Genomic DNA, 72,089 nt, shown 5'->3' on the forward strand with positions numbered 1-72,089 from the left:
TTTAAATATGTTTGATCTTTGTAGATTTAAATCAATATGTACACTTATGTTGTCTTAATTTATATTTTGTGAATAAGCAATTGAAGAGAGTCTAAGATAAATCAATTCTGATCCAAGACACCTCTGATGAAGAAGGAAATACCTCAGATTTCCTCACTGGGAGAGCTCAAAAAGTTGTTGACATTAATAAACCTAGAGAGAATTTTAGGCTTCAATCAGAATTATGTTCCATTTCAGACAAAAGTAATACTGTAGAATCTTTATATAAAATTAAATTTGAGAACTTCAAATGTATGTACTTAGCACATCAAAAATAAAAAAGTATATAAAATTTATCTCAGATAGAAAAAAAGAGTTCTGAAAATTCTAACTAAGGATACATCCTTGGTAATAAAAGAGGTGGATAAAGGAGGTAGTTTAGCGATTTAAAATAGAAGAGATTATATGACAGAAACTTATAGCCAATTAAATTACTTCATTTTTTATTGAGTTTTGAACACTGATCCGACCCGTAGTTTCTTGCTAGACTCAAAACTCTCCTAGATATTGACCTGGCTGATGGAGTCATCCCCAGGGAGTTATGGGAATTATTTTTACCCCTTTTCCGCCATTCTAATCTACTGTTAACTCTTCAAAGTGCACAAATTACTTCACCCCAGGTTGTCTCATTATTTCTGACATTAACTTTCTCACCTCTAACCTCTATTCTATGTTGACTCTTACCTTAAACCTCATTAAGGTCTCATTTCCAAGATACCATTTATTTTCTCAACCTAAGTCAGTCTATCACATGGAAGGAATCATATGCCTTTCTCACTTTGGACATAAAGTAATTATATACTAATATCCTACACATGCTTGGAATCTATTCCATATCTGCTTCTTCATGAGTTGATCATCTCATGAGGCAAGACAAAATCTTTCTTCTTGAGTGTAACTTTAATCTTAAATTGATAGGAATGGCAATTAGGACCAGGTATGTGCCCAGTTATGCCAACCATTACACAGGGGAGTTTGAGGACCTCCAAGTGTGGGGAGGCGTTTGGCCTTTCCCTGGTCTTCTATGGTCATTACATTGATAATGTTTTTATTGGTTAGGATGGGGATCTTTCCACAGCACAATTGTTTCATTTCTGAATAGTACTGTAGCACCTTTAATTTCTTTTACATTTACATATGATAGGAATCATATTGACTTCCTGGATGTAACTCTCAAAACAAAGGGCTCTACCATCCACACTACCAACTATATCAAACCAGTCAGTACAAATTGACAACTTCATTTTAGGAATGCACATCATCATAGACTGTGTAATTTAAACATTCTGAAGGCCAATTAATACATCTACATAAAAACTGATCCTGGAAAGATATGTTTCAAATTCAAGTTCATAGCATGTTGAAACGGACAGATCCACTCTCTTTTAGAGTAAGGAAAAACAATTCTCATCTAATCCTGTAAGCATTTATATTGCTGCACTTCATAAGTGGAACTTTGAACATGATAAATACACTTACCTTTAACTAACATATCAGGATTTCTCTGAAAGCTATATTGACTCCATGAATGATTGTCATTTAAACATTAGTATATTCAAGATAATGCAGTTTAAGAATTGTTTATAACAATATTTTAATATTTTCTGGAATGTTTTAATATTCATCATGTTTAGTGCTGATTAGTTTGAAAAAATATGAAACAACATTATTTACATTATGTTACCTCTGTGTTACAATTTAATTGCCTCACTCTATTTTGGAGAAGTGCTGGTCATTTATTTTCTAATATCTATCTATCTATCTATCTATCTATCTATCTATCTATCTATCTATCTATCATCATAATGTTGACATTTCCATTAGGCTTAGGGTTAGTTTTAGGGAGAGAATTACATAAAAAATAAATAGTCAATATGTAAACAATGTTGACATACTGTCAACATAGTTAATTTCACCACTAAGAACATGTCAACATTCTCATGACTAGCCCCATTTGGCACACCATAAACTTTACAAACTAGCCATGCCATGTGTCCCTCCAGAGACTTTTTACAAAATATGCATCTTATTTGCATAAATAACGCGATAAAAGTACAATGGGTACCCTAATTCCTGATGCTGGCATTTCATGTACTGTGGCTTCTGTGTGGGAATCATTCACTAATATGGGTAAAAAAGCAAAAGCAAGGCCACCAACAGAATTCCCTCTTCCAAGTCTCTCCAGTAGCCTTATCTCCCCATGTCTCTATAGCAGCCTCCCTGTGTCTCTCAAGCAGCTTCATTACCCATACCTCTTCAACAATCACATCCCCCTGTGTCACTCCAGCAGTCTTAACTCCCAATGTGTCTCTCCAGCAACCTCAGCTCCCATCCTGTCCCTCCAGCAACCTTAGCCTCCCTCATTCCTCTACAACAGCCTCAGCACACACTTACCTTCTCTGGATCTCCTGCTTGCTTCTCTTCATGGCAGCAGCTTCTCTGTTCTTCAGTAATGTGGACCCGTCTAATTACTCTATTGGCACAGGCACAGTCAGAACCACCAGACTGGCCTAGGTGGCAGATAGACTGCATTACTGGGCCTGAGTGGTATCTCGGGGCCTGGTTCAAGTATCTCCCTGTCACCAAGAACAGGCAAATAAGAGAGGTCTGATCCAAGAGACCCATGCCATCTCTCATGACATGCATTGTTATGCTTAATCTGCAACTTTATACCAATTCCTTTGTGACAAAACCACTTATCCTATGTACCTAGGACATGATAGGCAAATATGTGTGGCTACAATAAGATACAAAATACAAAATTCAGGAAAAAGTTGGAAATCAAATTACAGGAATTGCTATCCATAGCGGAGTGTCTATGCTGTGCCAGGTGTCTCACGCCATATGGCATAAAAACGCTAGGTTAGGACATATGTGTAAGTGGTATATCATTCTAATGGTGTACTAGTGGATTGTGAACTGTTAGCAGGTGGGGGGTATATGATGTCTGGAAAACAAGATCCCTAACCCAAAAGCATACCTTGTTTCAACAAACTTCTAAATGAGCTCTAATAAACTCCTCAATCTCCATAGCACATCATATTTTACTGCAGATCATGTTTTCCTAGTCAAATCTTTTGGTCTTTTAAATGTCAGATATTTTTTTCTTTTGCTATTTTGTTCAAAACAAGGTGCAGAAAATACTCTACCTCCTACTTATTGTGTGCAATAGCATTTGTTTCATAGACCAAGCTAGTAATTGTAGTTAACAGGTGCAAGTAAAGTAAGCAATGTCTGTAATAGACTAGTGCATGGCACTGATTGGATAAACCCAAATGAGAGGCAGATAGTCTTTAGAATATTATTTGATTTTTGTCTGAGTCAATAGATTGTGATGGGAGATTTAAGTGTAAAACAAATCAGCAGTAGAACTGAAAGCTACAATGCAATCCAAATGTCTTTTTATAGCAATATAATTTGGTTTTCCAGTTGTCCAAAATGACATGTGAAAAGCAAATTGGAACAGGTTTTTTTCCCCCAGACGAAGTCAGCGTTCCAATTACTGACAAATAGCTTGCACTAGAAAGATCTCTGCATATTAATTTCAGGAAGGCGAGTGCTTATTGAATTACCTAGAACTGCCGGTCGCTCTTCACTCTGCATGTAAATCATTTTATGTGCAAATAGAAGGCACAGAGTGATTTTTCTTCTATTGCTAGAGGGGATAGTGAAAAACATTCAAATGCTGGTGTTACTTTTTTAACTTGTCATTTTATATTCTATATTAAGTATTTTTGCTGTCATGAAAATATTACTCATGAACTGCACTGTACATTTAATATATTTCATGCTTAATACATGCTAAAAAAAATAATGTGGACTTTAGAAATAAACCTTTAGATTTAATTGTTAACTGATAGATTTTATTTTCCTCTTCTATACAGGAATCTGAGCTTCCTTGGACAAAATTAAATGAAATTAACTATTGAGCTACAATATAGGTGCCTTCTGCTACCTCTACATGTTGGAAAAACTGTGGACATCTCTCTTCATCTCAAATACCATGCCATGTCAATGAGGATCGTTGGTCTTTCTACCATGCTACCTCATTGAAGAGGCTGATAAATATAACTTGATTAACATGTTTTGGCTGCTGCCAAATTACTTATAGTAAAATTCTGGTAGTGTCCAGTTTCCCAATGTACTTCTTGTCTCATTTTCACACAGAAACACTCAATGCTTCCTCCACTACTATAAGCATCCAGTATTTACTCCTCTTTCCACTTGTTTCACCATATCAGACTTAAACACTTCCTATCTATATTTCTTGAACTGTCAACAGTGACCGCCATTATCTCCTTCCTCATCCTTACTATCCTGACCATCCCCACCCAGGAAACATCTCCCATTTGCAGGAAAAAGCTATACATTTTCAAAGGACAATCTAGAAAATCATGAGAGGTCTGGGAAATTAGTGCTATTCAGCATATGTCTTCTCATATTGGCCGGGATGTACTAACCTTGCGGTGTACATCCTGCCAGTCACCGCAAAAATAGTATTCGCATATGTACTAACTAACATTTGCGAAGCTGCCGTCGCCGGGTGACGGGGTCTCCGCGTGTCTCCTACCCCTCCTAGCCCCGGGAGCTCCCTGCTGGTGACCTCTGCAGGAAGTCCCGGGCTCCTCCTCCTCCCTGCACTCAGAAGAAGAATAGGAGGAGAAGGAGACAGGGGACCCAGGAGGAGCACAGGCCGGCATGCTGGAGACTGAGGTGAAGGGGGGTCGGCAGTGAGAGGTGCGGGGCGGTGAGGAGGCGGCTAAGTGGCAGGGAGTAGGATGCATTGAGAGCCCATAGGCTTCTATATGGTAACACCTGAAAAACCTGGCGTTACCTTACGCATCAAAAATTGGGCGGCTGGGGCTTAGTACATATGAAAATGCTGTAAAAACCCAGAAAATGGGGGTTTTACTGCGTTTTTCCTTTAGTAGATCCCAGCCATTGTCTTGTCATAGTACAGTATGTTTGTGCCCATAGCCACTTGCGAATGGCAGAAGTATAAGTTAATCAATATAACAATATTTCATGTCAATTGTGAAAAAAACTAATATGTAAGTGTGATGATTATGTTAATGAAAGATGTTAATATCGGAATTAACTTATGTGAGACATTATGTAGCTTTCTAGAAATTGTACCTAATCCAGTAAGTGATTTTGTTGGTGTAACAACCATCATGATATGTAATAATTAATAGTCCCTGTAATGGGTTCATATAATTATTTTGCCCCCTTAATAGAAGAAACAATGAATATTGCCTTCATAGTAATTTAAATTAACTATTGTGCCCCCATGATGATTTAATATAATTATTTTGTCCCCACAATAGAATAAATAAGATATAGTAGCTCTATAGTGGTTAAATATAAATATTGTGCCCTTGTAATAATGTAATATAATTATTGTGCCTTTATAATGAAATAGTTTTGTTCCTGTAATGATGTGCACTTTTTGCTCCTTCATATTTAAATAGTTATGAATGCCTTTGTAATTATTTAAAGCAATTGTTATGCCCGTGTTATTATTTCATGCAATTATTCTGCCCATGTAATTAAATAAATAATAAATAATGATTTCAAGTATAAAAAAAATAATTAATTGACTCCATATTTCTCTGGTTAATGTAGAGACCCTAATACATACATACCTCTAATCTTATTTTCTTTTTCCAATGTATTCCATATGGGATTTACAAGAATAAAGGAGAAAATTACATAGACTGCTTCTACATGATTCCAGGAAAATGTACCCCAAATAATTACTGACCCCCAAGAACCCTTGACTATTGAAAACATGTATTGTCTGAGACCATGTTTAATGATAGTCATCTGATCCCATCACCCTTTTCCACTGCTCAATGGTCCATTGCTGGAGTCTGTACAAAAGTGCATTACCACGTTTGATGAGGAGCTTTTGCACTACAATAAAATCCTACACTGACCTTTACTGATGAAGCTACATTTTCACACTATAGAATACATTTTACAATCAATTGATCTGCAGTTGTTTACTGTTTTGACTTAAAATTATTTGAAGTACTGCCTATGGTTGCCCTTACATATGACTTTCATGTTGTCATCACTTAAAATGTTTGTCACAATACTGGTGTGTCAAGCTAAAGTCCAAAAAGCTAATTTCACACACAGACAGTATAGTAATGCAATGTAAGAGTTTTCAAATATAATCTAGTTGTATACTCAAAAACAAACAAAACTGGCACGCAAATGGATAGTCAAATGTCAATACATGTTGGGATGGCACAAAAATGATTAGTAAGATGTACACAGGGAAGGCACACAAAGTAAACGTAGTCAAAATAATAGAAAACAGGTGAGACAAAGTATGTGAAGAATTAAGACATTTGTAGTAATCCTATTTACTTACTGTATTCAGATGCTCAGTTTTGTTAGTATATCAATACATTTTATTTTACATGAGTTTGATGAGGTGATGGGAGGCTGTGTGACAGGAATGAGGAGACTGGGTGATGGGAATGAGGAGGCTGTGTGATTGGAAGCTGTGTGACAGGAATGAGGAGACTGAGTGATGGGAATGAAGGGGCTGTGTGATGGGAGGCTGTGTGACAGGAATGAGGAGATCGGGTGATGGGAATGAGAAGGCTGTGTGATGGGAGGCTGTGTGACAGGAATGAGGAGACTGAGTGATGGGCATGAGGAGGCTGTGTGATGGGAGGCTGTGTGACAGGAATGAGGAGACTGTGTGATGGGAGGCTGTGTGACAGGAATGAGGAGACTGTGTGATGGGAGGCTGTGTGACAGGAATGAGGAGACTGTGTGATGGGAGGCTGTGTGACAGGAATGAGGAGACTGTGTGTTGGGAGGCTGTGTGACAGGAATGAGGAGACTGTGTGATGGGAGGCTGTGTGACAGGAATGAGGAGACTGAGTGATGGGAGGCTGTGTGACAGAGGCTGGGTGACAGGAAGTAGGCTGGGTGATGGGAAAGATGAAGCTTCATGATGGAAAGTAGGATGCTGCGTTATGGCATATAGGAAGCAGTGTGACAGGATGTAGCAGGCAGTGCGATGGGAATGAGGAGGCTGTATGATGGGAGGCTGTGTGACGGCTATGAAGAGTTTGTGTGTATGGAATTAGTAGACTGTGTGATGGGAATAGAGATGTCACGATCCGGTGCAAGAGTTCCTCTGTGGAGGACAGTGAGCCAGGGGGTTAGGGTGACTAGGGAACAACTAGGTAAGTGACGGCTAGGTCTCCCTATTGCGACCAAACCCAGGTTTGGCTAGGCCTGCCCACTTGGCGGTCTTCACCAGTGACTCCTCCAGTCGAGATTTGAGTTTTGCTGTACCAAGTGGGCAGGTCGTGGACCTCTGGACAGGTACCTGGGAGTGGCAGAAAGACTGGAACTATATTAAATTAATTTGTATATAAACTAATACTTGAACACTGGAGATGAACTGAAAACTTGAATATTGGAGATGACCTAAATACTTAAACACTGGAGATGCACAGAATACTTGAAGACTGGAGATGCACTGAACACTTGAACACTGTTGATGAATGGAATACTTGAACTGTGGTGATGAAAAGAATACTTAAACACTGGTGACGAACTAAATACTTGTACCCTGGTGATTAACTAAATACTTGAACACTGGTGATGAACTTGAGAATGTAGAGATCCTAATTGCAGGCTTGCTTGAAAACACAGGGAAATGTACTGGGAACTGCAACAGATTCAGGTGCTGATTTGCACAGAGAGACACAGAAAGAAGTGGACACAAGCATATACTGGGGATTTCTTTTGATCCAGCTGAGAGCTAACTAGAAATTAGCAGGAAACCTGACACCTCAGTAACACAGGGAAGCTACAGGAGAGCTAGCAGCACACTACAAGACACACAGGAAAAACAACATAAAACACTGGACTTCTGAGAGAGAACTAAAGTCTCAGACTGAGAATTGGCATGGTAGCTAATACAAGAAATACTGGAGAACTGTGAGTAGGCTGAAGCAACACTCCGAAGGAATTAGCACAGAGCAACACTTGGTGAGTATCACAAGTCACTGGAACAGCGAAGTTGAACAGCAGTTTCCTGTTCCTGGAGTCAGACTTAAATACCCCTGGATAGCTGATCATTGGATCAGATGATCAGCTGAGTGACCACAGGACTACCTTTGGAGAGACTAGTCAGGTAATATGGACCAACATGGCTGCGCCCATGCCCAGCACCCTGGAAACCAGGATGCACACATGGAAGCCCTGGCAGACCCTAGGGAGAATACTCAGTCACCACTCACCTCCACTCCCAGCGACTGAACACCTAAGCACAAGGACGCAGGAGCAGAGGTGAGTAGCGGCCGATCCCAGTGCATAATGTTCACTCTAACAAACAGCAGCAGAAAATGTGGACAGAATGATAATTATGTACAGAGCCATAACTAAACTTTTTGGTGTCCTGTGCCAGAGAGAGCATGGAGCCCCCTCCCCCATTTTTTAAATAGGGACATAAGATAGTTGTGACTGGATGCCTTTCGTCTAGACCAACCCTGGTCACGGGTTAGCACTTTCGGACTCCCACTCACCGGCAGTGACCACCTGTCACTGACTCCGCCCACTGCGCCATGGGCATTTTCTGAAGCTGCCACCACCAAGCTCCTTTCAGCAGTGCTTGGAACCGCTCTTTACGTACAATCAGGCTCCTACCACCAGCACCTGAAACCGCTCTTGCTGTGTATGCGTCGATTAGCTGAGGACACACCTCCTGTTTGGTGTCGGCTGTTCCCACCTGATCCCTTGCAGTGGACCAGGTCTGCACAGTAACTGGCAGAGGGCTTGAGTTTCGGAGATGCCTGACTCAACCCAGAACAGTAGGTGAACGGAATAGCATTTGGCGCAATTCTGTTGGTCGCAGGGTACAGATGTAATCAAAGTAAAGGCAAATAGGTGTTTATTGCTCAAAGTCTTAAAGAAGACTTGTCCCTTCGGATTGAAGGGGAATAATCAGCATACAAGATGTTACAGAAATTCTTCTCCACAAAGGATTTTCAAAGATGTACAATTTTACCAGGCATGAAGCTTTCTTTTATGCCATTCCAATACACATTACCACAGGGGGTAAGTCCGCCCTGGGTTCCTCTTAGCCAATCAAGCTATCTCACAAAACATAAATAAATACGTCTTACATTTCACAGAAATGAAATCAATTTCCTCGATACCACCCAAAAACAGTTGGCTTTCCTAAGCACAAACTGAGTTAGCATATACTGTTTCTGAAAAGGTAAATATAATGCAAATTTCTATTGCATTCGTCCTTTCACATGTCTATGACTAAAAACAGTTTTGGCTTTCTGAGTCTTAACACCTTCTTCCTAGGAAGCTCAATCCAATCGCTTCCTACACACAAACAAATTGTCTGCCCAAATTTGCCCAGCATTGTAGCCAGAGACACAGCGGAGCCTTCCTAGCCTGCATTTCAATGAAAGTGTTGTAAACTAAGCACATACTTGCCTACTTTTGAAAATGACTTTGAGGGAGATTGTAGATGGCTGCAGAATGCGACGCGCCGTTGTGGGGGCGTGGTCTGCTCCACCCAAAGGGCGTGTCTAACTCCACCTATGGGCATATATATTCCTATAAGCTGACGCCTTAGCTCCCCCACTGACATTAATACATCTCTACCCTGCCATACTGACATTAATAGATTCCCCCCCAGACGCACACATTCATTTATATGAATATTCACACACACACACACACACACACACACACACACACACACACACACACACACACACACACACACACACACACACACACACACACACACACACACACATCCTATGAATAGATTCATACACAGGGGCCCATTTATCAAAGTGCATTTGAGGTAAATTCCCCGAAAACACCTGTTTTCGGGGGTTTACCTCAAATACTTAGTATCCCCCGAATGTATGACGGAGATACCTGCTGCGATCCCTCCATTGCCGCCGGCAGCCGCCTCCCCCATAGGTTTCTATGAGGGATGCGATGCTGCCAAATGTATCAATATCAGGAATGCGAAGCATTCCCGATATTGGCCCCAGCAGCTAACGCTATCTAAAGATAGCGTTAGCCGCTGTTTCCTATGGGCACTTACCGCATATCAGCCGGCGGAGGGATCTGCCAGATCCCTCCGCTGGCAATCGGCGCCGCTCATGTGCAGTCCGCGGGACTGCGCATGTGCAGAAGCCCCGACTGCCCTCCGGAGACATCGCAGGGACGGGCTCTTTTCGGAGCCCGTCTCCCTGCATGTCCCGGATAATACATCCGGCAGATAGGATCGCATTTTGCAATGCGATCAGGGGCGGTACTGCATGCCCTGATCGCATTGCAAAATGCGATCATTAATAAATGGGCCCCACAGTCACACACAGACAGTCTCAGCACATCCCATGAATAGATTCACACACACACACAGTCTCTCACACACAGACACCAAGTCAGTCACACACATCATATGAAGATTTCACCTCCCCACACACACACACACACATCACATTACTACACACACACACACACATACATCACATTAGTACACACACACATACATCACATTACTACACATACATCACATTACTACACATCACATTACTACACATTCATCACATTACTACACATACATCACATTACTACACACACATACATCACATTACTACACATACATCACATTACTACACACACATACATCACATTACTACACACACACACACATCACATTACTACACATCACATTACTACACACACATACATCACATTACTACACATACATCACATTACTACACACACATACATCACATTACTACACACACACACACATCACATTACTACACATACATCACATTACTACACACACACACACATCACATTACTACACATACATCACATTACTACACACACATACATCACATTACTACACACACACACACACACACACATCACATTACTACACATCACATTACTACACATACATCACATTACTACACATACATCACATTACCACACATACTGTACATCACATTACTACACATACATCACATACAAACACACAGTAACAGATCTCCCTCCCTCCCCCACGGCACTGACATGAGTTATACATGTGGCAGGAGCTGCAGTGAGCTCTAACACTCACAGTCTCAGGCAGCTCCTCTGTCTCTGTCTTCAGTGTCCTCCGGCGTCGGCTCCTCCCCCCTCCGTCCTCTGTCATCACAGGCTGGCCAGGGAATGCTGGGAGCATCAGTCTCTCCCAGCAGCAGTCTGTGAGCAGGGGAAGGCGTGCCCAGGAGACCTCACAGCAGCCACACTCCTGCCTCCCTGCACCCGGTGAGCTCGCCCCTGCGTCTTAAGCTTGGGCCCCGCCCCCTTTACCTCCGGACTCGCGCATGCGCAGTCCGGATTTTTAGACAGGGCAGAGGGAATGCGGGGGATTCAACTTACTTTATGGGGTTGCGGGAGCTCCCACCTTTATTCGGGAGACTCCCGCGAAAATCGGGAGGGTAGGCAACTCTGACTAAGCATATGACACTATTCACACCTTCGCACAGCAAGCTACCATCCAGGTCTCACCTGGAGTTCACTGACCACAACAGGTCTTTCTATTCCTCAGACCTCCTGCCAGGAAATGACAATCAGCATCTAATTTCCTGCAGTCACAAGCTGGTCATGTGTTATACAGGCATATTCAAGAAGTACATTTTGTTTACAAAATATACATTTAAAATCATACATTTTAAATACATTCACATTTCATGCCCGTGCACAGCATCAGGCTTTGCAACCTGCAGCACTGTAGCCCAGGACCTGCTATCCTGGCTCCGTGCTGCACATACCATTTTAAATACATTTTTATTTTTAAACACAGCGCCTAGCACAGAGTACACATTTACAATGGGTGCCTGGCACCTTTTGTCTTTTTAAAAATGGCGCCACAGAACGGGGGTTATCCCCTTCAGTGCTGTGGCAGCCATTAACCCCGTGTGGCTGGCCTCCGGCCATACTAGTGCACCTGAAAAAGGGCCATGGATTCATGGGGAAGGGCCAGGGAAGAGATAGGGGAGGTCAGGAGATGCTGGGGACAAAAGAAGAAGAAGCTACAAGTGAGAATGATAATAAACAGGAAAATTGGCAGGCCCAAACCCGGCAGTGCCCTGTGCCATGGCACAGGTCGCACTACCCTAGACACAGCCCTGATTATGTATAAGGTAGGTGCAGACAGCCGGGCTTTGTGAGACCATGGACAATATGGGAGGGGGAGATGCGGTGATGTGGTTACTGTATATTGGTTCCTATATTTTATGTTAGTCACTAGAATAATCTCTGTATGTCCAACAGGGCTGATAGTTGGTGTATTTCATTATAGTTCTTAGAAATAATGCTTTTTCATATATTTCATTACACAGTTAAGCTGCATCCCCATTAGATAAACCACGCATGCAGTTTTATTGCCACATTCATTTAACCGTGCGCTGATAGAAAAGCCAGATCCATTTGATTGCATTTGTCCCCCAGGTTAAAAGTTGTCAGCCAGCCCCTGGTAATGGCACACAGTGGGTATTAAGTACTGTAATCTAATTCTGATCTACTTCATCTCCTAAACCATCATGGTACTACTGAATGTGTAACTTTTTTAAGTTGTTTGTTAATTATTGAAATTTTACAAAATTATATGATTCTCATTTATTAAGTCTGTTTTGCCATCATTGGCTCTACAGCTTTTTCTAGAATAGTATGAATTAGTCTCAAACCAATTCACTTTAATGCAGCAGCTGCTTACAAGTATAACTCCAGGATTCATGCAATTTGAGTTAAATTATCAGGACAAGATGCTAATATGTGCTCTGTTTAAAGGCTATATATTCAATTTAGTATTATTTGCATAATGTATGCAGTATTGACCTTCTTGTAATATGAAAATGATTAAAGTGACTAAATGTAATAAAATGCTTTTTGCCAAGGATATCTTGTTTAATTCATTAACAGTAGTCTCAACCGATGTTTCCACATGTGAGCCAGTAAAAGTACTACACAAAATAGAATTTTACCATCATAGAACCATAGAGACTTTTCATGTTTCAGTTTCCCAGTTAAAAGGGCAAGTTTTATAGATTTGTAGAAACTAAGTTACGGCACGCTCACAACAAATACATATATTGATCTACATTATACATATCGATTAGAAGCAACACCTGCATCGTATTTTCTGTGCATCTTCCGACTGTAAATGGCTTATTTATGACAAAACATTAATGCCCACATTGCTTTGTAACCCTTATTCTGTTTTACCTATACCCAGTAATATTATAAGTATCGCAATTGATATAATTTATCATTAACCCATGGTATGTCTGGCTAATCAGGCACTATGGACCTCATTCAGAGCTGCACCCAATGGCGATGTTCACATAGATGAGCAATTTGCAACTACGTATGCACAAAAATTTCTGAAAACCCCTACAGCGCATGAGATGCAATCGGTCAGATGGAATCAGAAATGTAGCAAGACAGTGATGGTCGGTGACTAGTAGTGCACACAAAAATGGTCCATCCAGTGGGCGTATATGGGAGTGTTGCGGTTGTGCCAGTACAAGTGGCTCCATGCTCAGACGCTTGTCCACCCACATAGGATGCCACACTCGATGGATAACTGTACCTGTCATCAGGCCCACCAAGAGCCGCGGCGGGCCCGGGTAACTGGGGGCGTGGCCTCATCGCGCGAGGTGTGGACACGCCCTCTTCATTACAAAGAAAAAAAGATTTTCAGCGCCGTGGTGCGGCGCTCCGCACTGGCGAGGGGGGCGCTCTGAGCCCCCTCAGCCCGGTGCAAAGCCAGGGGGGGCATGATCAGTGTGATCGCTCCCCCCCACAGGCATAGGAGATTGCTGTGGCTGCTGCTCAGGGGGGGGCGGCATCGGACCCGGGCCTCCGCTGGGCCCCTCAGAAAGCCCGGGCCCAGGTAATTTGTACCCGCTCCCCCCCCCCTCTCTCCCCCCCCCTCTCGGCACCCCTGCCTGTCATAGGGCTGGTGTAGTTTGGTGTGACTGATGGTGGCGTATAAGGTCGCACCAATCGGTATTACATCATGCACAGGTGTGAAAAGTGGGAGTCTCAGGACCTTATTCAGAGGCGGCCATACGGTCTATGACCGCACGGCCGCCTCGATGTTTTGCCAGTGCGCATGCGCACGAGGAAGCCGGCTCCCTCATGCGCATGCGTGAGACCCGCTACGACCGACAGCGCTGGTCGTAGCGGGTCTCTTTCCAAAGGGGGTGAGCTGTCGATGTTGATTGACAGCTCACCCCGTTTGGAAGGCAGGCAGGGGGGGTGGCAGCCCAAATGGAGGTGTTCCTATGGGAACGTCTGCCGTTTGGGGGAGGCCCCACTGACATCACTAGTGATGTCAGTGGAGAGCTTCCGGCTCTGACAGAGCCAGAAGCTCTCCGGGGCTTACGACAAGTGAGACCCTACCCGAGCGGTCGTTAGAGCTGTGGGTGTTAACTAGGGGTGTGCACCGGCCACTTTTCGTGTTTTGTGTTTTGGTTTTGGATCTGGATCTTTCTTCGTGTTTTGGATCTGGATTGGTTTTGCCAAAACCACCCTTCCGTGTTTTGGGTTCTGGGTTTTGTGTTTTGGATCTGTATTTTTTTTAAAAAAAGCATAAAAACAGCTAAAATCACAGAATTTGTAGGTTTTTCTGCTCCTATGCTATTATTAACCTCAATAACCTTAATTTCCACTCATTTCCAGTCTATTCTGAACACCTCACACCTCACAATAGTGTTTTTATGTCCAAAACGTTGCACCGAGGTAGCTGGATGACTATGCTAAGCGACACGAGTGGGCGGCACAAACACGTGACCCATCTAGGCGTGAAACTGCAGTGGCAGACAGGATGGCAGTTTGAAAAACTAGGCCCCAAACTGTACATAATGCAAAGAAAAAAAAGAGGTGCAAGATGGAATTGTCCTTGGGCCCTCCCACCCACCCTTATGTTGTATAAACAGGACATGCACACTTTAACAAACCAATCATTTCAGCGCCAGGGTCTGCCACACAACTGTGGCTGAAATGATTGGTTCGTTTGGGCCCCCACAAAACAAGCTGGCAATTAATGTGTCCCTGCACAAACTGGCTCTATGGAGGCAAGATGTCATCCTCATCCTCCTCATCCACCGATTCCTCACCCTCTTCAGTGTGTACATCCTCATCCTCACAAAGTATTAACTCGTCCCCACTTGAATCCACCACCACAGGTCCCTCTGTACCTTCTGGAGGCTGGTCTCCCTGGAAGAGCTGATAATTCATTTTGATGAACATCATCTTCTCCACATTCTGTGGAAGCAACCTCCTACGCCTTTCGCTGACAAGGTTCCCGGCTGCACTAAACACTCTTTCGGAGTACACACTGGAGGGGGGGCAACTCAGGTAAAATAGAGCCAGTTTGTACAGGGGCCTCCAAATTGCCTCTTTTTCCTGCCAGTACAGGTATGGACTGTCTGCCATGCCTACTTGGATGCTGTCACCGATGTAATCCTCCACCATTCTGTCAATGGTGACAGTATCATATGCAGTGACAGTAGACATGTCAGAAATTGTTGCCAGGTCCTTCAGTCCGGACCAGATGTCCAAACTTGGTCCTGCCTGCCCTGCATCACCGCCAGCGGGTTGCTTAGGATACCTAAGTTTTTTCCTGGCAGCCCCAGTTGCAGGAGAAAATGAAGAAGGAGCCGTTGACGTGTCACGTTCCGCTTCAGCTGACAGTGTGTTCACCAGCAGGTCTTTGCACCTCTGCAGGCTTGTGTCGGCCGGAAAGAGAGACACCACATAGGCTTTAAACCTAGGATCGAGCACGGTGGCCAAAACGTAGTGGTCTGATTTCAACAGATTGACCACCCTGGAATCCTGGCAAAGCGAATGAAGGGCTTCATCCACAAGTCCCACATGCCGAGCGGAATCGCTCCGTCTTAGCTCCTCCTTCACTTTCTCCAGCTGCTTCTGCAAAAGCCTGATGAGGGGAATGACCTGACTCAAGCTGGCAGTGTCTGAACTGACTTCACGTGTGGCAAGTTCGAAGGGCTGGAGAACCTTGCACAACACGGAAATCATTCTCCACTGCGCTTGAGTCAGGTGCATACCCCCTCCTTTGCCTATGTCATAGGTGGATGTATAGGCTTGTATGGCCTTTTGCTGCTCCTCCATCCTCTGAAGCATATAGAGGGTTGAGTTCCACCGCGTCACAACCTCATGCTTCAGGTGATGGCGGGGCAGGTTCAAGAGTGTTTGCTGGTGCTCCAGTCTTCGGCACGCAGTCACTGAATGGCGAAAGTGGCCAGAAATTTTTCGGGCCACCCAAAGCGTCTCCTGCACGCCCCTGTCGCTTTTCAGAAAATTCTGCACCACCAAGTTTATTGTGTGAGCAAAACATGGGACGTGCTGGAATTTGCCCAGATGTAATGCCCGCACAATATTGGTGGCGTTGTCAGATATCACAAATCCCCAGGAGAGTCTAAGTGGGGTAAGCCACTGGGCGATGATTTCCCTCAGTTTCTCTAAGAGGTTGTCGGCGGTGTGCCTCTTACTGAAACCGGTGATACACAGCGTAGCCTGCCTTGTAACGAGCTGGCATTTCTGAGATGCTGCTACTGGTGACGCTGCTGCTGTTGCTGCGTAAGGTGATACATCTACCCAGTGGGCTGTCACAGTCATATAGTCCTTAGTCTGCCCTGTTCCACTTGTCCACATGTCCGTGGTTAAGTGGACATTGTGTACAACGGCATTTTTCAGGACACTGAGGACACTTTTTCTGACATTTCTGTACAGTCTCGGTATCGCCTGCCTAGTGAAGTGGAATCTAGACGGGATTTGGAACCGGGGACACACTACCTCCATCAATTGTCTAAATCCCACTGCACTAATGGCGGATACCGGACGCACGTCTAACACCAACATAGCAGTCAAGGCCTCAGTTATACGTTTTGCTTCAGGATGACTGCTGTCGTACTTCATCCTCCTCGCTAAGGACTGTTGGAGGGTCAATTGTTTAGTAAAAGTAGTGGTGTTCCTACTTCCTCTCTGGGATGATGAACGACTCCCAGCAGCAGCAACAGCAGCAGCGGCAGCAGTAGGCGTAGCAATGCAGGATCCTCCGGAGGAATCCCGGATAGGAGAGTCAGTCATGCCAGTGACATGGCCTGCAGGACTACTTCCGATCCTAACTAAGGAGGAAATTGACGAGGAGGGAGTTGACGGTGTGGTTTGCAGGCGCTTGGATACAACAGGACAACGGGATTTAGGTGTCCCTGGACTGCTTACGGTCTTAGCCAAAGTTTCTGAACTTGACAGTAACTTCTAATGAACGCGCTGCAGGTGCCGTATAAGGGAGGATGTTCCTAGGTGGTTGACGTCCCTACCCCTACTTATTTCACCTTTACATATGGTACATATGGCAAGACAGTTGTTGTCCGGATTTGGATAGAAATATTGCCAGACCAAAGAGGTGGAATGTTTGGTCTTCTGCCCAGGCATGACCGTGATGGGCTTTTTCATCCCACGGACAACAACTGTCTCCCCCGGAGCCTGATTTAAACAAACCACATCACCATCAGAATCCTCCTCGCCAACTTCCTCCTCAGCGCCAGCTACACCAGTATCCTCATCCTGTTGTACTTCAACAGTGACATCTTCAATTTGCATATCAGCAAGTGGACTGTGGGTGCTCCTTTCAGCACTTGCAGGGGGCGTGCAAATGGTGGAAAGAGCCACCTCTTCCCGTCCAGTGCTGGGAAGGTCAGGCATCGCAACCACCACCACACTTGGACTCTCCTTGGGGATTTGTGATATCTTCTTAGAAAGCACAGTTCTTCGCTGTGCTTTTGCCAGCTTAACTCTTTTGATTTTTTTAGTGGGAGGAGGGCTTCCATCGTCATGTGAAGCTGAACCACTAGTCATGAACATACTAGGGATCGACCTTAGCCGTTCCTTGCCACTCCGTGTCGTAAATGGCATATTGGCAAGTTTACGTTTCTCTTCAGCTGATTTAAATGTCTTTTTCAAGGTCATTTTCCTGAACTTTGCCATTTGGGATTGTATGTGCCCTCTACTATGACATTGGGCATCGGCCTTGGCAGACGACGTTGATGGCATGTTATCGTCTATGTCATGACTAGTGGCAGCAGCTTCAGCACTAGGAGGAAGTGGTTCTTGATCTTTCTCTATTTTATTTTTATCGGAGAAAGTTTGGTCCTCCATTTATGTTATATCGATTTGATATACACGTGCGGCTAAACACAGAAAATAATTTTTTTTTTGGTTTGGACTGGAGTGTACTTTGTGGGTTACAGCACCCTTTAACGGTCAAGCCAGACGGCCCTTTACTTATGACACAGGCGCACGCTTAGCACTACTTTGTTGATGCACGTGCGGCTACTGCGCACACAATTCACAAACACAGAAAATAATTTTTTTTTGGTTTGGACTGGAGTGTACTTTCGGGGGTTACAGCACCCTTTAACGGTCAAGCCAGCCGGCCCTTTACTTATGACACAGGCGCACGCTTGGCACTACTTTGTTGATGCACGTGCGGCTACTGCGCACACAATTCACAAACACAGAAAATAATTTTTTTTTTGGTTTGGACTGGAGTGTACTTTCGGGGGTTACAGCACCCTTAACAGTCAAGCCAGCCGGCCCTTTACTTATGACACAGGCGCACGCTTGGCACTACTTTGTTGATGCACGTGCGGCTACTGCGCACACAATTCACAAACACAGAAAATTATTTTTTTTTGGTTTGGACTGGAGTGTACTTTCGGGGGTTACAGCACCCTTTAACGGTCAAGCCAGCCGGCCCTTTACTTATGACACAGGCGCACGCTTGGCACTACTTTGTTGATGCACGTGCGGCTACTGCGCACACAATTCACAAACACAGAAAATAATTTTTTTTTTGGTTTGGACTGGAGTGTACTTTGGGGGTTACAGCACCCTTTAACGGTCAAGCCAGCCGGCCCTTTACTTATGACACAGGCGCACGCTTGGCACTACTTTGTTGATGCACGTGCGGCTACTGCGCACACAATTCACAAACACAGAAAATAATTTTTTTTTTGGTTTGGACTGGAGTGTACTTTCGGGGGTTACAGCACCCTTAACGGTCAAGCCAGCCGGCCCTTTACTTATGACACAGGCGCACGCTTGGCACTACTTTGTTGATGCACGTGCGGCTACTGCGCACACAATTCACAAACACAGAAAATAATTTTTTTTTTGGTTTGGACTGGAGTGTACTTTCGGGGGTTACAGCACCCTTAACGGTCAAGCCAGCCGGCCCTTTACTTATGACACAGGCGCACGCTTGGCACTACTTTGTTGATGCACGTGCGGCTACTGCGCACACAATTCACAAACACAGAAAATAATTTTTTTTTTGATTTGGACTGGAGTGTACTTTGGGGGTTACAGCACCCTTTAACGGTCAAGCCAGCCGGCCCTTTACTTATGACACAGGCGCACGCTTGGCACTACTTTGTTGATGCACGTGCGGCTACTGCGCACACAATTCACAAACACAGAAAATAATTTTTTTTTTGGTTTGGACTGGAGTGTACTTTCGGGGGTTACAGCACCCTTAACGGTCAAGCCAGCCGGCCCTTTACTTATGACACAGGTGCACGCTTGGCACTACTTTGTTGATGCACGTGCGGCTACTGCGCACACAATTCACAAACACAGAAAATAATTTTTTTTTTGGTTTGGACTGGAGTGTACTTTCGGGGGTTACAGCACCCTTAACGGTCAAGCCAGCCGGCCTTTTCTTATGACACAGGCGCACGCTTGGCACTACTTTGTTGATGTACGTGCGGCTACTGCGCACACAATTCACAAACACAGAAAATAATTTTTTTTTGGTTTGGACTGGAGTGTACTTTCGGGGGTTACAGCACCCTTAACGGTCAAGCCAGCCGGCCCTTTACTTATGACACAGGCGCACGCTTGGCACTACTTTGTTGATGCACGTGCGGCTACTGCGCACACAATTCACAAACACAGAAAATAATTTTTTTTTTGGTTTGGACTGGAGTGTACTTTGGGGGTTACAGCACCCTTTAACGGTCAAGCCAGCCGGCCCTTTACTTATGACACAGGCGCACGCTTGGCACTACTTTGTTGATGCACGTGCGGCTACTGCGCACACAATTCACAAACACAGAAAATAATTTTTTTTTTTGGTTTGGACTGGAGTCTACTTTCGGGGGTTACAGCACCCTTAACGGTCAAGCCAGCCGGCCCTTTACTTATGACACAGGTGCACGCTTGGCACTACTTTGTTGATGCACGTGCGGCTACTGCGCACACAATTCACAAACACAGAAAATAATTTTTTTTTTGGTTTGGACTGGAGTGTACTTTCGGGGGTTACAGCACCCTTAACGGTCAAGCCAGCCGGCCCTTTACTTATGACACAGGCGCACGCTTGGCACTACTTTGTTGATGCACGTGCGGCTACTGCGCACACAATTCACAAACACAGAAAATAATTTTTTTTTTGGTTTGGACTGGAGTGTACTTTCGGGGGTTACAGCACCCTTAACGGTCAAGCCAGCCGGCCCTTTACTTATGACACAGGCGCACGCTTGGCACTACTTTGTTGATGCACGTGCGGCTACTGCGCACACAATTCACAAACACAGAAAATAATTTTTTTTTGGTTTGGACTGGAGTGTACTTTCGGGGGTTACAGCACCCTTTAACGGTCAAGCCAGCCGGCCCTTTACTTATGACACAGGCGCACGCTTGGCACTACTTTGTTGATGCACGTGCGGCAACTGCGCACACAATTCACAAACACAGAAAATAATTTTTTTTTTGGTTTGGACTGGAGTGTACTTTGGGGGTTACAGCACCCTTTAACGGTCAAGCCAGCCGGCCCTTTACTTATGACACAGGCGCACGCTTGGCACTACTTTGTTGATGCACGTGCGGCTACTGCGCACACAATTCACAAACACAGAAAATAATTTTTTTTTTGATTTGGACTGGAGTGTACTTTGGGGGTTACAGCACCCTTTAACGGTCAAGCCAGCCGGCCCTTTACTTATGACACAGGCGCACGCTTGGCACTACTTTGTTGATGCACGTGCGGCTACTGCGCACACAATTCACAAACACAGAAAATAATTTTTTTTTTGGTTTGGACTGGAGTGTACTTTCGGGGGTTACAGCACCCTTAACGGTCAAGCCAGCCGGCCCTTTACTTATGACACAGGTGCACGCTTGGCACTACTTTGTTGATGCACGTGCGGCTACTGCGCACACAATTCACAAACACAGAAAATAATTTTTTTTTTGGTTTGGACTGGAGTGTACTTTCGGGGGTTACAGCACCCTTAACGGTCAAGCCAGCCGGCCCTTTTCTTATGACACAGGCGCACGCTTGGCACTACTTTGTTGATGTACGTGCGGCTACTGCGCACACAATTCACAAACACAGAAAATATTTTTTTTTGGTTTGGACTGGAGTGTACTTTCGGGGGTTACAGCACCCTTAACGGTCAAGCCAGCCGGCCCTTTACTTATGACACAGGCGCACGCTTGGCACTACTTTGTTGATGCACGTGCGGCTACTGCGCACACAATTCACAAACACAGAAAATAATTTTTTTTTTGGTTTGGACTGGAGTGTACTTTGGGGGTTACAGCACCCTTTAACGGTCAAGCCAGCCGGCCCTTTACTTATGACACAGGCGCACGCTTGGCACTACTTTGTTGATGCACGTGCGGCTACTGCGCACACAATTCACAAACACAGAAAATAATTTTTTTTTTTGGTTTGGACTGGAGTCTACTTTCGGGGGTTACAGCACCCTTAACGGTCAAGCCAGCCGGCCCTTTACTTATGACACAGGTGCACGCTTGGCACTACTTTGTTGATGCACGTGCGGCTACTGCGCACACAATTCACAAACACAGAAAATAATTTTTTTTTTGGTTTGGACTGGAGTGTACTTTCGGGGGTTACAGCACCCTTAATGGTCAAGCCAGCCGGCCCTTTACTTATGACACAGGCGCACGCTTGGCACTACTTTGTTGATGCACGTGCGGCTACTGCGCACACAATTCACAAACACAGAAAATAATTTTTTTTTTGGTTTGGACTGGAGTGTACTTTCGGGGGTTACAGCACCCTTAACGGTCAAGCCAGCCGGCCCTTTACTTATGACACAGGCGCACGCTTGGCACTACTTTGTTGATGCACGTGCGGCTACTGCGCACACAATTCACAAACACAGAAAATAATTTTTTTTTGGTTTGGACTGGAGTGTACTTTCGGGGGTTACAGCACCCTTTAACGGTCAAGCCAGCCGGCCCTTTACTTATGACACAGGCGCACGCTTGGCACTACTTTGTTGATGCACGTGCGGCTACTGCGCACACAATTCACAAACACAGAAAATAATTTTTTTTTTGGTTTGGACTGGAGTGTACTTTGGGGGTTACAGCACCCTTTAACGGTCAAGCCAGCCGGCCCTTTACTTATGACACAGGCGCACGCTTGGCACTACTTTGTTGATGCACGTGCGGCTACTGCGCACACAATTCACAAACACAGAAAATAATTTTTTTTTGGTTTGGACTGGAGTGTACTTTCGGGGGTTACAGCACCCTTAACGGTCAAGCCAGCCGGCCCTTTACTTATGACACAGGCGCACGCTTGGCACTACTTTGTTGATGCACGTGCGGCTACTGCGCACACAATTCACAAACACAGAAAATAATTTTTTTTTGGTTTGGACTGGAGTGTACTTTCGGGGGTTACAGCACCCTTAACGGTCAAGCCAGCCGGCCCTTTACTTATGACACAGGCGCACGCTTGGCACTACTTTGTTGATGCACGTGCGGCTACTGCGCACACAATTCACAAACACAGAAAATAATTTTTTTTTTGGTTTGGACTGGAGTGTACTTTGGGGGTTACAGCACCCTTTAACGGTCAAGCCAGCCGGCCCTTTACTTATGACACAGGCGCACGCTTGGCACTACTTTGTTGATGCACGTGCGGCTACTGCGCACACAATTCACAAACACAGAAAATAATTTTTTTTTTGGTTTGGACTGGAGTGTACTTTCGGGGGTTACAGCACCCTTAACGGTCAAGCCAGCCGGCCCTTTACTTATGACACAGGTGCACGCTTGGCACTACTTTGTTGAGGCACGTGCGGCTACTGCGCACACAATTCACAAACACAGAAAATAATTTTTTTTTTGGTTTGGACTGGAGTGTACTTTCGGGGGTTACAGCACCCTTAACGGTCAAGCCAGCCGGCCCTTTACTTATGACACAGGCGCACGCTTGGCACTACTTTGTTGATGCACGTGCGGCTACTGCGCACACAATTCACAAACACAGAAAATAATTTTTTTTTGGTTTGGACTGGAGTGTACTTTCGGGGGTTACAGCACCCTTTAACGGTCAAGCCAGCCGGCCCTTTACTTATGACACAGGCGCACGCTTGGCACTACTTTGTTGATGCACGTGCGGCTACTGCGCACACAATTCACAAACACAGAAAATAATTTTTTTTTTGGTTTGGACTGGAGTGTACTTTGGGGGTTACAGCACCCTTTAACGGTCAAGCCAGCCGGCCCTTTACTTATGACACAGGCGCACGCTTGGCACTACTTTGTTGATGCACGTGCGGCTACTGCGCACACAATTCACAAACACAGAAAATAATTTTTTTTTTGGTTTGGACTGGAGTGTACTTTCGGGGGTTACAGCACCCTTAACGGTCAAGCCAGCCGGCCCTTTACTTATGACACAGGTGCACGCTTGGCACTACTTTGTTGAGGCACGTGCGGCTACTGCGCACACAATTCACAAACACAGAAAATAATTTTTTTTTTGGTTTGGACTGGAGTGTACTTTCGGGGGTTACAGCACCCTTAACGGTCAAGCCAGCCGGCCCTTTACTTATGACACAGGCGCACGCTTGGCACTACTTTGTTGATGCACGTGCGGCTACTGCGCACACAATTCACAAACACAGAAAATAATTTTTTTTTGGTTTGGACTGGAGTGTACTTTCGGGGGTTACAGCACCCTTTAACGGTCAAGCCAGCCGGCCCTTTACTTATGACACAGGCGCACGCTTGGCACTACTTTGTTGATGCACGTGCGGCTACTGCGCACACAATTCACAAACACAGAAAATATATTATTTTTTTAGCATTTGGGGGGAGCACCCCTGATGGACAGAGCACCCCCTGGACAACACTACAGCACTCCTTTAGGACTGGGACACTGCACAGGACTTTGGAGTGGACACAGCCCCTATGGAGAACTGACTGCACAACACAGTCCAGCCAGCCCCTATGGACTTTGAAGTAGTGGACACAGCCCCTATTAACAACAGCAGCACAGCACAACACAGCCAGCCCCTATGGACTTTGAAGTAGTGGACAACAGCAGCACTACACTACACTACACTACACTACACTACACAGCCCTAACTCCCACCCTCCCTCTTCACTGTCCACAGCCGAGTGAGAAAATGGCGCCGACGCGGGTACCTTATATAGGATCCAAAACCCGTGAGACTCGGAAGGCGGGATGATGACGTTTTGCCTCGATTTCAGATCCGAGTCAGGCGGGAAAAGTCGAGCCTGACTCGGATCGGACTCGGATCGGGGGGGCTCGGGGGGGTTCGGATTTCAGAAATCCGAACCCGCTCACCCCTAGTGTTAACCCACAGCCTAACGACCGCAACAGAGGCGGGCGGTCAGGATGCAAGTGGCTGCCCAGTTTCTGAGCAACCGCTTGCATCCTCCGACCGCCTCTGAATGAGGCCCTCAGTTCTTGCACATTCGGCCATATACAAGTAGTGGGCAAAATTGTGGAAGCCTTTTGGAAAATATATGTTTTTAGGTTTTAATTAAGTATAACTGCATTATTTATAAAGAAAATCCTATGAAGGTATATATCACTGTAAAGATAATTTTATACACAATATAATGCAGTTCACCGCAAAGAATATCTTTATTACATAAAAAGTTATAGCTAAATAAAGATAAGGGGCACATTTGTTGCTACCAGAATTGATAGTAAAACATCTTATTTGATTGTTCGCTATTTTTTCTGCGTTTTTTTACTTGAATTTCTTGAAGTAAGCTGTGTAACTTATTTAGGTGACAAGCACATTAAAAAGAGTTTACTGGTCACCTAGAAAGAGATACAAAATAATTACTTTACGTGAAGAAGATAACCAAAGGAGGCGTTTCAAAACTGTGGAATAAGTATCAACAGTCTCAGTCGATTCAAAACCAAACTGGTAAAGGTATGAAAAGATCCACAACACCATACTGTGATAGAAGAATGACAAAATTGTGCTTGAGTGACAGAAGAAAATCATCTGAGGCAATTCATAATTATTTACGTGAATGTGGTGTAAACATCAGTGCCTGGACTGTTCCACGTAGACTAATATTTTGGATTAAACGCCAGAATTCTAAGGACAAAGCTGCTTTTATCTCTCAAACAAAGACAGAAAAGATTAGAATGAGCTAAAAAGCATATTAATTGGCCAGAAGAACAATGGAACAGTGTCATCTGGAGTGACAAGACCAGAATATCCATATTTGGTAGTGATGGAATGAAATATGTCCGCAGAAGACGGATATGATTTGATACCTGAGTGCACAGCATCTACTGTGAAGCATCCAGTTAGTGTTATGCTGTGGAGATGTATGACAGCAAAAGCTGTGGGATAAATTTGTGTGATCAGTGACACTTTAAATAGCAGCAAATACAACAGTGTCCCTAGTGGGGGGAGGCAGTTGGGGTGAGCACACACCGCTGCTCTGCAATGCAAAGCAGAGGGCGAATAGATGCTGTGCTCACGTGCACAGCATCTACTCACAGTGCAGAGAGGGCCTGGGGACAGCCCAGCACTCTCCGAGATCTCCCAGTGACGGAAACAGGGGTTCTGCAAGGCTCTGCCTCCTTTTCCCTAAGCCCCACCCCCTTCCCTGTTGTGGGCGTGCCTTAGGCCAAGGGTCCCGACTCACTGGCCACCAATGTTGGCAGGAATGTAATTGCAGCAAAAGGCTTCCAAACAAAGTACTAATGGATATTGTGCAAAACTAAGAAATGTACTTTCCCACATTTCAGTATGTATAACCGTTTTCAAAATGTAAATGTAAAATGTTGTAATAAAGGTCATTGTATTATGTTGTATTATGTTCTAAATGACATTACCATTGTAATGATGTATGCTTTTTGTTATAATACTAAAATATATTAGAGCTATAAGCTGTTAAACTTCAAAAATGCACATTTTTCAAAAGGTTTCCACAATTTTGGCCACTAGTGTAGATGTACAAGGAAAGGACTTGTAGGCCATTTGCATAAACTTACAGATGGGCGGCTGCCTATAGTTACTGCTGTGTGTGGTGTGTGTGCTGTGTGTGCTGTGTGTGCGACTTAGATTCAGGCCCTATGCTTCTTCATTTTATTTAACATTTTTCAGATCTTATCGATTGCATACTTTGGATAACTTAAATAGATATAGAAGCACATTTACACATTATCTTCCCTTTAGCATCTAGACTTAAGACTATCCTGATCTGTGTAAATGGTGACTTTCTATGGGAGTACAAGACCTGCCTACGGCTTCTCTAAGACTTTGTGTTGTACGCACTTTATTCTGAGGAAAAAACAGGAGGCAACATGAATACCAATGTGTCTGCTGCTAAAAGTTAAATAAAGAACTAGCCCAAAGTCAATAAGTTTCTCTGTTTAATCCAATGTTTAGGATACTTACAGTACAAAAGTATACTGTTCGTTAACATATAGATGTGATAGGCCATATATTCTCTGTAAAGTTTTATATATATATATATATATATATATATATATATATATATATAAATATATATAACATTTCTGAATAAAGATCAGCACTCACTTTAAGTGGCACAATAACTCTGCCAGGGGTGTCCATCCAATGTACTAAAACAGTACCACAATAAAATAAAAGAATTAAAGAATGCACTCACCAGGGCTTCCCTTCAGATTTTTTGAAAAAAGTTTTGAAGAAACTTACTTTAATAATGTAAGCATGTCATAAGGTCGACGTTTCGACCGCACAAACGCGGCCTTTTTCAAGGCACCACAAGTGAAAAACAAGACATAAAAACCCCCTAAACCATGACCGCACTGTATACCCATCTCAATTAAGCTTAACTTAGACTCCACCCCCAACACCCCTCCGGGACCGGAAGTGACACTGGCGGGAGAAAATCAGCTTAGAAATCTAACAGAATGAAGTTCTATGCTTCATAGCCTATCTCGTGTGTGGCAACACTCACCGTTTGTCTCACATGAGCAAACACGGCACTCGTAACCGCTGTAACTGCAATAAAGAGCTTCTGCCTCCGGGGTGTGTTCCACAGATCCCGGAAGCCATGCGTTCCACTGATGCAACATGTCACGTCCGGTAGGCGCTATAGGTCACACGGACAAATGAGATGCCAATGGTTGGTTCCACATTCGGAGGTGATCTAATGCATATAGCGCATTAAACAAGAATGCGTTCCACCTACGCTGCCCCTGACATCTGGTGATGTCACCTCCGATCATTATAGCAACAATCTGGAAACATATGTATTGAACAGAGGTTCCTATTAAGAAAATCCTTGTAATAAATGTAAATGACTACCAATGCGATAAGGCTGGCGCAACAACACCTGCCCGCAGGAAAAAATTTGGGAGCAAGAAGCATTGTCACCATACTTTTAGAGGAAAAATATAATTGTGATAAAACTACTACAGATGTGTGCGTGCAGATCCACATCTGCACATGCACATCTATACCTCTAAGTATTTAAAGCAGGGGTCTTCAAACTTGGCCCTCCAGATGCTGTGGAACTACACATCCCAGCATGCACTGCACATAGTTTTAGCATGCTGTTATATCAAAAAGGTGTCAGTGCATGCTGGGATGTGTAGTTCCACAGCAGCTGGAAGGCCAAGTTTGAAGACCCCTGATTTAAAGTATATACCGGCTATGGAAAAGGTCATCCCACAATAAACATACAAATCACAACATCATATACACAAAGATACAATATCATATATCAAAAATTAATACATAAAAAATAATAATAACAAACAATTGCATGGATTAGTTTCATATCCAAAGCGACAGCGGGGGCCACTCAGAGCATAACAAAAATTTAAATGAAATGGTGTAAAGCATTACACTCATTTAGTCCCTTAGGGGCTACAGTCCCTAGTTTATATATCCAGAATGATTCCCTCTTTAGCAGCATATGACCCCGATCACCCCCTCGTGATGGTGGAGGAATCCAGTCAATCATCATATTTTTTAAAGCCGCTACTTGATGACCTTTCGACAAAAAATAAGCGGCCACTGGTTTGTCTGTGCTGTTTTTTTCATGTGCCAATCTAATATCTGACCTGTGCTGGGTCATACGTTCACGAAACGTTCTCACAGTCTTTCCCACATACATTAGGCTGCATGGGCAACACAAAATATAAATAATGTGGTCCATCTGGCAGGACAATCGATGTTTAATGGTAAACCGTTTACCACTGTGGGGATGTGGAAAGGATGCTCTGACTAGTAATGCTCTACAGGTAGTGCAACCTAAACAGCGGTAACAGCCATTCTTCTTGTATAGCCAATTATCAGTCTGCATCGTCGTGGAGGATTTATTCGTCCTATAGAAAAAGCCTTTTAGATTCACCCCTCACCAAATGCTCAGAAGGGGGGGTCTGGATCCAATGTCTTTCAGACTCTGGGCAGTACTTAGAATGTGCCAGTGTTTTTTTACTGATCTTTGTACTGCTCGTAAACCAGTATCACATCACGTGGACAAAATCAATCGGTCTTGTGAAATGTCTTTGGACCTTTAAATTGGTGTGGTTCTTGATAATTCACGTGCCCTGGTGAGGCATCTTTGGACTGTCCGTTTAGTGTAGCTACATGCATAGAACCTCTCACTGGTCTCTAACAGTTGTGCCTCCATAAGGTCATCCTCTGAGTTATTCCTGAGCAAATGCATGAATTGCGATATAGGCAAATTCTGTTTCAGTCCATCTGGATGATGACTAGTAGCCAACAGGGTCATGTTTTTATCGGTAGGTTTTCTGTATAACGTGTATGCCAGGCGATCCAGTTTCTTAAAGATCAACAGGTCAAGAAAACTCATCTGCTTGTCATCGATGATGCCTGTGAACCGTACCGGGTTGTCCAATGAATTTAGAGATGCCAAAATAACGTTGAACGACTCAATACCACCTTGCCATAGTAAAAAAACATCGTCTATGTAGCGGCGATAACATATGATGTTCTCTTTGTAACGAGATAATGGTGTAAAGGATTACACTTCTTGCTCATGAATTTTTTTCTGCGGGCAGGTGTTGTTGCGCCAGCCTTATCGCATTGGTAGTCATTTCCATTTATTACAAGGATTTTCTTAATAGGAACCTCTGTTCAATGCATATGTTTCCAGATTGTTGCTGTAATGATCAGATGTGACACCGCTGGATGTCAGGGGCAGTGTAGGTAGAACGCATTCTTGTTTAATGCGCTACATGCATTAGATCACCTCTGAATGTGGAACCAACCATTGGCATCTCATTTGTCCATGTGACCTAGAGTGCCTACCGGACGTGGCATGTTGCGTCAGTGGAACGCATGGCTTCCGGGATCTGTGGAATGCACCCCGGAGGCAGGAGCTCTTTATTGCAGTTACAGCAGTTCTGAGTGCCGCGTTTGCTCATGTGAGACAAACGGTGAGTGTTGCCACACACGAGATAGGCTATGAAGCATAGAACTTAATTCTGTTAGATTTCTTAGCTGATTTTCTCCCGCCAGTGTCACTTCCAGTCCTGGAGGGGTGTTGGGGGTGGAGTCTAAGTTAAGCTTAATTGAGATGGGTATACAGTGCGGCCATGGTTTAGGGGGTTTGTATGTCTTGTTTTTCACTTGTGGTGTCTTGAAAAAGGCCGCATTTGTGCGGTCGAAACGTCGACCTTATGACATGCTTACATTATTAAAGTAAGTTTCTTCAAAACTTTTTTCAAAAAATCTGAAGGGAATCCCTGGTGAGTACATTCTTTAATTCTTTTTTATATATATATATATATATATATATATATACAGTATAGCTTCTATATTTATCTCGTAGAGAATTGAAATTCCACCAAATTGTCTCTGCCTGGCTTAGGTATAGGTAAGTAATGCTTCTGTGGTCATACTACCTGTGCAATGCCAAAGAGGCAGAACCCTTTGGCTAATATATGTACTGTATTATGGTCAGAGATTGGTGGTTCGGTGTTGGTTCAGATCATGCTGCCAAGTTTGGATCTCAGAACATGGAAAAACATCATCTTTCATGAACATCCCAGCACAGTTGTCCGTGAAAGATTAAGTTTTGCCTCAATCTGAGATCCGAACTTGGCGGGAAGATCCGAGCCAAAACTGAACCGCTCATCTCTAATTATGGTAGGCTATGAAATAATGATAAATTGCTCCATTAATAAAGGTACTTTTGCTGGTCTATAACTTGATTTTATGAGTCATTAATGAAGTAAAAACAATGAGTAGCACAGTGTAAAAGGTTTTTGTATGGTCACATAGCTGCAAGATTGTCTCTTGAGAGGCAGTATTTATTTTTTTATTTGCTCTAGATGAGGAATATACAGTGGAACACTATTTGTGGTATATGGTTTACTCTAGTCACAGTTCTTCCATTGTTTATGTGGGAGGATAAAGACCAAACTAGAAATGGTTCCTATTCGTTTGCCAGGTGTGAACTACTTTCACCACTTTCTACAAAATGCAGCTAACTCAGTTTAGAATTAGATGCTTAATATAAACAGGGGCACCAAGTGGGGAGGGGTGGGTAATAATTCCATGGAACCAGACTTGTTAGAAGAGCCCGGGTCAGCTGCTGAGGGGGACATTGTCCCCTTTTTTTAGAGTGCATAATATTTATGCACATTTGTTTTTTAGGAAGCATGGTAACAACTCTGTTTTGGGCAGGCCTCTCAGTACCCAAGCCCTTTGGATCTCTATGGCCCTGACTATGAAGTAACCACATATGGGCTGATGTATCAAGCAGTGAAAAAAGTGTAGAAGTGGTCCAGTGGAGAAGTTGCCCATAGCAACCAATCAGCTCCTACCTGTCATTTTCTGTTATGCAATTGATAAATGCAATGTCAAATCTGATTGGTTGATAGGGGCAACTTTTCTACTGGTACACTTTGCCACTCTTTTCATTGCTTGATACATTAACCCTTTAATTACATGCATGTAGACAACTGGGTCTTATCTAACTTTATTGATGCTAATGCAGAGTTGAATATTTCCTGAGCATATTGTACTTAAATTTGCAAAGTACAAACTCAGAAAATGGGCACATTCAAGTGTGGGCAATGCAGAGATATATGCATTCCAATTGCAGTCACACTTTAAATCAAAGAGTTTGAACTCGATTGTGATGGGATGGTTTCATGCAGTCACACAGTATACCAAAGAGTTTAAGCCTGGTTGCGATAGAGTGTTTTCATGCAGTCACACAGTATACCAAAGAGTTTAAGCCTGGTTGCAATAGGGTGTTTTCATGCAGTCAAACTTCAGTGAGGGATTGTTTTACAGAAATGTGGGCTATTCAGACAAGGATATAAGCATAAATATGCAATTTGCGAGGTTTTGGCAACGGAACCTAGTTATTACTGGGCCAAGATGCTCAGGTAAAACATATGCATTGCCCCCCCGTATCCATACCCCTCCTAAAACACACACACACACTCACGCACACACTGTATATATATATATATATATATATATTCCATAGACAAAAAACCTTTTTAGACATAAATTAAATTTCTGCCAATCAAACTTAATAAAACAATGAAATAATGATCATTAAGGATGATGCCTTAATGGACATGTTCCTTGTGCAATACAGATTGAACACAAAATTCTGTAAATTAGCAGCTCCACCATTTTGTGAGTGTCAGCAATCTCACTCTGTGAGAGTGCTGAATCTGCAGTTAACCACGGGGTGTGATGGCATACCATATCTGTATTGCACAAGGAACAAGTCCATTAAGGCGTCAGCCTTAATGATCATAATTTCATTGCTTTTTTAAGTTTGATTGGCAGAAATTTTATAGGTTTTGTGAAATTGCAGATCGTGTCTAAGACACCTTAATGGGATATGTGAAACTGTAAGGTTTTTTGTCTATGGAATTTCATTGCTTTTTTATAATTTATTAACCATCAGGGTCAGGATCAGCAAACCACACCACCTGCAGGGGAGAAGGGCAACAAAATGGTTCACTAGCATGGGTGGTGGAAAGCACAGCACACAGGAGGTGTTTCGGGGGTGCATAGGGAGAGAAGGCTGAGGGGGCAGGCTGCAGGCATGCGGGGCAGTGGCAGCAGTGAGGAAATGCACAGGGGCAACAGCGGGGGACAGAGAGGCTCACTGGTGCTGATAGTCCCAGCCCTGAACTGCTTCATAAGACCCCTATACAGAGAACAATGTGCTCATGATGCGATATCATGAATGATTTCCCTTGAACACTCCCCCAAACTCCAGGACACAATATGGTACTTAAACAGCACATTTTGACTTGGGAACTATCGTGCAAGATCTAACAATAGCTGACTGCATACATAGATCAGGCAGGCATCTGTGTAAAATTAATGATTCAGAGATCCACACATGGATTAGTGCGATCCGTGTGACTTGTATCTGAAGAAATAAAAAAAAAAAATAAGACACAGATGGATGGATGTTTCCGTCCATGTATCGCTGTTAAAAAAATGAATAAAAGTATATTTAAAAAAAAAGAGTGCATAAAACCTCCCCAAAAAAACAAGTGCCTGCCTCTTCCCCAAAGGAACAACCGGCCCCGAGCTCTGGAGATCCAGTATTGGTTGTGCTACATACAGGGGACAAATTATGTAGGGCTCCCCCATATGAGGTACAACCAACACTGGGCTATTAACCAGTCCTGGTTGCCAAAATACAGGGGACAAATGACACAGTGGTCCCCTGTATTAAATGCAACCAGCACTGGGCTCTGAGCCACTACTGGTTCTGGAAATACAAGGGAAAAATGTGTAGGGTCCCTCTGTATTAACCAGAACCAATGCCAGACTTTTTCTAGCAGGGGAGAAATGCTGAAGCATCACCCCTGTCTGCTAGTCAGCCCATAAAGGGGTCCTCCTCTCCCGAGCACCCGAGGCCTGGACTGATAGCCCAGGGCTATCCCTGGCACCCCTGGCTGGTGGGTGCTGGGTTGATAGTGCAGTGCAGTGCATATGAAAGTAAATACATAATATTGTCTTTTGCAGTAGGGCATCTCTGGCCTATTGTGCAATCTGATTTGTCTTTGAGGCTCCAGCAGGCCTCCCCCAAATGCTGGTACTTGGAGAAAAACAAGTGCCAGCAAGCGGGTGATTAAGGGCCCACTGGTACCTATAGTACACCTGTAAAATAAATATTAAAATAAAACAAGGACACCGATTTTTGTAATATTTTATTTTCCTGCACCTTAATCTGGTGGGTGGTAGCCTTTAAGCTCTTTTGCATGGCTGCCGCCTCCCCCAGGACTTCCACAGCAACTTCACCTGGAGACCGGCAGCCTATAAGCTCTTTTGCATGGCCGCCGCCCAAACAGGACTTCACCACCATCTTCATTCTTCAGCAGCTCTTCTCTGCTGCCTCCCGGCTGACAGACTGTCATGCTGTGTCCACACGCTGGCTTATGTAAGCCAGTCGAGGGGAAGGGGTGATGATGCTGTGAGCAGTGATTGGCTCATGGTGACCATCTTTAAATTTCAAAAGTGGCGCTGAGGCGCTCTTTTTGAAATGGGCATCTCGGTTTTCACCATTGAAGTCAATGGTGAGAACCACTCATTGGCTGAGAAGCAGAAGGCTCGCCTCTCTCAGCCAATAAGCGCTCCACACTGGGATCTCTATAGTGAAATCCAGCTGTAAAGCCATCATTTGGGTAGTACTGTCCTTGGAGGAAAGTACTAATGTTCGTGAGTCCGGTTATTCTCATTTTAATCTTTTTTGTCAAGCCTGGGGATGCTACATGGAACAAAGAGGACCTGATCCACGCATAGTATGAGTATGGATTTTTTTTATTACAGGAACCCTATGGATTATAGGCCTGATTCAGAGTTGGGAATAGTGAGAGAGATAGCACTTAACTGTGTACCTGGACAAACCATGTTGCAATGCAAGGGGTGTAAATACATAATTTTTTTTGCATGTAGTGTAAATACTGGCTGCTTTTACATGTAGCCCACAAATACTGCACAGCTTTATTATTGCTCTACAATTTAGATGTCAATTTGGACACCTCCCTCCCAAATCTAAATCTTTCTGCACATTTTAAATCTGCCCCACCTGTAGTGCAGCATGGTTTCTCCAAGATGATCAGTTAAGAGAGATATCTCTCTCTATTCCCAACTCTGAATCAGGCCCTATGTACTTGGACAAGTGGATGTGATTGGCTTCAGGGATACATAGGTGAGTACTGTATGTGAGATAGTGTGTACATGTGTGTGTGCATGTATGTTTTAAACATTTTTTACTTTCAATGTTGTGTGTCTTGTGTTTATTTAATATTGCTTTTGCTGTGGAACTACAGGTACCAGCGGGCCTGTAATGCCCCGCATGCTGGTACTTGTGGTTCTCCAAGTACCAGCATGTGGAGGAGGCTTGCTGGGTCCTGCAGTTAGTTACACAGCAAAAGACAATATTTTTACTATCAACAAATGCACCACACTATTCACAATCAACCCAGCACCCACCGGCTAGAGGTGCTGAAGATAGCCCCAGGCTATCAGCCTGGGCCTGGGGTGCCCTGAAAAGGGGTACCCCTTTATTGGGGAGTCCCTAGCTCCACAGGGATTCTCAGCCTGGGCTGACCGGGATGATGCTACATCAGGGCTGGTCAGGGATGGGCTGGTCAGGGATGATGCTATGGCTGGGGGGCCTGGTGAATGGGCTCCACTGGCTATGGCATTATCCCCCTGCTAAAAAGGGTCTGGTGCTGGTTCTGGTAAATACAGGACAACCCTACACATTTTTTTCCTCTGTATTTCCAGAACCAGGAAGGCTCAGAACCCAGTGCTGGTTGCGCGGTAAATGGGAGAACCCTATGTTGTTTGTCCCCAGTATTTTGGCAACTAGGACTGGTTCTGAATAGCCCAGTGCTGGTTGTGCTTAATACAGGGGACCCCTACATCATTTGTCCCCTGAATTTAGCATCACCATGACAGGGTATGCTAAGCCCAGTGCTGGTTGTTCATATTGGGGGGGGACACACAGTATTTCTTTTTATTTTTTTTATTTTACACTTTCATTTTTTTTAAACACAGCAGCAGAGATGGATATCACTGATACCGTCCATGCATCTTAGTTTAATTTTATGACATACAGATGCAGGCATCACGGATCTCCCTGATCCATGCATGCTGCATCTGTCTGCCACCGGGTCCCGCAGCCCTCACCACCACTATGCATACTATGTTAGGTTACATTTTATTATATATCGGAATATACAGTAACTAATTTCTTTAATGTGATTCGCTCTTTTTTTTTTTTACTGTTTTCATCATGCATATGTATGTAGTGATTTGATTGCTCATGGTTTTAGATTTTGTGTTATTTCTGAATCTTAATGTTTTTTGCATATTTGCTTTTTGACTTGTCACAGTATTTGGTTGGAAGGAATATTTTCTTTAGGAGCCCTGAGAGTGTGGGTCACATTAAAATGTATTGCCACTATATCGATGACATTTTTTTGTTATGGTCTGGGTCCAGGGATCAATTGATAGAGTTTATTGTAAACCATAATGAGACTACTAGTCCCATTAAGTTTACCTGTCATGTTGCTGCTTACAAGGTAAACTTTATAGATGAAGAGGTTTCATTACATGAAGGGCGACTTACCACCTTACTGTTTCATAAACCTACCAATCGCAACACACTCCTACATGCCAGCAGCTATCACCCCAATCCATGTAAATATGGTCTCCCTTTTTCCCAAATTATTCGAGTCAGATGTATATGCAGTGACATTGATGATGCTAGAAAACATGGTGCAGAAATTCTTAGAACAGGGCTATCAATTGGATAGACTCATTAAAGCCAAAAATCGTGCTTTGTCAATTCCTAGGAAACAGCTACTTCTTAGCTATAAGAAAGAGAATACTAAGGCCCTGATTCAGAGCCAGACGCTCTGATAGAGCGCTTTCTCTGAATCAGGGCATCTTTTTTTTTATGGAGCGACCCTCTGGCTGCTCGCATTGCTGTGGGTTGCCACCCACAGCTAATGCGAGCAGCCAGGATGATGGTCGCAATGGTCAAGACCATCGTGACCATCAGGCTTGCGACGAGACCCTTGTGGTAGGGTCTCGTAGCCGCAAGCCCCAGAATGCTTTTGGCTCATACAGAGCCGAAAGCTCTCCCACTGACATCACTTGTGATGTCAGTGGGGCCGCCCCCAGATGGTAGGCATTCTCATGGGAACGCCTCCATCTGGGCAGCCACCCCCCCAGCCCACCCACCAAAGGGGGCGTGCTGTCACTCAACATCGACAGCATGCCCCCTTTGGTGCGAGACCCAGAGACAATGGATTGCCCATCGCTATCCGGGTCTTGCACATGCGCACGACGGAGCCGGCTCCGTCGTGCGCATGCGCTCTGGGCCACCATCGACCTGGTTGCGAGCGCTCAGCGCTTGTGACTGGGACTGAATCAGGCCCTCAATCCTGCATGCCTTGGGTCAATCACTTTCACCCTCTCAGCCCCATTATCAGTAAAGTCACCAAGCATCTCTGGCCTATTGTGCAATCTGATTTGTCTTTGAATCTACAGGACAAGAGTATCATGCCCTGTTACACGAGGGGGCGTAATATCAGGGACATGGTTATGCGTACAGACATAACCAATATCGATGTGAAACATAATATTTCTTCTAGTTTTCTATCCCTCAAACCTGGCTGTTACAGATGTCTTAACTGCCTGACATGTAGGTACATGAATGTTGGTACTACTTTCAGACATCCTTTAAGTGGTCGACAACTCACTATTAAACATAGACTCACGTGTTTAACTAAATATGTGGTATACCTCATAACCTGTCTTTGTGAATTGAGTTATGTAGGCAAAACTGAGAGAACCATTAGGGAGAGGATGGCTATGCATTGCTCTGCCATCAAGGCAGCTGTGGAGAGTGGGCATAGCGATCAGCCTGTAGCAAGGCACTTTTTAAATGCTGGCCATGGTCTTTCTACTTTTCGTTTTATTCTTATTGATCATATCCCCAACTCCATCCATCGGGGTGCCCGTGCTGGCAAATGATTGCGCTATGAATCCCAATGGATTTACAGGTTTGGTACCCTTTCACCAAGGTGGTTTAAATGAAAGTGTGGGACTTCATTGTTTTACTTAAGAACTTGTGTGTCCGCATGATTATATGTCATTGATAACTTTTTGCATTACGCTTGGATCTGTATCCGACTATAGCTATGCATACTATGTTAGGTTACATTTTCTTTTATATGGGAATATACAGTAACTCATTTCTTTAATGTGATACGCTCTTTCTTTTTCTTTTTGCTATTTTCATCATGCATATGTATGTAGTGATTTGATTGCTCATGGTTTTAGATTTTGTGTTATTTCTGAATTTTAATGTTTTTTGCATATTTGCTTTTTGACTTGTCACAGTATTTGGTTGTCTGGGCAACGCGACTCCTGTTGATGATGTCGTTATGGAACGTCCTCCGGGTGTGTCGGTGTACAGCTATGCACGAGGTGATGGTGAAGGTTTATAAGGTCAGTGTGCATTTGTATGTTTTATCCTGATGACGAGATATTAAAGGTCTCGAAACGTTGACCTTTTTCCACCGGCTGTGATCTGGTTTGTAATTCCGAGTGCCGCCTTCAGTGCAGAGTGTGTTGGATCCCCGCTGAGGGACACCTAGGAGGGCACTGGACATTATCAGTGACAGTTAACGGGAGTGCTACCCATTGGAAATCTTGCTTATATATATATATATATATATATATATACACACAAAATGAACCCTTATATCGCACGTACACTGGTTCAGCTGCACCAATTAGGTGGACCTCTGCTAGTAGAGGACCTACAAATAGAAAGGGAAGAGAAGGGGTACCTTTGGTGCACTACAACTTTGAGAAATAGCATAAAACAACTTTTAATAAACCTGCCCCAGTACAGAAGGATAGATGCTATCTGCCACCTACACCTTTACAGGTGTGAGCTCTTAGGTGGACCTCTTATGTGGTAGGTGCAGGTTTTTCAAAGCGATGCCCCCACGCATTTCGTCCACCTACTAGCCTTCAACAGGTGTAAACACAAAAATGGAACTGGTCTGAATAAACACTTGATGATATGGAACTGGTTAGAACACTCAGTGGTATAAGCTTATTTTCTGTCCCTTGATAGGGAGAAATTCCTAGAAAGGCCCTTAAAAGCCAAATAGTTCTTATAACGATTTTACTATTAGATGGATGTTTCTCAACCAATAAATGTAACCAGATTCCATAATAGCAATTTAAATATGAAGGTGCATCATATACTCCCAATGTGTAAAAATGATGAAACCCAGTGCCAAGCAAGTTTTAAAACTCTATTCAGTCCAATGAAGTGTATGTCTCCCTCTGTTAGCAGTAAATCATTTACTAGGAATTTCTAGTAAATGAGGTCCACCTAAGAGCTCACACTTGTAAAGGTGTAGGTGGCAGATAACATCTATCATTCTGTACTATCCTTCTGTTGGGGCAAGTTTATTAAAAGTTGTTTTATGCTATTTCTGTATTGATTTGTATTGTAAATTGTTTATATTTATACCTCTGTTGATATACCAAGAATAAAATATTCAGGTATAAGAATTATGGGCTACCATAGGGCTTTTATTTTATGAATAATATCCAAAACATAAACTTATGGAGAACTGAAGACTAACTAGAAGGTTGTGTTTGACCAACAGCTAATATTGCAATAAATCAATAAATCCCCCTAAGTGGTGGAAATTTCTTCTATTCAATTAATACTCAAAGTTGTAGTGCACCAAAGGTATCCCTTCTCTTCCATATATATATATATATATATATACAAAGGGATCCTTCTGGCATGGGTATATACCCAGCACACAACAAAGGAAGGCGGCACTCCAATAGATGATACAAATCAACGTGTATTAATAATCCAACGACATATCAACATCCATGTGTCAACGTTTCAAGGCTAAGAGCCTTTTCATCAGGACATGTAAAGGAAGCAGAAAAGGTGAAACTGTCCTACCTTAAGTAGAGAAAGGAAAAGTGCTGAAAAGGATCTCCTCTCCATGTGTGGAGCCACACGATGCAAGCGTCTACCGGAAGTGGGGAACTCTTCAGACGCGACACCGCCGTGTGGTTACCTGGCAACTGAAGACGCAGCCTCCTGTGGGACTCTCGGGCAGACTGCACTTCCCCGAAATGGCCACTATGGAATCTGCGACAGGGATGCCAGTGTTCCTCAGACGCGACGTGTTTCTGTGGTTACCAAGCAACTGGCAGTACGCTGCATCATCGGCCCCTAAGATAAAGATAGAAAGGAAAATGTGCTTAAAGAAAGGAGATGAAGCAGATACCTAAAACCATGATAAGAAGGAAAAAAAACACAGCAAAAGTGATGGAAATGTGAACATAAAACCATGTGTGTATAAGAACATATACATATAAAATTCACATACAAAAATATGTCTATGTGAAAAAAATATCGGTTACCAACTAATACAAAATATGCAAATATTAATAATATTAATAACATGCTATCTTAATAAATAGACATGATGAGTAGGCTAATGCTGAGCAAAACAGAACAACAGCAGATCAACGGAAAAAAGGAAAAAGCAAGCCATCAATAGAAACATAAGATCTAAATGTCCTGGCAGCAACTAGAATTATAGAAACACATTAAGCATATTTTTTTCATTAAGCCCCCTCGGGCAATGGTATCTAAATGGTGAATCCAACGGGCCTCACACTGATTAAGTCGTTTGGCCCTATCACCACCTCTAACATCGATGGGTACATGATCCACAATTTTATATTTGAGGCTGGCTAAAGTATGATTAGCCAACCGAAAATGACGGGCTACTGGTTGCTCTATCTCTTTACCACCCAGGGCCGCTCTGATGGATGATCGATGTAAAGCTGCTCGTTCTCTGAATGTACGGGTGGTTTGGCCAACGTAATAGAGCCCACAGCGGCAAATAATGATATAAATAATAAACGTAGATGTACATGTGAGGACGTGTCGTATAGGAAATTTGCGACCACTGTGTGGATGCTTGAAATATTGTCCTGGTTCCAAATATCTACAAGTGGTGCAAGAAATGCACCTGTAACATCCTGGTTTCTTCTTCTGAATTGTGATGTCTAAAGCAGGAGGTGGAGAAACAATGTACGTTCTCATGAGTAGATCTTTGAGGTTTTTACCTCTTGAATACGCAGGCATGAGAGTGGTATGTTTAAATGTGGAAAGGTCATTGTCACTTGTCACCATCGGCCATAGTTTCTTAGAGGACTGTTTAATAACAGAGCTAGTAGTTGAAAATTCAGAAATAAATGGAATTTTATTGGCCGCTTTATGTTTAGGAGCAGATTTTAACAACTCTGTTCTAGGAATTTGCAAAACTTCTTGTTTGCTAGCCAATAATTCTTTCTTTGGATAACCACGGCTTGTGAACTTATTCACTAGCTCGTTAAGACAGCCATCTAATGCTGAAGACTCACTGGTAATTCTGGCGGCCCGCATAAATTGAGAACGAGGCAAAGACTTCTTCAGGGATGAGGGATGACAACTGCTGTGGTGCAAAATCATATTCCGGTCCGTGGGTTTGTTGTACAAATTAGTAGTGATGATGCCATTAAACACTGACACTGCAACATCCAGATAATGTATCTCTCTCCTGCTGTATTCAAGAGTGAACTTGATAGGGCCGTCTAGTGAATTAATAGATGACACAAAACTGCATAAGTCATTCTCGGTTCCTGACCAAATCAAAAAGAGGTCATCTATATACCTGGTGTACATTTTAATTTGACTGCTTATGTTAGCGTCTGAAAAGAAGTACTTAGCCTCACATTCAAACATGAAAATGTTTGCAAAGGACGGGGCCACGCAGGAGCCCATTGCGCAGCCCGTTTGTTGTATATAGAATCGTCCATTGTGCAGAAAATAATTTCTAATGAGCGTAAGCTCAAGTAACTTCATGTATAAATCAATGTCCAACCGATTAAATTGGTTATTAATCAAAAATCTACGCATAACAGCTAAACCCTACTGATGGGGAATAACTGTGTACAAATTCCTCACATCGAGTGTGCACAAAATAATCTCAGTTGGAAGAGCTTCTAGATTATTTAACTTGAGTAAAAATTGGGTGGTATCTTTGAGGAATGTGCTCTGTCCCATAATCAAAGGCTGAACTAAAATGTCTAAAAACTGAGAGACAACTTGATAAAGTGACCCTCTTGCGGATATAATGAGACGTCCAGGTGGGTGTACAGGATTTTTGTGCAGTTTCGGTATAGTATAGATCAGGGGTCTTCAAACTTGGCCCTCCAGCTGCTGTGGAACTACACATCCCAGCATGCACTGCCACCTTTTTGATATAACAGCATGCTAAAACTATGTGCAGTGCATGCTGGGATGTGTAGTTCCACAGCATCTGGAGGGCCAAGTTTGAGGACCCCTGGTATAGATGATGGGAATTATAGGAAATTTCTGAAGTAAAGAATCTTTCAATTTTTGATTAATCAACCCCTGTTCACATGCCATATTCAACACAATCTCCAATTCTTGTATAAACAGTTGGATCATGAGAAAGCAGTTTGTAAGTACTGGGGTCTGATAGCTGTTGATAACTCTCCTGAAGGTAATAGCTTGTGTCCATCACCACTAATGCTCCCCCTTTGTCCGCGGGGCGGATCACTATATTGGGGTCATCACGCAGATCACGTAATGCTGTTTTTTCTGCTTTATTTAAATTGTGGAAATTTTTTTTGTTGTTATTAATGTTGTTACTTTCTGTCACTGCTGTATCCAATAATTGAGAAAATGTTTTAAGTGAAGCGTTAGACGATGGAGGATCAAAGGTTGAAGAAGAATGCATCTGATGGAAATCAGCAAATTTATCAACAGATGTGGGCGCAGGTTTATGTTGAAAAAATTCTTTTCTACGTAGTGTACGGTTGAATCTATGTAAATCAATTTTCCATGAAAGGTCATGATGTAAATTTGTGGGAATAAAAGATAAGCCTTTATTGAGTAATGACCTTTCTGGTTCAGACAATGGACGACTAGATAGATTAAAAATTAAATCTTTTTCTTGTTGGTGGGGGGTTTGGTGCTATCTTTGGTTTTGTTTGCCCCTCCTCGTGGGCTTGGTCCAGGACTTTCTTGGCTGGCTCTTGTGATTCTGCCTAAAGGGACTACTCGAGTGGGCTCCTGATCGTCTGAATCATCCACAGCGAAATCACTGTCGCTTGTGGTTTTGTATGCGTCTCGCTTATAGGATTTGTTCCTCCATGTGGTACGAGGCCAATTAGTGTTCCTGGAGCTAGATCCTGTTAGCCAATTGTACACTCTATGATCCTCATAATCTGCTTGCACAGTCATCAATTTTTTCTTTTTAAATTTGAGCAGATCTTGTTTATACTGTTCACATTGTGCTTCTAGTTTGTCCCACAGTGCTTTCAATTTTTTATCCTCTAAACTGGTTTTATGCATAGCATGGTATTCAACTAATTTTGTCCGTGTAGCAGAGAGTTCTTTACTTGATTGCTGGATGACTAATAGCATTAAATCAAAGCTACACTTATTAAGTATAGCAATCCACTGACGACAAAATTCAGCACTGTTGCGGCCAATGGTGGGAGTGTTTCTGATCCTAAAACCTCTAGGGATCATTCTGGCCCTGTGATAATCCGATAATGAGGATCCATGGAGCAGGTAGTCAGTTTCTCTTTTTCTCCACTTGAGGAGTAAATTAAACAAATCCTCTGATGACGCTTGTTCTAAGTCGCCACTGGTCCCTGGCTGAAACAATATAGCAGAAGCTTGTTCATCCCTGAAACTTTTAGTTTCCCCTTTGAACTGTAAAATGTCCAAAAAAGATGTAGGGTCAAAGTTGGTAGTAGTAGATTCCATATTCATCACTCCTTCTGTCTAAAATGTCGAACTAGGAGTGAAACCCAAAAGGGCTGCAAACAGCAAACTGAAGTCCTTATTACTCATAAAATAGAACAATCCAAAAGGTGGATAATGATTTATCTGAGTCCAATATAGAATTCCGGTGCCTTGACAATAAGAACCAGTAATGGTTCACTGTATATGCAGGAATGAGCCCGGCACTCAGGACAATAAGAGAAACAATATGGGTGCCCTCCTAAAGAAATATACAAAGGGATCCTTCTGGCATGGGTATATACCCAGCACTCAAAAAATGAAGGCAGCACTCCAATAGATGATACAAATCATGTCCTGATGAAAAGGCTCTTAGCCTTGAAACGTTGACACATGGATGTTGATATGTTGTTGGATTATTAATACACGTTAATTTGTATCATCTATTGGAGTGCCACCTTCCTTTGTTGTGTGCTGGGTATATACCCATGCCAGAAGGATCCCTTTGTATATTTCTTTAGGAGGGCACCCATATTGTTTCTCTTATTGTCCTGAGTGCCGGGCTCATTCCTGCATATATATATATATATATATATATATATATGTGTATATATATATTACAACAAATGCCCTTATTTTGCACTTAAAGATAAAAGCAGCACCTCTAATTGAACCTGTTAGTGGGAACATAAATAAAACACACACAAATAATTTTAGAGGGCGCTTACACCAATAAATCTTATTTGTAAAAGGTAAGTCCTCAGCAATATGAATATTGCACCATTAAAAAGTCCAATAAAGATGTAATCTTGGATTTCTTAGGTTCTCCTTTCTCAACTTTATTCAGAGGTAGACTTCCAAACACTTGATAGGTGAATCCATAAATCCTAACTGGATTTTCTAAAAAAGACCCTCTCACCAAAAGAACTCCCAAAAAATGACCCAACGGCCAACCATTAGATAAAATAAACAAATAATTTGACAAATATTTCATTAAAATGTTTTATGACATAAAATTTTGTAACATAAAATGCTTACACAATAATGTCTTAACATAGGGAGATGATGACAATTTTTCTCTGCCATTAACCTTAATGGGCCAGATTTTAAAGCAGAATCCTCCCTTCTAATCAAAGAATAACACCCGATGCGTTTCGTCCCTTAGGACTTCTTCAGGGGTTTTTGACAATCTTAAATAAAAAAATGCATTCATTAATGGTGAGGGCCTTATAAAAACAATAATAAATTTATGCAAATGGTCCCATACATATCTGGAGGTTATGTAAGAACCACAAAAGAACTTGCAAACTATATCCTTAAATTGGACCTATGTATTAACAAAATGGCTATCTCATAATGTGATCAAAGACATAATACAAAAAGTCAAACACTTTTTTTAAAAGGAAATTCCTTTGTAACATTTTGTAACCAATAATAATCATCAAAAAATGCCTAATGTTTAACCCATATAGCATACATATGTCACATAACATAGTGCATATACCTTATTTATATAAATAGCCCACTTAAATTACATAATATTATAATACCTAATAGAAATATATATAATAATTAAAAAGTACTAGCACGCTTTAAATCACAGGTTTAAACACCCAATATATCATCAAACACAATTTGTAAACCATAGCCAAGATTGTAATGAAAAATTTCATCCTACTTACAAGCTGTGCTTTCAATATGTGATGTGCTCTAGTCCCAGTCCAAAAGCTGCAATGAACTTCTCATTCAAGCACTCTCTTAAATACCCCTAGGTGTGTGACATCACTTCCTATCCCAATTTTTTTTATTTTATAATTTAAAGTCCAATTTACTTCTATTCAATCTTCACAGTCATATTTCTCAGTCCTCCAAAATTAGCTGTCACTCTCCATATAATAAATACAGTGAAAAAAACACCTCTAAATAGTGATAAAGTAATTTAATTAGAGTGACACACTATTTAACAAGTCATCACATAAATCCAGCATATCCAGTAAATACTTATGAACCAGAGGCTTGAAACGTATGCACCAGTCACTTGGAACACAAGAGCCAGTTGCCTGGAACACAAGCGTCAGATGATCACGCTGTTTGGCTCCTCTCAAAACAGCGTAAGGAAAAAAACTATTTGCAGTCAAAGCTGCAAATACCCCGGCGCTCAATACAAAAATGGTTTGGTTATAATCAGTGCCAGCTGCAAGTAATACAGGTTTGGTCAAAAACCTAGAGACAGAAGTCTCCACAAAAACAGAAGAAAGTATAGAATTGTTTTACTGCGCTATGCACTGTTGGATTTACAAATTTAGAAAACTCTATATAAGGTTTGCTGTCTGTTTAATTAAACAGGAGGCTTGAATAAAATAAAATAAATCTGATACTTTAATACAATGGTCCACAGATAGACACTGATAATCAAATGTACATATATAAAATCAAACAAGATGAATCAATCATATAATAGCAAGGATCAAATGCCTCTCTAGCTTAAGTGCATTGCTAGGAGAATGTAACTGTATCACTGAGATTTCTACAGCATAGCGTTCTAATGTTCAGCTCCTACACCAATGGCTACAAATGTAGCAATTAGTTTCCAATGGTGAGGCAGCTCACTTGCACTGCTTAGATTGCAATCACTACTGGCGTCCCAGTGTGAAATGCAGTCACGCTGGAGGATAAACGGGTAAGTAATGACAGTTGGAGTATCTCACCCCTGGAAATCCGTGATCACAATAGTGTCCGTCCCAGCTCAGCCCGTCTGGACGTTGTAATTCCGCGGCTGGATGAAGCCGGGTGCCGTACAGCCAGGGACGGATGCTGCTAATAGAGCGGTGGCTGTGTGTCAGCTGGCGGTGAGCCCGGCCGGAGACAGGAGCTGCTGGTGGAGCAGTGGCTGTGTGTCAGCTGGCGGTGAGCTCAGCCGAAGACAGGTGCTGCTGGTGGAGCGGTAGCTGTGTATCTGCTGGCGGTATGCTCAAAAAAACCTCCAAATAAGCGTGCGGCAAGTATTGATATGCTGTGGAAAAATCTCAGGTGCCTGGGTGATGACGTCAACGCGTTTCGTCCCGTGGAAACCGGGACTTTCTCAAGACTGAGGTTTTTTTGAGCATACCGCCAGCTGATACACAGCTACCGCTCCACCAGCAGCACCTGTCTTCGGCTGAGCTCACTGCCTGCTGACACACAGCCACTGCTCCACCAGCAGCTCCTGTCTCTGGCCGGGCTCACCGCCAGCTGACACACAGCCACCGCTCTATTAGCAGCATCCGTCCCTGGCTGTACGGCACCCGGCTTCATCCAGCCGCGGAATTACAACGTCCAGACGGGCTGAGCTGGGACGGACACTATTGTGATCACGGATTTCCAGGGGTGAGATACTCCAACTGTCATTACTTACCCGTTTATCCTCCAGCGTGACTGCATTTCACACTGGGACGCCAGTAGTGATTGCAATCTAAGCAGTGCAAGTGAGCTGCCTCACCATTGGAAACTAATTGCTACATTTGTAGCCATTGGTGTAGGAGCTGAACATTAGAACGCTATGCTGTAGAAATCTCAGTGATACAGTTACATTCTCCTAGCAATGCACTTAAGCTAGAGAGGCATTTGATCCTTGCTATTATATGATTGATTCATCTTGTTTGATTTTATATATGTACATTTGATTATCAGTGTCTATCTGTGGACCATTGTATTAAAGTATCAGATTTATTTTATTTTATTCAAGCCTCCTGTTTAATTAAACAGACAGCAAACCTTATATAGAGTTTTCTAAATTTGTAAATCCAACAGTGCATAGCACAGTAAAACAATTCTATACTTTCTCAAAACAGCGTGTTAGAAATTTGAAGGGAACCACCCCCAACACATCCCATGTATGTCTACAGGCACAGTCACCCGGGAGCCACGCATGTGCTCCGATGCGTTCCAGCGGCCATATTGCCCGCTTGGAATGCAAACATCAACCAAATGCCGCGCATGCGCTCTAATGCGTTCCAGCGGCCATGCTGTACCACTACAATTTATTCCAATTTGCTTCTAGTTAATCTTCACAGACATGTTTTTCAGTCCTCCCAAAATTTGCTGTCACTCTCCATATCTTAAATATAGTGATAAAAATATAGAATACTTTAATTAGCGTGTTACACTGTTTAACGAGTCATCACATAAATCCGCCATATCCGGTAAATACTTATTAACCAGAGGCTTGGAATGCATGCGCCAGTCACTTGGAATGCAAGCGCCAGTTACCTGGAACACAAGTGTCAGATGATCACGCTGTTTGGTTCCTCTCCAAATAGCTTGTCAGAAATCTAAAGGGAGCCACCCCCAACATGTCCCGTGTATATCTACAGGCATCCCTATAGACATAGTATCCGGGAGCTGCGCATGCGCTCCAATGCGTTCCAGCGGTCATATTACACCAATACGACCCACTAGGAACGCAAACATTAACCACCTGCCGCACATGCGCTCTAATGCGTTCCAGCGGCCATGCTATACTGCTACATTTCAATAATTTTCTCTTTAATTACTAAGAAAGCAAGCATTCCTGTAACTCTTATAAATCAGCCACACTAAATTAACCTATATCATTTAACCAATCCCCCCAATTATAGTGTTATACTTAAAAAACCATTCAGTACATTCATGGCTTTACATAATTAATAATATTCAAACTTTCAGTATAATCATAACAAAATAGACAATTATTTATAAGAATGACACTATATCAAAGTTTTCATTAAGGCCATTGGGAACTAACGTATTTAATGTATAGATCCAATAAGTTTCCCTCATTGAAAGGGATCGCTCCCTACTGCCCCCTCTAAAATCTTTTTGTACAAGTTCAAGAATTGTAAAAGAAAAATCTTTAACATTTGAATTATGAACTTCAGAAAAATGGCGCGGTAGGCTGTGTTTTAAGCTTGTTTTTTATATTGCGCATATGCTCTTCAATGCATATTTTTAAACATCTCTTAGTTTTCCCTACATAATGCAAATTACAACCACATGTAATTCTATAGATCACAAATTCCGTATTACATGTAACAATTCCTTTAACAGAATATATTGCATTATTTTCAGATTTCCAACTGAAACTTTTCTTTTCCATGAACTTACAACAAATGCAACGATTGCAGGGATAACAGCCACTCCTTTTATTTAGAATGCCACCAGTATTCCCATTTACCAAAGCTTTATCATTGTCTAATGTTATAGTTTTTAATCTACTAGGGGCTAAAATATTTTTTAAATTATTGGTCCTTTTGAAAATGAGGTTTGGTCTTGATGGAAGATGTGGACCCAACACTGGATCCTTCAGAAGAATACCCCAATGACGCTCTAATACCTTCCTAATAAGTGAACTTTCTCTATTGTATTGGGTAATAAAGGGCCTACTAGACCACTTTTTGTCCAACTCAGGTTTTTCTTCTCTAGTTTTTTCAACCAATAGTTCACCTTTATCCCTTATTATAGCTTTAGTTCTTGCATTTTCAATTTTAACCACATCAAAACCTCTATTCACAAATCTGAATACATATACACACATACATACACATAAATTGTGTTCACTCTAGGATTTTTTGGGCAGGGTGCTAACCACTGAGTGTTTTGAATGGCAAGATTTTGGATGCATTGTTGAAGCTGATACAGTTCTATATATACACATCGGTAAATAAAACATTACTATAACAAGTGTTACATTATATGTATTGTAATATAATGCCCCCAGTTCACATTATGCCGCACAAAGTGCTAGCAACAGATACACAACAATAATAAAGAGATTCTTTTTGATGTATTTGTTGTAAAAACAATGATCAGTCTTTGAATGCACAAAGTCCATTTCTTTAAGAGACAAACTTCTTCCTCTTGAAACATATTTTGCATTCATGCCCTGCAGTTCCATGTATATATCTTCTGTCAATTCTATAGTCAAGGTCTGATTTGGTATCCAGCTGCCACTCAATCTCCTGCTGGAAGTCCAAGTGCGCTCTGAAGCTCAACATTGACAACATCGAAATAATGATCTTTCCCCCTAAGAGTCTCCACCCCCACCAATGTTTCTATCACTGTTGACAATACCATCATCTCCCCTGTTCCCCAACTTCACTGATTATTCACTCACTAATTATTACTGACTTCTTCAACATTCTCCTCACTGGCCTCCCACATTCCCATCTTGCCCCCTCCAATATGTTCTAATTGCTGCAGATAGACTTATCTTCCTTTCCTGCCATTCCTCTTCCACCACTCCCCTCTGCCAAAACCTGCACTGGCTCGCATTCCCCTACAGAATCCTCTTCAAACTACCCTCACACATACAAGGGACCTCTCTAACTCCGTTGCTCCCTACAACTCCAACCTCATTTCCTTATATACTCCCTCCCACCCATTCCGGTCAGTCAATGTCTTTACACTGGTTACTGTATCTCATGCTCGAATCCAAGATTTTGTCCATGCAACCCCTCTTCACTGGAATGAGCTCACTTGCTCAATCAGGCTCTCCCCGACCTAGCATAGTTTCAAACTTGCACTGAAAACCCACCATCATCAAAGCATACCCTTTCACCCATAACCCTTTCATCAGGCTGTTCACCCCACCTTCCTGCCTCAGCCATCAATTTTGCTCTGTTTATATTTTGGTTACTATATTGAATGTAATGTTCTGTGTACCCTGTACTGTCCTACTGTTGCTGTATGTATGGTGCTGTTGACCACTTGTGTCACCTTATATATAATTTGTAATAATAATAATACTGCATAACAGCATATTGTACAAGGCAGATAAAGCACTGGCTAAGCGAAATATACTGTATCTTGCTACAGGAGAGAAGTTTAACTGTAGTCGACTACAGTTGTCTGAGTAAAACCGTTTGAGAGAAGACAAGCTTTATAATGATAATAGTCCTATCTGCTTTCATCTTTTTGCCAAAGATCTACTTGCTCTTGGCTGGTTTGTGGTGACTTGGCCTCTCAACTACAGTACGGGCATTGTTGTCATTGAGAAATGTTATTTCCTTGTCTATTGCTGATTTCCACTCACAACTGTCATTACTTAACTTTGCAAATATCACATTCTGTGAACCACAAAATATCCAGGAAGCAAACGCCTCATAATATATTTTAGTTCGTTTTTCACTTAAATCTTGTAGAAGTTCTAGTCTGTGGTTAGACATCCATGCTAGTAGTTTCTGTCTCAGCTGCTGGCATATTCAATGTCATACTTGTTTCACAATTCCAATTCCAGCTTTGTTTGAAGTGGTGATCTCTCTTGGAATATAACATATTTTGACTTTATAAGCTTTCTTTTCATAGGACTCCAGAGACTGTGGGCTTAATTCAGAGGCGGCCGTACGGTCTACAGCTCACCCCGTTTGGAAGGTGGGCCGGGGGGGTGGCAGCCCAAATGGAGGTGTACCCATGGGAATGCCTACCATTTGGGGGAGGCCCCACTGACATCACTAGTGATGTCAGTGGAGAGCTTCCGGCTCTGACAGAGCCAGAAGCTCTCCGGGGCTTACGACAAGTGAGACCCTAACCTAGGGTATCATCATCATCAGAGACCATCGCGACCATCACCCGAGCGGTCGTTAGAGCTGTGGGTGTAAACCCACAGCCTAACGACCGAAACAGAGGCGGCCGGTCAGGATGCAAGCGGCCGACCAGTTTCTGAGCGACCGCTTGCATCCTCCGACCACCTCTGAATGAGGCCCTGTATCCTTTACTTAGTTGGCAATACCCAAGCATGATACATTTCATGTACTTCGGAATATCCTTGGGGATATTTACACATGCAATGTATCCATAGATGGTTGATGTTTGGATTTCTTGCAGGTCATGCCTCTGTTGGTGTTTTATCTTTACAGCAACTGTGGGAGCATGATTTTTTAGATACATCACTCTAGATCAGGGGTTCCCAACCACGGTCCTCAAGGCACACTAACAGTGAAGATTTTAGGGATAGCCATACTTGAGCACAAGTGACTTAATTAGTACCTCAGTTATTTTGATTTAACCAATTGTGCACAATCATGGATATCACTAAAACCAGGACTGTTAGTGTGCCTTGAGGACCGAGGTTGGGAATCACTGCTCTAGATACTGCTTCACCAAAAAGCATTTGTTTAGGTCACATCTTTTAGCATAGATCAAGCTTATTTCACTATACTATAGTTCAGATTGCATGCTCACTTACACCATTCAGCTTTGGCATGTATACAATGGTCAGTCAAAGTTCAATGCTATGCTTTTTCAGGAAGGTTGCAATATCTCTGTTTAGATATTCTCCATTATTGTCAGACCTCATGACTTTTAACTTGTAACCAGTTTGAGTTTCTACTAATATCTTGTAGTCTGCAATATTGCTCATCATTTCATTATTTTCTTTGATGAAATAAATGTGTCATTCTAGTAAAGTCATCAATGAATGTTATGAATGTTATGAAGTAATTGTATTCACTTATTGATTTCTCTTCCATTGGACCATACACTTCTGTATGCAATAATTCCAGGTGTGCCTCAGCTCTGCTTGCTGATTTTGGAAAGGGCCAATAGCTTTGCTTGCCTATTTTACAGCTCTCACAAATGGCCTTTCTGTGTCACTCACAGATATTCCTGTAACCATCCTGTCAAGAAGCTTCTGGATGCTGTCATATCCAAGATGGCTTTGCCTTCTGTGCCAGAGTACTGTGGGTCATCCATGTAGAATACTCCTCTGTGTCTAGGATATATAGTTGTCGGCATTAGATACCTGTAGCTATTACAGTCCCTCTTTTGTTTCACATTTTCCTTCTGTGATCTGGACTTTGAATCCTTTCTGATCCAGGATTCTTATGGCTATAAGGTTTGTCCCAATATCTGGTACTTCTAAAACATCTTGGATTTCAACTGAAATGTCTTGTGGCACCTGCAATCTCTTCTGTGACTGTGACAATTAAACATGACTAATTTTTCTGTTACATTTCTTTTTCTGTATAGCATTCACATTTTTCAGTTTTTGCAAGCGCTTTGTGTCCTGTCTTAAGTCATACATAACACTTGTGTATGAATTTTCTGAGTTTTGCATCTTTAGTGTGTAATGCAGTTTTCTCAGCATTTAATTCAACATTTTTGGAACTGTAGCAGTTTTGTTCTTACAATTTCTGTTGAAAGCTGGGCTGTATTAGCTTTCAAAGCCACCACATCATATTCAGGCATTAAGTTCTGTAACATTGCCATAGCAATCTCCTCATCATCAACTTGGACTCATACAGACATTAAATGCTGAGATATGGACATCATTTTATCAATGTATTCAATCATACTTGTGCATTCACTCAACATAGTATTATACAGTATTCACCTGTGATTAATACTTCTCATGAGACCCTTATATTCATATGTTGCCTACAGGGCTATCCACATATCTTCTGCTGACATACTCCAATGTAGGATAGAATAAAACTGTTCTACAACACTTAAGCCTATGGTTCTTATGGCTTTATCTACATCAATGGCATTTGGACTGTCATCTGGATTAATAATAATTTTCCACAGCCTCTCATGCTTGTTTCTTTTTCATTACAAACCAACATGTGTCATAATTATCTGAGCCCCTAAGCTTAATGAAGTTCATTGTGGATGCAGCATATTTAAGTGGATATAACTTACATACATTCTGCAAGTCAATTGATCTGGTACTCTAAAGTATACATTGGATGTGACTAAAATATAATGGGAATGAAAAAGTTTTGACCAAGGGATGAAAGAGAGATTTGTAAATTATGGTGTAACTGACATCAGCATCACTTTGGAGATAACCCCCACTGTTGCCAGTTTGTTATATCAAAGTCACTAAAGAGATAACTACCACTGTGCTAAGTCTGTGACATCAAAGACCCTAGGGAGATTTAGTAACCCCCATTGTGATCATCCTGTGACATCAGAGTCCCAAAGGAGATCTCCATTGTAATCAGTCTGTGACATCAGTATAACTATAGAGATAATCTCCACTGTGACATCAGAGTCATTCGGTAGATAACATACACTGTGCTCAATCTGTGGCATCAGCATCACTAGGATAATAATGTCCAGTGTTCATGTTTTGTGACATCAGTGTCACTAAGGAGATAAACCCCACTGTGATCAGCCTGTGACTTCATAGGTCACTATGGAGATAATTCCACTGTTCTCATCTGAGTCATAAGTTTCTCTGTAAAGATAACTTTACTATATCAGGGTCACTAGAGAGATTACTGTACATCCTCTGTGCTTAGTCTGTGACATTAGCATCACTAGACAGATAACCCCCTCTGTGATTAGTCTGTTATATCAGGATTACCCCAATGTGCTCAGTCATTGATATCAGTGTCATAAGGGAAGCAACCCCCACTAACCTTAGTCTGTGACATCAGCATCACTAGAGAGATAGCCCCCACTGTGCCCAATCTGTGACATCAGCGTCACTAGAGATAAAACCCAAAATGTGATTAGTCTGTGACATCAGAGTCTTGAATGAGATAAACCCACTATGTTCAGTGTCTGAGATCAGCGTCACTAATGAGATAAACATCACTATGATTAGTCTGTGACATCAGCATCACTGGGGAGATAATTCCCACTGTGATCAGACTGTGGCATCAGCTTCACTAATGAGATAAACCTCACTGTGATCAGTCTGTGACATCAGCATCGCTAGGAAAGTAATTCCTACTGTGCACATTCTGTGACATCAGTGTCACTAAACCCTACTGTGATCAGTGTATGACATAAGCCACACTAAGGAGATAAACTCCACTGTGATCAGTGTGTGACATAAGCATTATTAAGGAGATACAGTAAACCTCAGTGTGATCAGCCTGTCATGTCAGCACATTCTGTGACATCACTATCACTAGGGAAATAGCTTCCACAAAATCAGTCTGTGACATCAATGTCACTAGAGAAATAACCCACACTTTACCCAAGCTGTGACATCAACATCACTAAGGAGATAACCCCCACTGTGCTCAGTTTGTGATATCAGAGTCACTAAGAAGATAAACATCACTTTGATCAGCCTCACTGGGGAGATAACTTCTACTGTGATCGATCTGTGACATCAACTCACTAAGGAGATAAACCTTACTGTGATCAGTCTGTGACATCAGGGTCACTATGGAGACAACTTCCACTGTGCTCAGTCTGTGGAAGAGTAAGAGAGGTGTGAAGAGAGAGAGAGGAGAAAAAACGAGGGCCACAGTAGCAGGAGAGAAATAAAAAGGCTATGAAAAGAGAAAAAGAGCAGAGAAAGAGGAGAAAGAGAAATAGTCAGAGGAGCATGGAGAGAGAGAACAGGGAATAGAGAGCAGGAATAGAGATATGTATAAAGAGGGGGAGAGAGGGAAATAGGAGAAAAAGAGAGAGAGAGGGAGTGTAACAAAAATAGCAAAAGAGAGAGCAACACAAACATTGCCCAGAGACGACAGCTGGTATAAAAATGTAAAATGCATACAATGGACACATTTTTCTTACATATATGATATAAGAATATTGTATGAGTGAATACTGTAAGGGGTGTGTTTACTAATATACATTTACTAATATATTACTAAAGTGAGGGTTTTTAAAAGTGGAGTTTTTGCTCTTGGCAACCAATCAGATTCTAGCTATTATCCTCTAGAAGGTGCTAGATAACTGATAAGTAGAATCTGATTAGTTTCAACAACTCCACCTCTAAAAACCTGCAATTTAGTATATATAGCCCATGAAGTTACATCTCTTAAAAGTTAGGCTCAGCTGACAAACAGTTAAAAAACAATATTGTTTTGTGCAAAGGGTAAAGAAACAATTAAAATCCATATGTAAAGTAAAATTTAGTAATTAAACATAGACTGTGAGCGCTAACTGTTCTAATTTCCATTGAGACAACAGCATTATATATTGATGGGCACTTTGGCAAAGTATTGCATGCTAACAATTTGAAGGAGGGGAGGTAAATGTTCAGACTGCACCTGCTCCAGATGGAACATTTCTGCATACATACTTTATAAACAATAGATAATCATAAAAATGTCAGAGCTTTCTTTGATTACATATTCAATTTTCAAGTGCTAAAATATGCTGCATTGAATATGAAATGTCTTTTTTTTATTGATTTCTTTTACAGATATCAATATAATGTTTTAATGTTCAGGGAGAGAAATACATATTTTTGAAATATTGTTGGCATGCTAAATTATCATATTTGATAGGGCACATTCTGCTGCAAGCTTGAATGTGCATAGGACTGCAATAATAATTGGTACAACCCAGTGGTGAAAGTGAGTAAATATGCCGTAGATTAGACATTGTGCTCCACTTGTGATCTTCCTTTAATAGACACAAACTGAAGGCAAACTAGAGCAGTGTCTGTGATTGCCAACTGTCCAGAGATAGGGAATAGTGGTGTACCTGTGATTACCAACTGTCCAGAGATTGGGAATAGTGCTGTACCTGTGATTACCAACTGCCAAGATATAGGGAATAGTGCTGTACCTGTGATTACCAACTGTCCAGAGATGGGGAATAGTGCTGTACCTGTGATTACCAACTGTCCAGAGATGGGGAATAGTGCTGTACCTGTGATTACCAACTGTCCAGAGATAGGGAATAGTGCTGTACCTGTGATTACCAACTGCCAAGAGATAGGGAAGAGTGCTTTACCTGTGATTAAAAACTGTCCAGAGATGGGGAAAAGTGCTGTACCTGTGATTACCAACTGTCCAGAGATGAGGAATAGTGCTGTACCTGTGATTACCAACTGTTCAGAGATGGGGAATAGTGCTGTACCTGTGATTACCAACTGCCAAGAAATAGGGATAAGTGCTGTACCTGTGATTACCAACTGTCCAGAGATGGGGAATAGTGCTGTACCTGTGATTACCAACTGTCCAGAGATGGGGAATAGTGCTGTACCTGTGATTACCAACTGTCCAGAGATAGGGAATAGTGCTGTACCTGTGGTTACCAACTGTCAAAAGATAGAAAATAGTGCTGTACCTGTGATTACCAACTGTCCAGAGACAGGGAATAGTGCTGTACCTGTGATTACCACACCAACTCTCCAGAGATGGGTATTAGTGCTGTACCTGTGATTACCAACTGTCCAGAGATAGGGAATAGTGCTGTACCTGTGGTTACCAACTGTCAAAAGGTAGAAAATAGTGCTGTACCTGTGATTACCAACTGTCCAGAGACAGGGAATAGTGCTGTACCTGTGATTACCATACCAACTCTCCAGAGATGGGGATTAGTGCTGTACTTGTGATTACCAACTGTCTAGAGATGGGGAATAGTGCTGTACCTGTCATTACCAACTGTCCAGAGATTGGGAATAGTGCTGTACCTGTGATTACCAACTGTCCAGAGATAGGGAATAGTGCTGTACCGGTGATTACTATACCAACTGTCCAGAGATGGGGAAAAGTGCTGTACCTGTGATTACCAACTGTCCAGAGATGGGGAATAGTTCTGTACCTGTGATTACCAACTGTCCATAGATGGGGAATAGTGCTGTACCTGTGATTACCAGAGATGGGGACTAGTACAGAGATGGGGAATAGTGTTGTACCTGTGATTACCAACTGCCCAGTGGAACAAACTAGTACTGTGCCTGCAATAACACCACTGCTCAGAGCCAGAAACTAACACAGTGCTTATGGTCACACATTACGCAGAGACAGGAATTACTATTGTATCTACATTTACTGTAGCATTTTTCTGAAACCAGAAACTAACACAGTGCCTTAAGGAACCATAACAGTTCATGTTTAAAGAGTACCCATGCTTGTGCACAGATAGTATAATAAACTGACTAATGCACTAATTAAGTCACCTGTGCTTTAGCATGAATATCCTTAAAACCTGGACTGTTAGGGTGCCTTAAGGACTGTATTTTCTAACCACTTGAGCCTGCAATTACAAACAGCCCGAAGCCAAAAACTAGTGCAGTACATGTAATCACCAACTGACCGGAACCGGGAACTCATACTCAGCCTGCGGTTTGCCAACTGCCAGGAATTACTGCCAGGAATGGTCACTCTGCCTGTGTTTGTTTTTTGCGTGGAGCCAGGGATTAGCAGAGGGCCTGATTCAGTGCCGGATGCTCTGAACTCGCTCTGAATCAGGGCCCTCCTACATGAAAATGGAGCGGCCTTATGGACACTCGCATAGCTGTGGGTTACCACCCACAGCTATAGCGAGCGTCCATGATGATGGTCGCGATGGTCAAGACCATCGCGACCATCGGGCTTGCGATGGAGACCCTGCGGTAGGGTCTCGCTGCCGCAAGCCCTGGAGTGATTTTGGCTCTATCAGAGCCAAAATCACTCCCACTGACATCACTAGTGATGTCAGTGGGGCCGGCTTCAGACGGTAGGCGTTCCCATGGGAATGCCTCCGTCTGGCAGCCATGCCCCCAGCACGCCCACCAAAGGGGGCGTGCTGTCAATCAACATCGACAGCACGCCCCCTTTGGTGCGAGACCCGGAGCGACGAACAGCCCGTCGCTCTCCGGGTCTCGCGCATGCGCACAACGGAGCTTCCACCGTCGTACGCATGCACAGTGGGGCAACATCGACCCGCTTGCGAGCGTCCTGCACTCGCGAGCGGGTCTGAATGACCCCCAGAGTGCCAGTACCCACAAAAAGTCAGAAGTACAGTTGCTGTATCCATGAACATTTATCTCCACCAGCAGCTACAATTGTTATCCTGCTATTAATTGTTCCTCTCACCTCTTAAGTTGTAGGTAGCTTCAACCTTCTGTCTTATGTCATTGTATTTTACTTGTATAGCACTGAGTACTATTTGAGATTGATAAATAAAAGATATTAATTATAATAACAATAATAATCTTTTTTCATACCCTGCATACATCAATATTTGTTGTGTGAATTATACATGATAGAGGAAGATCAAGTACTAGAATCTAAATAATAATTGTAACTGTAAATGTGATCATAATACCCCTTTAATTAGTGAGTATAGTTATGTAGGTCTATATATATATATATATATATATATATATATATATATACTGACTTTAGATAGGACAAAAATAATCAAGTGCTATAAAAAATATCTGTAAAAGTAAGAGATTTAGGGAATTAAATATATAGGTTACACTGCTGTTTAGACATTTATTTATCTAGTTTCATGTATTGCTCCTTGTAAATACTCCTGTCCATTTCAGTAGCATTTAACATAGACAACCTGCCTCTTCTCCTCAAAACTCTTTTCCTTATGCTTCTGTGTCTTAGCTCTTTGTTAGTTTTTTTCCTACCTCGCCAATGCCACCTTTAGTTTGCCACATAAGAGTGTAACCTCCTCTTCCCCACGCTGTCGCTAGAAGTGCCTTAGTGATGCCCAAGACCTTCTTCCATTTTTAGTCTGTTCCACCTACACATATAAAACTGATGAGCTCCTATGGCTTCTAGTATTTCATCAAACTGATGATATAATGTTTGTGTCTGAGGTTGCATGACTTACCAGCCAGATGGCCAGAAAGGTTTTCTAATGCTTTGTTGGCCTTTCCACATCCATCGGTCTGCATTCTCCCCTATGACACTCCTAGCGCTCGTAATACCATGGGCAGGAATTAAAGAGGGTTTCCCCATGCTGGAAGAAAATCAGTGACCGCGGCTGCTGCAGCTACATCAGGTTCTGCCTCAATTCACTACATGGCCAACTTAAGTCCACCTCATTATGATATCTATTTTTTTAAGTTAAACAAAAAAACTGCAACATTTTAAAACTTTGTAATTATTGTAATATAAATGTTATTCTGTAATATTATTCATAAATACATTTTTAATTACTTAATAAATAAAGGTTAGTATACAGAATTTTTTTAAAAATAATAAAAAAAAAGATTAAAACAAATACCCACCCTAGCTTACTTTACATTTACATGAGTTATATTAGATGGTGCGGAAATATAGCTAGACATGAATGTTCTGTGGGAAACCATGGTGTACAGGCAAATTGTAGACTTGCTAACTGTCTGATTGGTCGTACTGATCACATATTGTCAGCCAGTGCTGTATCTGGACGGCAGTGCGCCCTTTGCAGCACTGCCTCCCCTCTCGCTCCCCCCCCCACCCCCCTCCTCCCCCTGAGTGCTTACCTTTCCCTCCAGGGGGTGGAGGGAGGGCGGGATCCTCCGCTGTTGTTCTTGGTGCGCCGCCCACCACTGCCGGAGGTCTCTTCCTGCAGACCTCGTGAGTCAGGAAGTGTGTGGCTGGGGACCCTGGAGGCTTCCGCCCCATCTGCACCACCCTCCCTACGGCCCTGTTGTCAGCAATACATTTATCCCTAGTAGGCAGTGTTTAAAGCCTGATTTTTATTATTATTTTTTTTTTTTTATTCATGCACATTTTATTCACAGCAAATAATGTGCAATGATTCTTTACAGTAGCTGAACAGATGGTCTAAGAAATTGCTATTTGTGCAGTGAGCTTATTAATATGTGGCGCATATTAGGGTAGGGGCTTTGAAAACAAACACCACTATATGGACATATGCAAAGGCAAAAAATAATTGCTGTTGTTTTAACCAGACACAAAAACTTTAAATTATGAGCAAGTCTTATCAGTGAAAGCTTGTTGCCACTAATTGAAATGGTGCATGTCCCTTTTTATAATCAAGCCATTGAGCATCTGTTTACAGCAGACAATTTGATGTGTCTATAAATTCAATGGTTAGAGGTTGCTAATGAATTTTGTTTATAGCTCTGCCACCCGGGAAATTAGCATTTTAAAACCGGTGCAACCTTTTTCAACAGATTAGTCCATTTCTCTGTACTGATGTCAAGGGAGAAAATGTGCTCTGTAAAATACTAGATGGCTTACTACAATTTTCTATAATAAATACTTCTGATCCATTGAACATTACATAGTAAATAGAGATGAGAATCAATAGCAGCTTTTTGTGTTGGGTTTTCCAAGAGGAAAAAAACAAACAAAAAGGAATAATAAGATAAATATTTAATTCAGAGCTAAATGGAGGAGAATTGGAATATAATTCTTTCACATTTCAGGTGCAGGAGGCAATTTGTATTTGTTGATGTAAATGCATAGCATCATGCTGGTTTGCATAATGGCTTGAGATAAATACAAACACATTTGAAAAGAAAGCACAGAAATCTCCGTTAATAGAGCAATGTATTTTAAGAAAGCCTTAAAATTAAATATATTCACAGCTGAAGGCAAATTATCCATTTACTTTTATATAATTGCCCGGCTGTTTTTTTTTAAACTTCTGTGTAGTGCATTTACTCAGGAGAATACTGTAACTAAAACAACACAACCTTTTGGGTTCAAGGGTAGGCTACTGAAAATGAGAGATAAAACAATAAGGATACAGTATGATTCTTTGAGAATAAAGTCAATCATACTCACAATAATACCCCTTTTCCACCAAAATTCCGGGTCTGACCCGAAGTTGGAACAGAGTTCCTATCCGGATCAGACACGGAATTTAGCTGGCGCCGACTCGGGATATTCCCGAGTCGGTGCCGCTCACACCGGAGTCGGGTCTGCATAGACCCAGCTTTCCCGGCGTGAAAGTGGACGCTTGGAGATGATGTCATCTCCAAGCGCCACTGAAGCCGGACCAATAGGCCGGCTAGCAGCGCACTCCAGGTCATCATGACCCGGAGTGCGCTGTTCTCACAGCAGGGTTTCACGGGCTACGCCCGTGTTAAACCCTGCTATTTACCCTGGGTTGGATTGCCGTGTCACTCGACTAGGTGATCCAACCCTCTCCCCTTTTACACCAGGGAGCTGCCCGGGTTACCCTGCAATAACCCGGGTTTTAGCTCCGGTGTAAAAGGGTATTACTCTACTGCACGGGTTCTCAAACTTGGTCCTCAGGACCCCAAACAGTGCATGTTTTCCAGGTCTCCTCACAGAATCACAGGTGAAATAATTAGCTCCATCTGTGGATCTTTTAAAATGTGTCAGTGAGTAATGAATACACCTGTGCACCTGCTGGGTGACCTGCAAACCGTGAACTGTGTGGGGTCCTGAGGACCGGGTTTTTACGAACCACTGCTCTACTGGACTTGGAAATCTCAAATATTTGTAGCCACACTATAGGAATGCAAATAGAAAATTATGATAGACTACTATAATATCCTCAAACTAATATGGGAAAATAGAGGATATTTGTATCAAAGTGAACTATGAGTATTATACCCACACTGTCAGTATGATGAATTCAAGTAACCGTTAACATAAAATATTTATTAATTTTATTAAATATACCTGAACATCATTCAGATAGTAGCAGCAAATAATAGTTTGAACAATACATTTCTAGATAATGATACTACAGTACAATCTGCTGTTTCCTACTAATGTCAATATGCCAACCTTATCTATACTCAGAAATACTAGCCTTATCTGTGCATCAAAATAATCTGGGCAGCAATTGGTACTGCATGTGGGCATAGTCTGCCAGCATTAAAGTCAGACTTGGTTATGTATAATGAAAGATAGATTGTACCCATATTGTGAGTAATACCATGTGACTTTCCATATCTCATGTCAATCACTTGATTTAATTTTACCAATCAGATATATAGGCATATCCAATTAAACCCTGTGGATAATTGTTGGTGCTGCCCAATTTAATTAGCTGCGGGAACCCCATGCGCTAATCCCCAGAGGGAGGGTCACCTGAGGCTGCAAAAAATCCACACTAAAATGCAGACTCTACATTTTACCCATAGATTTCAGCAGTTTGCGCTGACTCTATGGGTTAGTACGTGTTAATCCATGGTTTACCGTGGGGGGAAAATCCAATTTAATTGAATAACTCCATGATAAATAGAGCTTTTCCTGCACCTAATTGAATTCCCCTTATAGTGTGTGAAGCTTAAACTTCATTATCCCTTGTTGTAAGAATCTGTTTACAACAAACTTGGAGACATCTTACTACTGATGGCTGACTGGTTTCAAATTGCTGATTCCTTCATTTAACGCTTAGCTTAATACTTGTTCCAAAGGTTCGGGGTCCCGTGTCCTTGAAGTTTAATCATACTGAACTGCATGAATTTATTAATTGTTCTGTAAGGTTAACTCCACTAATTCCTTTGTATCAAACTGGTCTGGATATGAAACAATTATCAGTGTTAAATGTGACTCTCATATATGTACTCATGTGTATAGCGCCAATATGATCGGAATCTTTCAGACTCACTCATTGTTCCAATGCCTAATAGCCAGGGGCGTCTTAATAGAGGAGGGGGCCCGTGTGCACTCCCCATGTGGGGCCCCCTCCTCTCTCCCTGGTGGCCGGCAGCCGACTGACGCAGCTGGCCAGCCACCGGAGCATTAGTAGACTCTGGGCACGAGAGCGTGCCCGGAGTTTACTGCACATGCGCAGAACGCCGGAAAAATGGCCGTGGTGGCCTTTTTCCAGTGTTCTGAGCAGCCCTGACACCTGATGTGGGACCACGGGCAGTTGAGTTTAAAATAATATTGGTGCAGGGTGTGCATTGCGGGGCCCCCCTGGACCCGGGGGCCCGTGTGCTCCGCACACACTGCACCCATTATAGATACGCCCACTGCTAATAGCCTTATACTTTTCTTCACTTTTGGGTGATTTCATCACAGGCAACTATATTGATAAACCTGCATGCATATATGCCCAAAAAGCATATTTTAACAATTATTTAAATACTCTTTGTAAGGTTGTTTAAATATCAACAGTGTCCTGACAATATGCATAACTTAAATGTTAAGTTCAACTTTTTTAACACATACATATTAAACCTTTAATGATTGTTTGACCCACAAATCGCTGGTCTGCAATGGGTGTCGTCATGAAATCTAATGTAAGGCTGAGTACACACTGGAGCGACGGGCATTCATTCCAGCATCAGAACGAATGCCCAAGAACAGTGATTGTGCGTCCACACTGGACGACTTTAATAATGTTACATCATTCATTAATAATGCACTGGTCGCTAGTAATATTGCTAGGTTTGATTTGCAGCACATCAAACCTGGCGACCGTTGCTAGCGACTGCAGAAGCACGCAATCGGCAGTACACACAGAGATGTAGGTGATTTGTCATTCCAAAATGGCAAATCAGTCCGACATAGCTCCAGTGTGTACCCAGCTTAAGTCCTGATAAAATGTCTGGTGCTTGATGCATTAAGCTGCAGAATAGCCAGAATCTTCCTCAGAAACATTTGTGTCACACATCAGGCATGGACTATGGGGTTAATGAGGTACATTCTATAAGATAATAAATAGATGCTGATTGGTTTCTATGGGCAAATTCTCCACTTGTCCACTCTATTCAGTGCTTGAAACATCAAACCCTATATCAGTACTAATATCATTGTTTAGGACAATTGCTAAAGTCTTCAAAGTGGAAACATTCATAATTTGTATATTCCTTTCATCTATTTTTGGGTATTTCACTGGATGGTAACTAGAGATGTGCACCAACCCCCGTGTTTTAGTTTTGTATCCATATCCCCTTGTGTTTTGGTTCTGGATCTGGTTTTGGATCTTTTTCGTTGGTGTTTTGTTTTTAGGTTTTGTTTTTGGTTTTGGATCTGTATTTTTCCCCCAAAATGATATAAACAGCTAAAACCACATCATTTGGGCCTACTTATTTCCTACAGTATTATTAACCTTAATAACAATAATTTTCAGGCATTTCCATGCATTTTTAAGTACTCACAATATTGATTTCACTATTTTTCACCAATATAGGCCAAAAGCTGCAGCGAGCTGGTTGGCTACAGTAAGCAACAGAGCAGCGGCACAAATGCACGGCAGTTTAAAAAAATATAGGACATCTATGAAACATTGCCACACAGCAGTGGCCGATAGGATGGCAGTTTAATAAATATAATAATGTCAGTTGGCAATGCCCCAAAATGTCTAAAATGTAAAGAACAGTGGCGCAAGATGGAATTGTCCCTCCCACCCACTTTTATGTGGGATATTAAAAAGGACATGCACAGTTTAACAACCAAGCACTTTAGCGACTAGGACTGACACTTTCATGGCTGAACTCCTTGGTTTGTATGGACCCCCAAAAAACATTGATGAGGAGGGTGTTGGTGGTAGAGATTGCTTGTGCTGGTCCAAACTGCTGGTAACTGATACTGGACTGCTTGTTATTCATTTACAAATTATTATAATTTTGTTAAACAAATTGCATGAACTCGCTACAAATGACGTAACAGGGAGGAGGTGCCTAGATGGTTAACATCCCTTCCTCTGCTAACTTTAGCTTTACAAATGGAACAGATGCCTACACAACTGTTGTCAGAATTTACATTAAAATAATTCCACACCCATGATGTGGCTTTTCTGGCTTTCTTTTGATCATAAGCAAGAACTGCTGCCACTGGTGGCTGATTTACGCAAACAACATCCTCATCATCAGCATCCTCATTAGCATCAGATAGGACACAAATTGCCCCCTCATCCTCATCTTGCACTTCCACCACACTATCATCCTCATTTTCTATTATTTCACCATCTAATACTAGTACAGCCATCATGGCGTCAGTGATCCACTGTGAAACTGGTTGACAGCTGTTATACATTCTTCCTCTATCAAAGGACTGTTTAATAGTCAATTGTTTTTTAAATTACGACTAGTAGTAGTCTTCTTGGTCCCTTTCTGGGATGAAGATCCACCCCCAGCAGCAGCAACAGGCATAGCACTCAAGGATCCTTCTGAGGAATTATGGATAGGAAAGGAGTCAGTCATGCTTATGAAATTGGATGCAGGACTACTTCTGATCATGAATGAGGATGTTAATGATGATCCAGGTGTTGGTGGTGGAGATTGCAGGTGCTTGGATCCAGATAGAACGGAGCAGCTAGGTGACACTGAACTGATTGTTGTTTGGTTTTTATCCACAAAGCTTCAGAATTTGAAATACCCTTTCCAATTTGATGAATGCGCTGCAAGTGATGTAACAGGGAGGAGGCAATTTGATGAATGTGCTGCAAGCAATGTAACAGGGAGGAGGTTCCTAGATGGTTAAGGTCATTACCTCTACTCACTGTTACATGGCAACGGTTACAAATGGCTTGGCAAAGGTTGTCTGGATTAGGGTGGAAATAATTACACACATTAGAAGTGGATTTTTTGGTCCTTTGCTCAAGCATGGCAACAATGGGATTTTTCCCACCATGGACAACAACTGTTGCCTGATTTACAGTTTTTACACAAACATCCTCCGCAGCAACATCCTCATCATCATCATCAACATCCTCATCATCCTTGTTGTTATTGCCAACTATGTAAATATCCTCCTCATCCTCCTGGTGCAATTCCACAGAAGCATTCTCAATTTCTACGTCAGCATGTTGGCTTGTGCTGCTCATCCTCACATTTGCAGAGGGCACACAAATGGTGGAAGGGGAATCTTCTTTAAGTACAGTATTAAAAAGGTCAGGCTCATACATGGCAACCCAAGATGTGCGTAATAGGAGGACTTGTTCATCCATCCAGCACTTAGCAATCGGGACTCCATAATAGGTTATTTTGTGTGGTGAGATCACTGACAAATTGATATTATTTTGAAACAGTCTGCTACTGATTGTGACTAATATTTTTCTTTCCGTATTTGAGGCTTTCCATATCTTATTCTTACTCTGCAAAATTTTGTCAGCAGCGTTATATATTTTTTATGAGAAGTTATATATGTTTAGTTTTTAGATATTGATATTGATTTAAACAGATGATGTCCTGATTTCTTGTTTCTGCCATATTGGGAACATTACACTTTTTGATTAGTGCATCACCATTTTTTGTTTTATACTTAAACAACAGAACAAGATTGGTCTTACAATTTTGCGCTATAGGTTTCAGTTTCAAATGTCAGAATCTCCATATGTTTTCAGTAATATGGTCCGTATATGAAAATAAACAGCAAAGGAGAAACAATAGTGTGATATTGTTTAGACACAAAAGAAAGATTTACACCCCTCGTGTCCATTTAAATGAAATAGGGTGAGGAAGTTCACATCCAGAAAAACTTTAAGGTGTCCAACTCCCATCCAAAATACCCAGAGTGTGGAAGGTACATAACTCAGTAGGTGTGCTTACATGTATGCTTACTTGTATAAGTATGGTATATATAATGGTTTCTTTATTTCCTCATCAGGTGTACACCTGATGGGGATCCTCAGACCGATATATAATAATGACAGAAATTCAGAGAGAAAGGGAAGCGATCAAAAAATGTAGCTTGCAGTGGCAGCAGGATGAAATAGTGGGAGAGGTGATCCACTTGGATAAACCTCGCTGACTAATTCCATGGATCTCTACACAGCGAGGATCATCCAAGTGGATCACCTCTCCCACTAGCTAGTGAAGCTGAAGGAGGAGATGAAACTAAGTGATTCTGCTAAGTATAAATTGCCATGCAACCAGCTGAAACAAGATGTAGTAATCAGGTGGAATTCAACCCTATATATGCTTTAGTGACTGGAGGATCAGCAGCAAGCCATCCAATCATACATAACAAACCATTATATATGAAGAGAGGGGGCATGTTACCTTAGTCCAGCACAGTGGAGATTACTCTTCGTTTTATGCAAGCTACTGAAACTATTTGAAATAGTAACCAATTAAATGAGTTCTAACATTGCTAGCCCGAGTCAGGTCATACTAATAATGAAACTAGCTAGAGAAGCTGAAGGAGGAGATAAAACTAAGCGATTCTGCTAAGTATGTTGGACTTATAGATCAAGTTCTTTTTTTGCTTTGCCAGCACCATAGTTTGCAACATCTTGCAAATGGATTGCTATATTTTGGCAACCATGCTTGATCCTAGGTTTAAGTCATATGTAATGTATTTCTTTCCAACTGACACAGATCTTAAAAGATAGAAAGTGCTCCTAGTGAGCAAGTTGTCAGCTCAAGTGGCACATGATACAACAAAAGTCTCCTACTTCGGGTTCTCCATCAAATGCTGCTGCCAGGAAAAAACTAACCTTTTACAAGAGATCCACTGGTGATGCTCATGAGTCAAATCAGCGCATCATAGTGAAACATTATGACTCCATGTCAGGCTTAAAAGAATTGCCCAAAATTATTGACACTTCTACCATGGCTCAATCTGATACAGTAAGCATTAATATAATGGTGGAGGTGGAGGATTAGTTTAATGACAATGTAATAATTGGCATCTCACACAGTCCCTTTAAATAATAGGAGGTAATAAAGGCAATTCGGAGCCCCTTGTTCAGATATTGGGTGCTAGTTGATCACTATTCAATTAGCCCAAGTTAACAGGCATTTCTGTTCAGGTCTCCATAGATCCGAACATAAATCCCTCATAAGTGTGCAGTTAAAGGGTGACAACACTCAGATAATGCATAGGTCCTTTTTTGCCACTCATTAACTGCACTTAACGCCCCGTTTTAACACTTATTAAAAAGGGGTTTGGGTGGGTGAAGAAGGGAGACTAATTGCATAGCCTCGGGTGATAAAGCCCTAGACTACCTCCCTTTTTCACCCGTGAATAGTTAACACCTCTAATAGAATCCCCCCCCCCTAAATCTTGTTTGGCCATATAGTAGAAGAATTACATAAGGCTATTGGGAGCCACCATTTATATAATAAAATACCTCTTTGTCTTTATAATGGGTACATTCCATAGTCTGTCCAATTAGAATGAGTGAAGTTGCAGCTGTTCTTTGATGGGAAAAAATGTGGTAACAGAGGGCCTGATGCAGAGTTGGAGGCATTTGCATCCCAAACGTTGGCAGGAAAGACACATGCAGGAGAAATGTATCTGCATATATGCAAGCTTTATATGGAGCAATATATGCATAGAGATAACATGGAGATGTAACTTGACAGTGTTAGATGTAAATGATCAAGTTGTATTACCCTATTTCTGCACACTTTAAGAATGCAATTGTGTCACATACACAGAAGAATATAGTGTAATTACTAAATGCAAATATTACATTTACAAAGTAAACCATAATTAAATACAAACACAAAGTACAAGAGACATATTCATTTTAATTGAAATAAGCCAAAATAAATTCATTAGAAATATCCATTATAAAAATTATTTCCTAGTGCAGTCCAAATTAATAATGTTATGTGTAAAAATAGCTGTGACTTCATTTAATATATCAGCCACACTATCAGCTGGTGAGGTCAAGCCACAGTCATCCAATCAGAAGGATCTACATAGTGGTGCAGTTCATCATATTTATCATCATCATTGTCGTCATCATCCTCATCATCATCCGTACATACTGTATATCTGGTTACACCTCCTGACAGGTATATATGTGTCTATACAAATAAGTAAACAACGAGCGCTTAATGTCTGTGTATAAATGTGTTTTTTCCACTCACTGTAAATTGCATATACAGTACTTTATTATAAATATAACATTATAATAATGTTTATAGCCCTTTTTAGATGGGATAAGTGGAGAGTCCCATCTTCCGTGTCGGCTGTGACTGTGAGACAAAGGACCCTGCTTCCAGTGCTTGTGTGGCAAGTCTTCTAGATCTTGCAGCTACTGGGATGCTACTTGCCGAGCTGGACTGTTTAGGGTTAGGTCTAGAAAGAAGTGCTATAAAGTATATCTGATGTCATAGCCACGTGACCAACAACAAAAGGGTGAGGGACAATGTTTAGAACAGAGGCCATAAGTGTCCCCTCATGGGCTTCCTTCGCTTTGCTCACCACAGGTTTATATTCCCCCTCTATGCCCACGTGGATAGTAACACTGGTAGTAGTCCGGCCCTGCTGCAGTGGTCACGTAGTTGTGATGTCAGAAGTCCACTCTCCAGCTTGGATCTTGCAACAACCGACTGTTCAGCTTCTGAACTGGAGCTGATGTCACAATGCTGCGCTTAAGGTTGGTGGGTCTCATGTCACCAACGCGTTTCATATCTATGCAGATACTTTGTCAAGATCTAGAAGACCTGCCACACAAGCACTGGAAGCCAGGTGGTAAGGAACAGATATTTGATCCTCAGCAAGCAGGCTCCTTTGCCTCACAATCACAGCCAACACAGAAGATGGGACTCTTCACTTATCCCATGGAAAGGGCTATAAACATTATTATAATGTTATATTTATAATAAAGTGCAGGCAATTTACACTGAGTGAAACAAACACATTTAAATACAGACATTAAGCGTCAACTTATATGTTTACCTTTGGAGGGAGCAGAGTATTTATATTTATATATATGTGCCTAAAGAAGTCTGACTCAATCACAATTACATGTACTGTACAGGCTTTTACTGTACTCAGCCTATGCTAGACCACACCAAAAATATACTGTCCCTACAAAACATTGTACAACTCAGAAGAATATATCAATTAAATAATGTATTAAAATCAAGTGCTATAACTGAATTGTACTTCATGCATGGATATACTAAATTTGGCTATGATGAGGCTTTAGCTCCATTGATTCATATACTATTTGTTTAAGATGTAATTTGCACTGATATTGAACATGCTTTGCTTAATAACTTTACACTAGTGTTTATTAAGCAAATTCAACTGTGCTAATTGACCTTTTAAACCTGTCTAATTTAGTTTTATTGACCTCTATATATTATCTTCTTGCTATTATGGAATTCTCTCTACCACATTTTCTCCTTAATTACCTGTTTTAAAATTCACTATGGTAAAGCTTGTAGTAATTGAATAAGTACTGTTTTTACATTTTAAAGGAGAAGAAATCAGATTCCTCCTATAATCCCACCCCTTTAGTTGAAGAAAATAACATTATTTGCAAAGATTCAAAAATGATTGGACTTTATCAAATGGTCATGCTGGTTGAAATACAAAGTGCAACAGAAACTGCTGGCACTAATGTATATAAATAAATAAATGTTAATAAATAAATAAAGTTAAGTTCATGATTTTTTTAATACTGATGCATTGTAAAGTTTGGTTCAAATATAGCTTTACTGTAATTATTTTCTAATGTTTTATGTAAAAAACATCCTTTTTACTATATAATTTTTTTGCTAAGTCAAAAATAGTTATTTTCTAAATCAAAAAGTCTCAAATGTTTGTATGCTTGTAAAAATGTAATATTATTCTCATTATATTTTATTTTATGCTGGATGTAATACAATTTCTCTAAGCTAGAAAAATTATAAAGTCACAGAAATTTACTTATCAGAAATCTTAACATACTGTATCAAAATGTGTTTAGAGAAGACCTTTGCATAACTGACTTTCCAGATGGTTACAAGAAATTGCATGTTTAACCATCTCTTTTTCCCTACAGAACATTAATCATTTATCACTGTGTTTAGTAGTCTCAGTTTTAGTTATTATTTGCTATTTTTGTCCAAGTGGATATCCTGCTTAATCCTTTAACATTTATAGATTGTGCTGTCATATAAACCATAGATATTAATAATCAATTATTAACATTTCACATAGTGCTTAACTATACTTCACTATGTTCATGTGTAAGTTATAATACAAATACAACGTTGTTCTACAATAGAGATTCCAAGTACTGTTTCTGAATATGTTCTGCCTTGGAAAAGCGTCTTACTGATTTTTGTCTTTTTATACACCTTGACTTGCTTGTTTTGGTAGTGCCCGACTGGGGAAAAGTGATATGGCTGATTCTGAAGCTGGGTCAAAATTTAGAAATTTGCCACTGATTAATTAAATCTGTAATCATTCAAAATTCATCAAAACATCAACTTAATTTACACCCTCCTCCCTGTCAAATTGGCCAACCCCTTGGTGAAGTCCTGTAGTCCTTGTTAGTTTCCTTGGATTCCTATGAAAACTCTGGTATCAAAGGACCATACAGTAAATTAATAATGAAAAAATATTACCATAGACAGTGCACAGTATGATATAAAATTAAACACTAGAGATACTGGGCATGGTTACACTGTAACAGGGAGCATATGAGAGTGTGGTTCACTTGATGTAGGGAAAATTGCAGAGCTGGTTTCACCATTGCAGTGACCCAAAAAATATTATGGGGTCTATTTACTAAGCAGTGTTAGGAGACAGAGTGAAAAGTGATAAGAAAGTGATAAGGTGCCAACCAATCAGCTCCTAACTGTCTTATCGCAGGCTGTGTTTGAAAAATGACAGTTGGGAGCTGATTGGCTGGCACCTTAACACTTTTCACTCTGTCTCCTAACACTGCTTAGTAAATAGACCCCTATGTCTTCTCCTCCCAAAGTCCTCCAGCACCAAGGTAAATTTGGGTCTGGAGGCCTCAATTGCAACGCTGCCCTCCAGTGGTCCCAGTATAACATACAGAGGTCCCTAAGACATCTACACATTATGCAAAAAAGCTAACAAAAGAAACAACACATACACATGTAATTTTAAAATAAACTCTAAGAGAATAAACAACTTTTTCTTTCTTGGTATATCATTGTCCAAATAACAAATAAAATATTGTCTTCTTTCTTAAATGTTTATCATATGAATTGGAACCCCACACCTGAAAAAAATAATCTATTTTGTTTTATTTTATTGTTTCAGAGGGGATTTATTTACTAAGCATCAGGTTCTAAAACCTGGCGATTCTGATCATGTTTATGCCTGAAATTTAAAAGGGCAATGCTTTTACTAGCCTTCTTTAGCTAGTAAAATCATTGCCCTTTTAAATTATAAATATCTCTATTAAATATTTTAAGAGTTGTTCTAAATTCATACACATAACATATGGGGATGCAGTTAACAAGTCTACAGTGACAATATTGACATTCATAATGTTGACACCAGAAGGTCGACATTCATGGTTAAAAT

Source organism: Taudactylus pleione, unplaced genomic scaffold (assembly GCF_031769625.1).
Source record: "Taudactylus pleione unplaced genomic scaffold, aTauple2 ptg000485l, whole genome shotgun sequence".
Taxonomy (NCBI): domain Eukaryota; kingdom Metazoa; phylum Chordata; class Amphibia; order Anura; family Myobatrachidae; genus Taudactylus; species Taudactylus pleione.